The 61315-nt window shown below is 35.0% G+C and overlaps 1 protein-coding gene and 1 pseudogene across 1 annotated transcript; both read left to right on the top strand.

Annotated features, from left to right (window-relative positions):
* Window positions 1-7856: 7856 nt before the first annotated feature.
* On the top strand, window positions 7857-9590 carry LOC146999672 (uncharacterized). Its single transcript, XM_085834460.1, is given in 2 exon segments — window positions 7857-8751; window positions 8754-9590. Coding segments are annotated over 2 exon segments (1692 nt in total). The 5' UTR covers window positions 7857-7896.
* Window positions 9591-24185: 14595 nt separating this feature from the next.
* Window positions 24186-24812, top strand: LOC146999671 (NADH dehydrogenase [ubiquinone] flavoprotein 2, mitochondrial pseudogene; annotated as a pseudogene).
* Window positions 24813-61315: the final 36503 nt, after the last annotated feature.

Below are 61315 nucleotides of genomic sequence, written 5' to 3'. Positions count from 1 at the left end.
GGTAGTCTGAAAAAAAACAAAATCAAACAAACAAACAAAAAACCACACATATAAAACCCTACAAACAATTTAAAAAAAAAAAGACTAGATTTCTAAAAAAACAAACAAACAAACAAAAAAAAAAACCGCAAAGAAAGCCAAACATGTCCCTTAAACTCTTTACATTCTTTATTTTATTCCTTCCTTCTTCCTTTCTTTCTCCCTTTCTCCCTTTCTCTCTCTCTCTCTCTCTCTTCTCTCTCTCTCTCTCTCTCTCTCTCTCTCTCTCTCTCTCTCTCTGTCTCTCTCTCTGTCTCTCTCTCTGTCTCTCTCTCTTTTCTTTTGAGTTTTGGGAGACTGGGTATCTCTGTGTATCTCTGGTTCTCCTGGAAGGCACTCTGTAGAATAGGCTGTACTCCAACTCAAATATTTCCTACCTCTTCCTCCCAAGTGCTACATTAAACTCATGGGCCACAATTACCTGGCATCTGTAAAATTATGAAATCTAAAATTAAAACACCAAAATTTTAAATAAATTTCAAGAACACACACACCACAAAAAAAAGAAAACAAAAAAAAACAAAAAAAAATAAGAAAAACATTAAAATAATAAAAAATAAAATCCCGAAGACTAAATGAAACACCAAAACTCTTAAATACACTAACATCTTTTCAAAACGAGTAAGAAAGATAAACAAAAAACAAAAAAAACAAAAAATACTAGAAGCTTGAAAGGAAATAACAAACAAATTTTAAAAACACGCTACTAAAAACACTACAATCCCTGAAAAAGAAAAAGAAAAAAAAAAAGAAAAAGAAAAGAAAAAACCTAAAATTAAAAAAAATACACAATATCAAAAATGTCATTAAAATTATTTTCTTTTTTTTTTTTCTGTTTGTTTGGGTTTGTTGTTGTTGTTGTTGTTTCGTTTTTTGTTTTTTTAGGTTGTTGTTGTTTGTTTTTTTGTTTTGGGATTAAAGGCTAGCACTACCTAGCCTGGCCTTTTTTTTTTTTTTTTTTTTTTTTTTTTTTTTTTTTTTTTTTTTTTTTTTGAGTATTTGAGTTTTTTAGACTGTAATTCTCTTTTTGTCTCTGGATGTCCTGGAACTCACTCTGTAGACCTGGCTGGCCTTAAACTCAGAAATCACCTACCTGTTCATCCTAAGTGGTGGGTTTAAAGACATGGGCCATCGTTGCCTGGGAATCCTAAAATTATGAAACACCAAAATTAAAACCATAATTTTTTAAAATGATTATTTAAGAACACACACACACACAAATAAATTTAAAAATTAAAAACCTCAGAACAATATTAAAATAATAATTAAAAAAATAAAGACTTGGACCTAATTAAAACCCTAAAACTCTAAAAAGCACACTATGATTCTTTAAAAAACTAGAAAAAGCACGAAAAAGACACTGGTAGTCTGAAAAAATAAATAGAACACATATAAAAATCCTTACAAACCATTAAAAAAAAATAAACGCTAAAATTAAGAGAAAAAAAATTGCCAAGGAAGCCAAACTTGTCCCTAAAACTCTTTACATTCTTTATTTTATTCATTCTTCCTTCCTTCCTTCCTTCCTTCCTTCCTTCCTTCCTTCCTTCCTTCCTTCCTCCCTCCCTCCCTCCCTCCCTCTCCCTCCCTCCCTCCCTCCCTCCCTCCCTCCCTCCCTCCCTCCCTCCCTCCCTCTCTCCCTCTCTCTCTCTCTCTCTTTCTCTCTCTCTCTCTCTCTCTCTCTCTCTCTCTCTCTCTTTCTCTTTCTCTCTTTGTTTCTTTTTCTTTTTTTCTTTTTTCAATTTTGGGAGACTGGGTATGATCATCCCAAGTGCTAGGTTTGAAGACATGGAACACCATTGCCTGGCAACCCTAAAACTATAAAATACCAAAATTAAAACCCTAATTTTTTAAATAAATATTCAAGAACCCATACACACACACACACACAAATAAATTAAAAAAATTAAAACGATAAAAAAACATTAAAATAATAATAATTTTTAAAAAATCTGAACCTAAATAAAACCCCACAACTCTAAAGCACACTATAATTCTTAAAAAAAAAGAAAAAACAAGAAAAGGACACTGGAAGTCTGAAAAAAGGAAAAAAATAAACAAACAAACAAAACAAAACAAACAAAACAAAACAAAAAACAACAACAAAAACAAAAAACCAGAACATATATAAAACCCTACAAACCATTACAGAAAACACTAAAATTCTAAAAATAAAATAAAATAAAATAAAATAAAATAAAATAAAATAAAATAAAATAAAATAAAATAAAATAATGCAAAGGAAGTAAAAAAATGTCCTTAAAACACTTTGCATTTTTTATTTTATTCCTTCCTTCTTCCTTCCTTTATTTCTTTTTTCCTTCCTTCCTTCCTTCCTTCCTTCCTTCCTTCCTTCCTTCCTTCCTTCTTTGTTTTGTTTAGTTTTGTTTTGTTTTGGAGAGTGTGGTTCTCTGTGCATCTCTGGCTGTCCTGGATCTCTCTCTGTAGACAATGTTGGCCTTGAACTCAAAAATCCCCTACCACTTTTTCACAAGTGCTATGTTAAAGGCATGGGCCACCATTGCCTGGCAACCCTAAAACTTTGAAACACCAAAATTAAAACCTTCATATAAAAATAAAATTCCAGAAGTATAGCAACAAAAAGAAAAAACTAAGAAGAACATTAAAATAAAAAAACAAAACAAAAAAAGCCCCTGAAACCAAAAATAAAACCTCAAAAACGGGAAACGAAATAAAATCCTTAAAAAAAAAAAAAAAAAAAAAAAATTGGAAGCCGAAAAACAAAACAAAACAAAACAACAAAAAAAAAGAAAACTCTAAAAGTCTCTTATAAAAATTCTACACACCATGAAAACAACAAAAACCCTAAAATTCTAAAAAAAAACAAAAAAACAAAAATGGCCCTAAAGTTCATTTCTTATTTTCTTTCCTTTTTTCTTTCTCTCTTTCTTTCTTTCTTCTTTCTTTCTTTTCTTTCTTTCTTTCTTTCTTTCTTTCTTTCTTTCTTTCTTTCTTTCTTTCTTTCTTTCTTTCCTTCTTTCAGGGATTAAAGGCATGCACCACCATGCCTGGCTTCCTTTTTTGAGTTTTTAAAGACTGTACTTCTCTTTGTATCTGTGGCTGTCCTGGGATTCACCCTGTAGACCAGGCTTGCCTTGAACTCAAAAACCACATACCTGTTCATCCCAATTGCTGGATTTAAGGGCAGAGGTCACCATGGCCTAGCAAACCTAAAACTATAAAACAACAAAATTAAACCCTAAAATTTTAAATGAATTGTCAAGAACACACACACACATACACACAAAAAACAAAAACAAAAATGAAAACAAAAACAAAAACATTAAAATACTAAAAAAGAAACCAAAAAACTAAAACAAAACAAATAAAAAAAAACACAAACACAAAAAAATCAAAAACCAAAAAAAACCCAAACCCTGGAGCCTATATAAAATGCCAAAAGCCTAAAACACACTAAAATACTAAACAAACGAACAAAAAAAACAAAAAAACGAGAAAAAAAAAAATCACTAAAAACACACTGTAAGACTGAAAACAAAAAAACCCTCTTATAAAAACCCTACAAACCCTAAAAAACAAAAATAAAAAAACTCAAATTATATATATATATATATATATATATATATATATATATATATATATACACACAAGAAGCCAAAACGGTCCCTAAAATTCTTTCCATTCTCTCTTTATTTTTTCTTTCCTTCTTTTCTTCCTCCCTCCCTCCCTCCCTCCCTCCCTCCTTTCTTTCTTTCTTTCTTTTTTTTTTTTTTTTTGAGGTTTTGGAGACTCTGGTTCTCTTTCCATCTCTGACTGTCCTGGAGCTCACTCTGAAGCCAAGGCTGGCCTTGAAATAAATATTTCACCTACCTCTTTCTCTCAATTGGTGGGTTAAAGGCATGGGCCACCATTGCTTGGTAAGTCTAAAACTATGAAATGCCAAAATTAAAATCATCAAATATAAATAAATATTCAAGAATAACAATAACAACAATAACTAAGAAGAACGTTGAAATATTAAAAGAAATAAATTTCCAGAATCCTAAATGAAAATCCAATACCCTGAAATACATTAAAAATCCTTTAATAAAAACAGAAAGAAAAAAAAACCCTAAAAATACTTTAGAAAGGGAAAAAAAAACCTGTAAAACACTCTTCTAAAACCCTACAAACCATAAAACAAAACAAAACAAAACCCTAAAATTCAAAAAAAAAAAAAAAACAAAGATGGCAAAAATGGCCCTAAAGTTCGATTCTTTCTTTTACGCTATCTTTCTCTCTTTCTCTCTTTCTTCCTTCCTTTCTTTCATTCTTCCTTCCTATCTTTCTTTCTTTCTTTCTTTCTTTCTTTCTTTCTTTCTTTCTTTCTTTCTTTCTTTCTATCATTTCTCTCTTTCTCTCTTTCTTTCTTTTTTTTCAAAACCAGTAAAATGAAGAAATAAATAAATAAAATTTACAATAGAATGCTGAAAAAAAAACCCTAAAATTCTAAAAAAAAAAAAAAAAAAAACAAGAAAAGAAAAGAAAAGAAAAGAAAGGAAAAGAAAAGAAAAGAAAAGAAAAGAAAAGAAAAGAAAAGAAAAGAAAAGAAAAAATACACAAGAATTCAAAAATGTCCCTAAAATTGATCAGTTCCCGGAAGCATGGTAGAATGCTGGCAGATGTTAGAGTAGTAGTTAAGAACTACTTTCTCATCCATAGGCAAAGAAAGTGACAATAAGCTTGGTGTGGGCTTTTGACTCTTCAAAGGCTACACTCAATAAGACACTTCTTCAAACAAAGCCATGTCTCCTAATCTTCTCAAATATAATAACAATCCATGGTCACTAAAAATACAAAAATATATACATATGGGGTTCACACCATTTTTTTTTTATTAGACCAGCTGCTACTAGATAGTGGGAAAGATGGTAAGAATGAAATGGGTATTAGATGTAAGGTAACATGATGTATAGAAAATTATTGTAGGTTCTCAAGAAAAAAAATCTAAGGGACTACTACAATGTTAAGAAAGCTGAAAAATTTAGAGTAAGACAGGGTCCCAAATATAATAAAAGTATGATATAGCAAACTTTTGCTAAAGGATTAAGTTTTCCTTGTGAAATAACTTATTTTCCTTACACTTCAATTTTATTGACAATATTATTCATTCTTAAAGAAACTGTTTTCATTATTGTTTTCTTGGTGCCATGTATGGAAATAGTCTATTGATTCAAAGAGATGATAATTCTTACAGAATAAAACACCCACATTTCATGAGAAATTTAACTGATATAACTACAGACATCACAGGGCCTAGATAAATATACTAAAAACCTATTGTGATGGCTACTCTTGGTTGTCAACTTGACTACCTCTGGAGTGAACTACAATCGAGAAATTTAGAACAAACCTGTGGGATTTCTTGGGAGGGAGGGACTTGGTTTGAACCATTGAGTCAAGAAGAAACATGCTATTAATCTGGATCTTGAGGCAGGAATACACTCCTCTGCTGGAGCTTACAAAAGGACATGGAAAAAGAAAGCTTCTTGTTCTTGCCTTCTTGCTCTTGCCTTGCTAGCAAGTGCATTCCTTCCCTGTCATTTCATCAACCCACTCCAGTATATGTGTGTGTGTGTGTGTGTTTGAACGTGTGTTTGTACGTGTGCTTGTGTGTCTGTGTGTGTATTAGGTTGTGTGTGAAGCCGTGTGTATGTGTTTGCCTATGAGTGTATGTGTGTGCATGTAACGGTATGTAAACAGAAAGAGAAGATCTTTTTCCCTAGAGAACCTTTACTAACCCACCTATAGAAATATTTTGTTAATTACAAAGGCCTCTTCTTACAGGAATGGTGGCTTTGACAGCTAAGAGAGTTCTCAAGTGGAATTTTCATATGTGAAATTTGTCCATGTTAAGAAAAGTGATAGAAAACTGTTTTACCTGGCTTCCAGTGAAATCTTCTATGGATGGTCATAACACTTTGATTCAAAGGGAAAAATGATGGTGGAATAGTGAATATTTAAAAAAAAATTGTTGTTTCTTGGCAAGTTATATCCATAGAAAATTGATCATATTCATCAGCATATTATGAAGCTATATTTTTTATGTTTACTTATTTTTATTGGATATTTTATTTATTTACACTTCAAATGTTATATCCTTTCCTGGTTTCCCGCCTCTCAGAAATTCTGTATCCCATCCTCTCTCCCCCTGCTCAAAAGAGGGTGTTCCTCTACTCACCCACCCACACCCACTTCCCTGCTCTCAACTTTTCTCCACTGGGGCATCTATCATGCCATGAAGCTGTATTTTATATCTTCACATTCAACATTTTCCAACTTTAAACTGGTCCCATCCATTGAATCAAGGAGGCAAGCATAAAGACCATTATGTGGTAAGTTGCAACTGTCGAGTCCTGAAGGTATTTATAGAATGTAGCTTAATTTCTGGTATTTAAATTATTCTTAATATTTAAGCCTTCAATTTGGAGAGGGATAGTTGGCCATGATTCTTAACATAGTAATGATGCCATAAACATTAATATTCCTCTAGAATAGTTCTATACATGAACTTTGGGAAAAATTATGGAGACACATAAAATCTCCCTTTTCATAGGAATAATATTAGAAGGAGGAAATAATAGACAAACAAGTACATTATATCTAATGGGTAGTGACAAGCACAGAAATTGCCCAAAAAAAAAAGAAAAAAAAATTCTAAAATTTGATCTGTGTGTTTTAAATATTGGGAAAAAATCTCAATATTAAATGCTTTCTCAATAGAAGAGAAAAATGGGGAGTATATATTTAACTGTCCACAAAAAAAGAAAGAAAGAAAGAAAAAAAGAAAGAAAGAAAGAAAGAAACAAACAAACAAACAAACAAACAAAAATGGTTGCCAGAAAAAAGTCCACTGTGTGTGTGTGTGTGTGTGTGTGTGTGTGTGTGTGTGTGTGTGTGTGTGTGTGTGTGAATGTTTTCATATATGGAATAAAGGAAAAAAACAAAATGGTAAGTGATATTGTAAATTATGAAAACAAAATTTACTACATTCACACAATGGATAAAGAAGAAAATATTATTGTATATTACAGCATCTGGAAAACAGTATTATGAGAAATAAAAGAGAAAACCAACATATTATACCATTAAGTGGGTCATCCAGAAATGAGGAGTGACTGCTTAAATGGTTTACAGACTTAGAAGATGATGGCACATTTCCTAAATATTATCACTACGATGTAAATGCATTTTACATTTAAAGGGTAAATGTTATAAATGAATCTCAGTGAAGCTTTTATTTTAAAATGTTCCTTTAGAGTCCTTTGGTAAAATATACAAACCCATAGACATTCTGTTTTTCCTGTAGGATGTCTCAACTTTGTATTACTTTCCCATTTCAGTCTTATTTCAAATAGTGAAGATTAATATGAAGCACATCTAAAGTATGAAGTGAAGAGTTTTTTGAACATTCAAAGAAATGTTCAGGAAAAATAAATTGTTTTTAACAAAATTCAAAGAGATGTAACATGAAAAGACAGAATCAACATCGAAAAGGCTTCCTTTTCTACCATACTATTCCTTTTGGGGGTGTTATAAACACAAAAAGAAAGTCTATAGGTAGGGCTGCTTTTTACATTGCAAGCATCAACACCTTTTAGGGACAAATCAGACACTATCACTGCCCCCCCCCCCCGGCATCCTTCCCCACCCCCACCCCCCCAGTTTAGAATGAGAGGCAGCTCCTGCCTTGTCTCTAGTTATAATGCTTGTTTCTATTTTGTCACGGTTGTGCAATAATTTCCTCGACTCCCTGAGGACAGCTATGCCCCCGCCATTTGTGCCTAGGCCAGTGTTTATCCAACAGTCAAATCACCTCCATCCAGCCTATATACCATGAATACTGCCAGTCTCGCTGTGAGAAAGGATAATGAAAGAGACCAATTTCGGGAAGGGTTCAAAATCGGTGCCACCAAGAACGAACAGGATGCTAGTAAGATGTTCATCGGGGGACTTTCCCAAGAAATGAGCAAGCAGGTACTTCTGGAATACTTGTCTAAGTTTGGTGAAGTAATAGACTTTATTATAAAAACAGACCCAAATACCGGTCTGTCTAGGGGATTTGGATTCGTGCTTTTCAAAGACAGTGCCACAGTAGAGAAGGTGCTTCGAGTGAAAGACCACAAAGTTGATGGCAAGAAAATAAAATTTAAAAGGGCTAAAGCCCTGGTATCTCAATTCTCCAATAAAAAGATTTTTGTGGGTGGGCTGAACGCGCGGATGTCTAAAGAAAAAATAAGAGCTTACTTTGGCACATTTGGGCAGATAGAGGCTATAGAGCTTCCACTGTGTTCAGATACGCAGGAAAGAAGAGCTTTCGGCTTTATCAAATACAGGGATGAAAACCCCGTTAGAAAGGTTTTAGAAACCAGGTACCATTTCATTGGCTCCAGTCGTTGTGAAGTTAAAATGGCATACCCTAAAGAATATACAGCTAGACAGTTGAGTAAAAGAAAGACTATAGCTAAGGATAGGACAAGAAAATCAGTTCCAGCTGTGGAGTTAGAAAACAATTGGAGAGGAGGAAGCAGCCCAAGCTTCCACACTATGGCTAACCCCGATGCTCAAGAAGCCAACCAAGATGCCCACAGAGCTGACTCATATACTTCTAGAGCAAACTCGGATGTACCTTTGGCAACTGTCTGTGGTTTCAGGGATACCCCCAATGCTTTCCAGTCGAACTCTAATGGTTTTTTTTTTTGACAAATTCAACTGATTTCATGGCAAGCAGTAATACTTTGAGGTCAAGCTCAAATACTGTATGGGTAATCAATTGTGCTCTGGAGGCAAACCCAAATACCATCTTGGCAAGCCAGTATACTCTTCCAAACACCTTAAGTATAAGCCAATACACTTTGGGAACATACGGAAATTCCTTAGGAGTGAGCCAGTATGCTTTGGCAGCATTTTCAAATACTTTCGGGATAAACCAATATGCTTTGGGGGCAAATCAAAATGCTTTCTGGACAAACCAGTATCCTTTTGGAACATACTCAGATGCTTATGGGATAGGCCAATATGCTTCTGGAACAAGTCCAAATGCTTTTGGGGCAGGCCAGTATAGTTTGGGTACCAACTCAGATACCTGCAGGACAAACTGCTATGCTCATGTGGCAAATCCATACAATATCTGGACAAACCAAAATGTTTTGGCGACAAACCCACATGTTTTCAGGATAAGCCAGTATGTTCTTGGGGCAAACCCAAGTGCCTTTGGGTCAAGTCAGTATTCGGTGGGAGCAACCCAAAACAGTTTTGGACCAAATCTACATAACATCGGAGCAAATGGAAACTTTTGTGGGGCAGCTGGAAGTGGTGGAAGTACTGGAGGAGTTAATTTTTCTCAAGTATATGGCAATTTCCTGAATGTCTGGAATACACTGCCAGCTTTTCACGGCCCTGATGGCGATCATTTCTCCCTCTACAGTTATGGGGCTTATGATGCAAGATCTGCACCTAATTACAATGTGCAAGTAAGCTTGTCAACACTCCCTGGGAATGGTTACCAGAGAATTTTTTCAGCGTTTTGAAGCCTAACTACAAATCCTCTATCCGAGGACCATTCTGTCCAACAATAAAACATTCAGTAACTTATATGAAATGGCCCAACTACTGATTGATTGGACATTGCCACTATTTGCAGCAACTTTTGAAGTATCAATACATTTTCTATCACCTTTAACCATTGGACCTACAATAAAAAGACAAAGGCTTGAAACTTACTTGCTGAAGGTTTTTCTGGAAAATAAACATTGAAAACATTTATTTTTGAGTGACTGCTGTTTTGAATTGGGTTATTCTTTTGACCTTTACATGTGTTTTGCTGCAGAGAGGGAAGAGACATTTATTACTGCCCCCTTATCTTGAATTCTGTGTTGCTGTGTTTGGGTTAGAGGTACTCATACAGTCCATTCAACTAGTTAATTTCAGTGAATAGAAACAAATTCCTTCTGAATAATTTCTGAAAAATATATTTTTATGTTTGTTGCATATCCCAAATGTACACATTCTCATGATGTCAAACACAATCACTATTGCAAACGACTTTTACTTTTGTGAATTCTATTGTTAGTTAATCCAGGAATTTCCCCTTTACCTTATGACAACACAGTATGACAAGCTTATAGTTTCCTAATTAGAAATCACCAGTTTTATTCCTTGGTCTTTATTCTGGCTCTGTTTTTACCCTTATTTTGAGACAGAGACTTATTAAGTTACATAGGCTACCCTTTAACAAGGTGACTTTGAACTTGAAAACCTTCTGCCTCAGCATTACTTGGTTTTATTTCTAAATATTCAGTGATTTTTCTCCCTCAGTCTACCTTCTATTTACAGGGATCTATTCTATGTCAGAAATTAAATACAGGGAAACAATCCCAAGAGGATAGAATTATACCTAATCATGAAGAGATATTTTACAAAAGATGGCTTGCCCAGCCATCTAAAATATATCTTGGCCAGGGGCTTACAGGAGGGATAAGTGAAGTGAGTTGGCCTTTGCCAATAATAATCGAGGAGGCATGCAAAGTTGAGAATAAAGACAACACTCATCTTAGTAACACAGCATTTTCTTGTTTGGTTGGTTGGATATTTAGTTTGATATTGTGTTTGCTTGTTTGATTAAGAGTAGAAACAGGGTGTGTGCATGATTACTAAGGAAAGGGTAGTAAAAAGGGCTAAAACATTCTCAGCAGCAACATAACAAACCATCAATGTGAATTCTTTATATTTCAATTTTTCGAGTAAATAGTCATTGTTTTTAAAGGAAAAGATTTAATGCTAAATATAATATCTAAATATTATCAAAAATCTGTTTCAGCATGTAATCTAAACATTTTCTGGGACAACAAGTCCTTGCCATATCAGCAATTTAGAACTAATATCTTCTAAAATGCACATGGACAATGGAAGTTTTGGCATATTAGTGGAATTGTGAACGAGATATTGTTAGCAAGGTTAATAAACTCATGAGATCAAATAATGTAGACCATCCATCCCCCTAGAATCCAAACATGAGAGAAATTAGAATGTGCAGTTACTCACTAAAGGAGGGAAAACATATAGCCTTAAGGAGCTATGAGAGTCCAAGTTACTCCATAAAGGTGCATACCCCACAAAAATATCCTAGTGTTCAAGATTCTGTCTTCGGAAACAGGCCAGGTACCAAAAGCCTCTGGAACGACTTTGTGGGTCAGGAGCTGACCTGGCTTTCACTCACCACTGTGAAGATACTGAACACGACTTCAAGGAATTCTAGTGTCTCCAAGTGGAATAGTTGTGCAAACTCTGACCAGTTCTCTGTGACATCACCTATCTCGCTTACATCATAGAACCCCTATCAGGCTGGTTCCTTCTGGAGTTACACTCAGAAACGTTGAGCATCTAGAATTTATATTTTCATATGGCCTCCTAGAAATCCAAAATAAATAAATAAATAAATAAATAAATAAATAAATAAATAAATAAATGAATAAATGAATGAATGAATGAATGAATAAACGAATAAACGAATAAACGAATAAATAACGAATAAATAAATGAATAAATCAATAAGCGAATACGCAAATAAGTGAATAAATTAAACGAATAAATGAAGAAATGAATAAATAATAATAAATGAATAAATGAATAAATGAAATGAATAAATGAATAAATGAATAGATGAATATATGAATAGATGAATAGATGAATAGATGAATAGATGAATAAATGAATAAATGAATAAATGAATAAATGAATAAATGAATAAATGAATAAATGAATAAATGAATAAATGAATAATTGAATAAATGAATCCCTATAAAAATGGCCTGATTTCCTGATTCACATGCTGCTCAAGTAGATTCACTCTTGCACCATTTTTATTGTGTATTTGCTTTTCTTGTTTGTTTGTTTGTTTTGTTTTTTTTGTTTGTTTACTTTTTTTTTTTATTTTCCTTCTGTGAAAGTCTTCGGTGTCTGGCATGCCAACATACTTGGTGGTTATTTTTCCTGTACCAATCTTTCCCTTGGTTATCTTTAAGCTGTTCTTGGAATCAGAAATGTTGCCAGACTCTTGAGGCAACACACAGGATAGCACAATATTCACTTTATGAAAACCCACAGTTAGAGGAGGACAATTTTTATTCAAACAAAGCTGGAATTTAATAGGATTGAATACATTGCATTGAAGCCAATTGCAATCATGAATTATGTATTCTTTGTAAAGTGCAAGGAAATCATAGACCTTGGGTCTGCTTTCAAATTTGAGTTAAACTTAAAAGAAACCCGATATCTACCAGTCACATTTTAAATGTCTTTAAAATTTACCAGCATTTCTGGTTACAAGGAAATTCGTAGATTAAATGCAGTAAAACAGGAAGAAATAGATAATGTAATTTTACTTTTGAAATATGGGTAGACAGAATTCTGGACATAGGTAAGAATGGAATTTACTTACAAATTAGAGGGCACTTTAATTGTTCATGCCACATTGATCTTAAGTGCTTAAAAAATGTTTTTTCAGTCCCCTCCACACATTACATCCTCTTTATAGGGGATGACCCTAACTACATAGTGGGTTAGATTCTTCCAGGTCAGCCACCAACAAAAGATCATTCCTTACAGAGGTGACCACAGGCCAGTGTGATGGAGACAGTGTTCATCTGAGGTACTATCTTCCCAGGTTGATTTACGTTCTAAAAAAATCTAAGAAGCACCTCTACACATCCATATCATCAATGTTGATTGTTATACTGTGTGAAATAGACAAGCTATGGAGGAAATATAGATGCCAGCCCCACTGGATGAATTTCTTAAAAATGAGAGAGAGAGAGAGAGAGAGAGAGAGAGAGAGAGAGAGAGAGAGAGAGAGAGAGAGAGAGAGAGAGAGAAAAGGAGAGAGGTATTTCTCATCAAATTGTGTTAGGTGAGACAAGCTAAAATCAAAATGACAATTGTCAATTTATAATTTTAAAAAGGCACATTAAATAAAAGGAGATATTTTGGAAGAGTAAGGGCACCAGCAGGGGGGTCTGAGAAGATAGAAATGGAGGATAGTGGGGAGGATGAAAATGGTTAAAGGTCCCTATTGACCTGTGCAAAGAGTCACAACAAAGCCCAGTGACTTGTACATTTAAAGCACATTGGTATTAAGTAGCTGATTCTAAATGATGGTTTGATTAAATTGGGAATTTTAGCTTCAAGACACTATTAAATTTATTTATGTTTCTACTCTCATGTGGATGTTGCATTTTGAGCTGGATATGGGTGACAGGATATGGCAAAGTGATTAAGTTTTGTATATCATTATGCATCAAAAAAAAGTCACTCAGTGGGCTGCCATGCTTTCACAGGGAAGAAAGTAGCTAGAGATTTTAAGTGTACATGAGGTATAAAGAATATTGCCCCCACACTACTATAGATTTTCAAATATTCACCTTCATATAATGCTTCAATGTGTTTCCGCAAATGTAATTTTCTGTAGACTAATCCTCAGGTTTTAATATATTTGGAAAAATTGGACTGGGTCAGGAGGGATAGGACCTACAAATAAAAATCAATGAAAAATGCTGTCATAGAAAAGGTTTAATTATGACAGGGAGTTTGTTTCCTTGTTACTAGCCCATTGGATCCCTTCTGTGAGGGCAACATCCAACGAGAATTTCTTCATCTACTGATGGTGTCTTCATCTTGAATTTCCTGGCTCCTGAAAAGAAGTCATGCAAAATATGCTTCATTATATACTAGAAATCAGTGTCATTCTTTTTGTCAATACAAGATGTATGATTATGTCTCAAAATCATGAGCAACTGGGCCATAGAGGAAAAAAAATAGGCTATTTGTGCTGACTAAAGACGGGATGAGTTCAGTATTATCATGTGCACTCTTCGTGAAAGAAAGCAGCATAGCAGGTGAGAATAGATCAGAGAAATACAGCCCAGGAGGGACTCTGCCATCTGCTGTTGGCCTTGGAGATATAAAGGAACACTACATAAGGGATCCCTAGAAAGAGTGCCAGCCACTGCTTTTAGCTAGTGGAACCAGTTTTAGAATCATCATTTTCTAGATTTTAAAAGAAAACAAGATTACTCTAATTTACTAAGTATGGCCATTTGATACTTCAGTGATCATCAACAAGGTGTACAGGTTTGGACAGAAGTATGGGGACTCAGAAAAAGCCTGTTCTTGGAACTCCCTCTGCCTTCAAGTGAGGGAGACATCTTCCCAGCAACACTAGTAAACACTCTATATTGGTAATGGTACCCCCATCGTGTCCAGATTAGTGGTTTTCAAACCATTGGTTGAGACTCCTCTCAGGGCTCAAACAACCTTTTTAAAAGTATCCCATATCAAATATCTTGTTTATAAGATATATACATTACAATCGATGACTATAACAAAATTATAATTTGAAGTTGAAATGAAATAACATTATGGTTTGGGAGCTGTGTTTTAAAGGATTACAATATTGGGAAAATTGAGTATTTCTATTTCTGACTACTCTAAATCATGCCTGTCAGTATCATCTGGAGGAATAACCCCCTCTATTCAATCTGGAACTCCCGGAAAAATTAATACATAACCCAAAATTATGAAAGTTAAACAGCGGCTGTACCATAGTCTATAAGCAGGGCATGCTGACATATTAAGCAAATGAGGAAAAAAAGTAAATCACTCTGACTCCATGATATTTTGCCAAAGAGAAGCAGAGGAGTAAAAGCATTACCCAAGTGGTGACATCAAGAGGAAAGCATTGTCAGAATAACTAGCAAAATTTTTAAATACATGCCCTAAAGTCTGGATTTAAATTAGGTGAGAATCTTCCAAAGCAAAAGGAAGTGCAGAATCTTGAAGAAGGAGTTGAGGAAACAAGAGAAAAGCAAAGGGGAATTAACCAAATAAAAACAGTCAGAAGAAGTAGGTATGAAAGACATATCTGGGTAAGATGAACAGAGAAGTGGAGGTTAGAGGAGGCAGAAGGGACTGAGAAGATGGCTCACAGCTTAGGAACACTGGTTGCTTTTGAAGAGGAACAGGGTTCAATTTCTAGCACTCACATAGTGGTTCACAACAATCTGCAATTGTAGTTCCAGAGAATCTGATCACACACACACACAAACACACACACACAGACAAAGACACAGAGATACACAGACACACAGACACACACAGACGCACATACACACACATATCCCATAGAGAAAAACTTTTAAAATCTTTTACATAACAAATAAAAAAACCAAAAGAGCCTAATATAGAGTATTCCCTTTTAAGACTAGCATTCAGAAGCAGGCTGATCTGTGTTAGTTTAATACCTTCCTGGATCATATGCTTTTTTAGAATTTTACGCTTTTTTTTTTTTTTTTGTTTGTTTGTTTATTTGGTTTTTTAGGTTTGAAACACTGACCAAAACAATAAGGCAGACAATCTGAATGTACCCACATTCTTCTCCCTCTGCCTCTCCCTTTCCCTTTCCCTTTCCCTCACCCTCTTTCTTTCTTTCTTTCTTTCTTTCTTTCTTTCTTTCTTTCTTTCTTTCTTTCTTTCTTTCTTTCTTTCTCTCTCTCTCTCTCTCTCTCTCTCTCTCTCTCTCTCTCTTTCTTTCTTTCTTTCTTTCTTTCTTTCTCTTTCCTGCTTCCTTCCTAATTTTATCTCTTTGTCTCTCTCTTTATTTTTTGTCTTTATTTGCTTTTTTCTTTTTTTCTATCATTTTCTCACTCTCCCCTCATTCCTTCCTTCTTTCTTTCCTTCCTTCATCCTTGATTCAATCATTCCTTCCTTCTTTCTTTCCTCCCTTCCTTTCACTCTCTCTCACTCTCTTCCTCTTTCATTCTTTTCTTTATTTCTCTGTTTCTTTCTGTATTACTTTCTCTCAATCTCTAAAAAGATATAAATATTTCAAAATGATCCCATGCATCCTATTTGATCACACAGGACAAGGCTGAAGTCAATTAAAGCTTAAATTAAAAACCAAACACTTAAATAAAATAAAATCATTTAAAAAATAAAGAAAACACTAAAAATACAATAGAAACCTGAAAAAGAAGAAACTCTAAATCACTTTTCTAAAAATTCTACAAATCCTTTTAAAATACCATAGGAATCTAAAATGAATACACATGAAGCCGAAATATCCCTATAACGTTTGCTTATTTATTTATTTATTTATTTATTCATTCATTCATTCATTCATTCATTCATTCATACATTCATTCACTCATTAATTTATTTTAAATTTATTTTGTATATTTTGTAAATTCTCTCTTTCTCCCTATGTTTCTGTCTCTGAATCTTTCTCTCTTTATCCCTTCCTCTATCTCTGTCTCTGTCTCTGTCTCTGTCTGTCTCTCTTTCTCTCTTTCTCTCTTTCTCTCTTTCTTTCTTTCTTTCTTTCTTTCTTTCTTTCTTTCTTTCTTTCTTTCTCTCTCTCATCCTTCCTTCCTTCCTTCCTTCCTTCTTTCCTTCTTTCTTTCTTTCCTTCCTTCCTTCCTTCCTTCCTTCCTTCCTTCCTTCCTTCCTTCCTTCCTTCCTTCCTTCCTTCCATCCTTCTTCCTTTCATCCTCTCTCTCTCCAGTTTTTCTTTTTTCTTTTTCTTTCATTTTTTGTTTGTTTTTTTCTAACTTTCTCTCTCTCTCTCTCTCTCTCTCTCCCTCTCTCTCTCTCTCTCTCTCTCTGTCTCTGTCTCTCTCTCTCTATCTCTCTCTCTCTCTGTCTCTCTCTCCCTCTCTCCCTCTGTTAATTATTTTTTGAGTCTTTTTGATTTGGTTTTTCTGTGTATCTCTTACTGTCCTCTGCTTCCTGTAGAGACCATGCTGAACTCTGATTAAAAAAATCACTTACATCTGCCTCTCAATAGTTGGAATTAAAGGCATGTTCAACACTGCCTGGCAAAACCAAAATAATGAAACACCAAAGATAAAACCCTAATTTTTTTTTTTTTTTTTTTTTTTGGAAAAAAGAGAACAACAAAAATTACAACAACAACAAAAAAACTACAAGAAATACAGTACAATACTTCAAAAAATGAAATCAGTTAAAGCATAAATTAAAACTGAAACCCTAAAGTATACTAACATAATTAAAAAAACAAACAAAACAAAACAAATCAGAACAACAAAAAAAAATACATTAGAATCTCGAAACCAGAAACGCTAAATTACTATACTCAAGTCCTTAAAAAATTTTGAAATACTCTAGAAATCTGAAAAGAATACACAAGAAACCGAAATATGCCTAAGATATTTATTTATTTATTTATTTATTTATATTCATAATTACTTATTTATTTAATAAATTTTGACTTTCTCTCTTTCTATCTTTCTTTCTCTTTCACCCCTCTTCCTAACTTTATCTCTTTGTCTCTTTATTTCTTGTCTTTATTTTTTTCCTTTTTTCTATCTTTTCCTCACTCTCCCTTCCTTCTTCCTTCCTTCCTTCCTTCCTTCCTTCCTTCCTTCCTTCCTTCCTTCCTTCCTTCCTTCCTTCCTTCCTATCATTATCTCTCACTCTCTCTGTCTTTCTTTCTTTTTCTTTAGTTCTTTGGTTTTTTTTTTTTATATTACTTTCTCCCTCTGTCACAAAGATATAAATATTTTGAATTGATCCCATGCATCTTATCTTATCACCTAGGAAAAGTCTAAAGTCAATTAAACCTTAATTAAAAACCCAAACACTTAAACAAACTAAAATCATTAAAAAAAAGAAAGAAAACACTAAAAATACATTAGAAGCCTGAAATACAAGAAACTCTAAATCACTATTCTAAAAACTCTACAAATCCTTTTAAAATACCATACAAATCCAAAAAGAATACACATGAACCTGTAATATCCTTAAAACGTTTGTTTGTTTATTTATTTTAAATTAATTTTGTAAATTTTATAAATTTTGTCTTTTTCCCTATGTTTTTTTCTGTCTCTTTCTCTCTTTCTCCCTTCCTCTCTTTGTTTCTTTCTTCCTACCTTGCTTCCTTTCTTCCTTCCTTCCTATATCTCTCCCTCTTTTTCTTATTTTTTTCTTTTTCTTTCCTTGTTTGTTTTTTTTTCTTTCTAAATTTCTTCTCTTTCTCTCTCTCTCTCTCTCTCTCTCTCTCTCTCTCTCTCTCTCTCTCTCTCTCTCTCTCTCTCTCTCTCTCTTTCTCTCTGACCCTCTCTCTCTCTCTCTGTGTCTCTATCTCTCTCTCTCTGACCTTATCACTCTCTCTCTCTCTCTGTCTCTCTTTCTCTGTGTCTCTTTCTCCCTCTGTTTTTTTTGTTTTTTTTGTTTTTTTGAGGTTTTTAGATTGGGTTTTTCTGTGTATCTCTTATTGTCCTCTAGCCTCCTATAGAGACCATGCTGAACTCAAAGTAAAAAAAAAAAAAAAAAAAAAAAAAAGATCACTTACATCTGCCTCTCAATAGTTTGAATTAAAGGCATGGTCAACACTGCCTGGCAAAACCAAAACAATGAAACGCCAAATATAAAACCCTAAATTTTTTTTTGGAAAAAAGAGAACAACAAAAATTACAACAACAAAAACAAAACTATAAGAAATACAGTAAAATGCATTAAAAATGAAATCACTTAAAGCATAAATTAAAATCAAAACCCTAAAATACAGTAACATCATTAAAAAAACAAAACAAAACAAAACAAAACAGAACAAAAAAAAAAAAATTAGAAGCCTGAAAAACAAGAAAATCTAAATCACTATACTAAAGACTCTACAAAACTTTTGAAATACTCTAGAAATCTGAAAAGAATACACAATAAGCCAAAATATGCCTAAGATATCTATTTATTTATTTATTTATTTATTTATTTATTTATTTATTTATGATTACTAATTTATTTAATAAATTCTGTATTTCTCTTTCTCTCTTTCTCTCTTTCTCTCTTTCTCTCTTTCTCTCTTTCTCTCTTTCTCTCTTTCTCTCTTTCTGTCTTTCTCTCTTTCTTTCTCTCTCCCTTTCTTTCTTTCTTTCTTTCTTTCTTTCTTTCTTTCTTTCTTTCTTTCTTTCTTTCTTTCTTTCTGTTTCCTACTTCCTTCCTAACTTTATCTCTTCGTCTCTCTTTTTCTTTATTTTTTGTCTTTATTTATTTTTTCTATCATTTTTCTCTCTCTACCCTCTTTCCTTCATTCTTTCTTTCCTTCCTTCATCTTTCCTTCAATCCTTCCTTCCTTCCTTATTTCCTCCCTTCCTCTCACTCTCTCTCTTTCATTCTTTTTCTTTATTTCTTTGTTTCTAACTGTATAACTTTCTCTCTATCTATTAACAGATATAAATAAATCGAAATAATCCCATGTATCCTATCTGATCACCCTGGACAAGGCTGATGTCAATTAAAGCTTTAATTAAAAACCAAAACTTAAATACACTAAAATCATTTAAAGAAAACACTAAAAATACAATAGAATCCTGAAAATCAAGAAACTCTAAATCACTTTTCTAAAAACTCTACAAAACCTTTTAAAATACCATAGAAATCTAAAAAGAATACACGTGGAGCCGAAATTTGCCTAAAATATTTATTTGTTTATTTGTTTATCTATTTATCTATTCATTTATTTATTTGTATGTTTGTTTTTTTTAATTATTTTTTTATATTTTATAAATTCTGTCTTTCTCCCTATGTTTCCATCTCTGAATCTTCTCCTTTTCTCTTTCTTTCTTTCTTTCTTTCTTTCTTTCTTTCTTTCTTTCTTTCTTTCTTTCTTTCTTTCTCTCTCTCTCTCTCTTTCTTTCTATCTTTCTTTCTTTCTATTTCTTCCATTGTTCCTTTCCTTCTTTCTCTCTCCCTTCCTTCCTTCCTTCCTTCCTTCCTTCCTTCCTTCCTTCCTTCCTTCCTTCCTTCCTTTCTTCCTTTCTTCCTACCTTTCTTCCTCTATCTCTCTCTCTTTGTTTTTTCTTTTTCTTTCCTTGTTTGTTTTTTCTTTCTAAGTTTCTATCTCTCTCTCTCACTCTCAGTCTCTCTCAGTCTCTCTCACTCTCTATTTCTCGCTCTGACTCTCTCGCCCTCTGTTTATTAATTTTTTTTGAGTTTTTTATATTGGGTTTTTCTTTGTATCTCTTACTGTTTTCCAGCTTTGCGAAATCATTAAAGTTCATTTAAAAAAAAAAAAAAAAAAGAAAACACTAAAAATAAAATAGAAGCCTAAAAAACAAGAAACTCTAATACACTTTTCTAAAACTCTACAAATCCTTTTATAATACCATAGAAATCTAAAATGAATACACATAAAGCTGAAAAATCCCTAAAACGTTTATTCATTCATTTATTTATTTATTTTTAATTAATTTTGTATATTTCATAAATTCTGTCTTTCTCCATATGTTTCCATCTCTGAATCGTTCCCTCTTTCTCCCTTTCCCTCTCTTATTTTCTTTCTTTCTTTCTTTCTTTCTTTCTTTCTTTCTTTCTTTCTTTCTTTCTTTCTTTCTTTCTGTTTCTTCCTGTCTTCCGAACTTTATCTCTCTGTCTCTCTTTTTCTTTATGTTTTGACTTTATTTGTTTTATTTCTTTTTTTATCTATCAATTTCTCACTCTCCCCTCCTTCCTTCCTTCTTTCCTTCCTTCCTCTCACACTCTCTCACTCTCACTCTTTCAATCTTTTTCTTTATTTCTTTGTTTCTTTCAATATTACTTTCTCTCTATCTCTTAACAGATATAAATATATCGAAATAATCCCATGAATCTGATCTGAACCACAGGACTACATATTAGTGTCACATCCTTTATATAGGAGTATAGACTGAACATAATAATTTGTTTCTATTGAGCAAAATAAAACAAAATGATTGGGTTGCAAAACACTGGGAATTCCACTCCCTTTGGCTGTTACTGAGGCCTTCTTACTTGCTCAGCTCTATGAAATGAACTTTCATGTTGTGCTGGTTTGTACATGCTCATCTCAGGGAGTGGCACTATTAGAAGTAGGTGTGGTCTTTTTGGATTAGCTGTGTCACTGTGGATGTTCTGATCTGAACACCCAATTCTGACGTCAATTAAAGCTTAAATTAAAAACCCAAACTTAAATACACTAAAATCTTTAAAAGAAAAAAAATAAAGAAAACACTAAAAATACAATAGAAGCATGTAAATCAGAATGTGTCCCCTCGTAAGTTGGGTCGACCCAATGAATGGCCACACATCCATATGCACTTAAGCGGCAATAATTGAACTTATTGGGCTTTCAAACAAACAAAAGTATGAAGTAGATGGGGTTGAATTGATGAGTACATATGGGTATTGGTAAATACTGGGAAATGAAAAGTAGATGTGATCATCCTTCATTGTATTCCTATATGAAATTATCAAAAATAAAGAAAAAACATTAAAAATGAGTTGTTTGTTTCTAAACACACTAAGTACATAAAGATCATTTTTAATACTTATAAATATGAATTTCTGCCCTTTCCAATTTATAACCCCTATGACAATCCTGAGTGCACTATTTACTTATTCTCATGCATTAAATTATTGTTAATTTTAGTGAAATAAGCTCATAATTGCTGTCATGTCCCAAAGCAAGTAGACCAAATCTCTGAGTTCAAGTTTCTGAGTATTCTACTTTTGGCCTTCACAGAGCCTGTTGTTAATCTAATATTTTAATTATAAAGATCCTTCTTTTTGATAGCCCTTTCATGGTAGCCTCTGACTTTTTACAAATTGTTAGGCTGTCTCACTAATTACACACTGACTTGTTGCTTCTGCCTGTTTTCTGTGTGTCACACTTGCCACAGAACATGGTAAAACGTGGGTCTTTCTTAGACTTTCACTTCTATGAACAGATAATATGACCAAGGTCCTTAATTTAGTTGGAGCTGCTTACAGTTTCAGAGACTTAGTACATTACATCAAGAAGTGAGCATGGCAGCGTTTGGGCAGTCATGGTTTAGGAGGAGCTGAGAGTTCTACAACTTCATCTGAAGGCTGCTTGCAGAATATTGAATTACAGGCCTCTAGTATAAGGGTCTTAAAGCCTACACCCACAGTGACACAGCTAATCCAAAAAGACCACACCTACTTCTAATAGTGCCACTCCCTGAGATGAGCATGTACAAACCATCACAACATGAAAGTTCATTTCATAGAGCTGAGCAAGTAAGAAGGCCTCAGTAACAGCCAAAGGGAGTGGAATTCCCAGTGTTTTGCAACCCAATTATTTTGTTTTATTTTGCTCATTAGAAACAAATTATTATGTTCAGTCTATACTCCTATATAAAGGATGTGTCACTAATATGTAGTCCTGTGGTCACTGGGACTTATACATGAACCTGTGTATTATATTTAGTAATCATCTTTAATTAAAAAGTATATGCTTATGTTAATTATATTTAATAGATATTTTTGATCACTTAACTCATAGAAGGATAGAAAAAATGTAGAGATACTGAACTATTTGTTAACAATCTAAGGGTTATTGAAGTATTTATTTATGGACAGCACTGTTAAAAACATCATTTGAACTTAGTCACATAACCACTAAACTAATTAAAAATATATGATATTAATACAATTTGCTTAAACATTACCTGATTCAGATGCTTAGATAAAAAGCTTGGAGCACAGATCCCAAACACATAGTCTAATCCTCTACATATCATCCAATTCTTGGCAACAACAAGTAAACCACAAATGTCCCACCCAAGTTTTGCTTCCCATATGCTTGGGACACTGGCAATTAGTGGTTCCTAGATCCTTAGCACACATCCCAAACTTCCTTTGTCATCCTTTAGCTCTGAGTACTGACAGATAAGGAGTCACCAGACCCTGACACTGGGCCTGAATTCCCCAAGATCCAGGTGTGGACCAAGCCACAATGCACAAATGATTGGTTCCCTGTTTCAAATTGCACTCTAAAACTAACTCCAGATGTGGAAGTCAAAGCACAGAAAGAAAGAAAAGAAGAGCAGAAAGATACTATACCTCTCATAAAAGTTACAAACCACATCATAATGCCCCCAGTGAAAATAACCTTGAAAACCTACCAGAAACATTTTAAATAAATAGTAAATCATGTTCAGATGACAAGAATATATTCCAGGATAATAAAAGGAGTTGATTACTTAGTATTTACCTTTGAAATGTGTTCAACCCAAGTTATAAAGCCTTTAGAGGGGGACCATGGAAGACAAAGTGTTGTAACACTTTTAGGTAGTAAGCTGATTATTTTCAAGTACAACATTGACAGTTTATGGAAAATGTTTTTAAAGCTTATGATCCATGCAGGATTGGAGATATTTAAACTCTCCAGTATTTTATAGGTATAATAATTTCAATAAAAATAGGAAGAGATGAGGTAACACTTCATTTTCTACATATGAAAGTCAAAGAATATTCTAGGACTTTCTAAAGAAACATGACCCTGGAAATTATAGATGTGACTATCTAGTTCACTTTCATTAAAATAAGGATTACAGAAAATAAATGATCAATCTATTTTTAAATTACCACTATTAGTCTCATATACTTTATGTTAAAATTGCATAGTACATTAAATGGCTATTCAATGAATGTTAGTTTTTATGCTAATTCTTGATAAAACTTACAATAAACATATTATATAACATACTGGGATTCTTGATAATATTAATAATATTTATATGTTCTAAAACCTAAATTTATTTAACATTGTATTTGCTTAAAAGTACCACGTTAATTAACATCATAAATTGAAATAAAGTTATGTTAAGATTAATTTGCATCTATACAATTTAACTATGCTCAAAATTCATCTAATTGAATAATAGCATTTTTCGAAAATTATACTCTTATTTTAAATAAGATACTTTTAACTTAGAATACAAAATCAATAATATATTTTGAAAAACAACAGAAATACTTGTTTTGTAATATAACTAGAGAAATACTTTTTAAAAAACTCGTTCAAATAGACTAATATTATACAAGCAATACAATCTTCAAAACTTGTTAGAAGAAAAATTATATAGGTGTTTAAGTATTTCAGCATGTATTTTGAAAATGGTTTATTGCTTCTCTTGTAAAGTTTATAAAAACTGTAATTGAAATTGTGTAATAAATTTACTTGTCTATTGATCTAGCCAGACACTACTTCACTATAAAAAAATCTTCTTTACATTCAGAACCAGCCTTGAGCAGCCAGGATAGGAGAATATTGTGGCCAGTCATGTTCTGAATACATGCGAGGAGCCTTATTTGTGCATTGTAATCCTCCTGAGAATTACCCAGATACTCCATTTGATTCTACACCAGGAAAGTATAAGATAATGGAAGCAGTAATAAAAAATTACCCAGATGGGCATAAAGCAGTTCTGCTGCCTGTCCTGGATCTACCACAAAGGCAGAATAGAAGGTTTTTCCTCTCTGCTGTGAACAAGGTGGCAGAAGTTTTAGAACTACCTCTAATGAGAGTATGCAAAGTAAAAACTTTTTATACAATGTACAATCAAAAGCCAGTTTCATGTATGTACTAGTATCTTTGCATGCTTGAGATTCTGAGAGACTGGAGACCCTTCAGAGAATGCTTAGAACAAAAGGTAGATGCACTATACCTGAAAAACTATTCACTGTTATGGAAGGTGAATACTTCAGGATGTGTAAATGCACCAATGATTCAAATAAATGACAACTTCTATGAGGATCTAACAACCAAGGTTATTGAAGATAATACTAATGAACTCAGAACTGGGAAAGTTCCAAAGCGTGGGCCAAGAAGTGTCTGGTTCTATTTTGAGCCAGCTGGAGGCCTTCCTTCTTTGACTGAACCACCCAAACAACCTAGCATTGCTGTAGAAGAAAGACTTTAACTTATATTCACTGTAGAGATGTCACTGGATAAATAAAATATGAAATTATTTACATTTTTTTAAATCCTTTTTATTTTCCCAGTACTTCCAGATATGCATTTTGCTTGGTGAATTCTTTTCCTTTAATAATTGGTTTTCATGATCTGCTATGATAGAGTATTATCACCAATTGGTGCTTTAAAAGGAAGAGTAGTGAAAGCCATTACACAGGGTCAGAGCATTAGTGATTCACTGATAGACTATAACAGAAAGACCCTGATGGCAGATAAAAATATACAGCTTTTATTTCATGTTATTATTAAGAGCCACTGAATTTAAAATGTGAAAAAAGCCAGCCACATATTACTCATTATAGCTCAAATGAATTAAAGTGTTAATTTTATATTTCTCTAATCACATATTCATTCAATATTGTTCTCATTTGCTGCCTTCCAAGACTGGCATTTATAATTTGACTATTCATCAGAAATATGTAAGACTTTTACAAGAAAAAAATCCTTTTTCATTGTAAATGAATCTATAAGATAATAATACCTAGTTTCCTGAAACACTTAGAGTATAAAGAAAAATTTTTAGATGGTAAAACTTATAAAATTATGTATTAAATTGAAATGAGAATATGGAACCTTGCACAAGGGCATCTTCCTGCAGTAGCAAAGAATTTGAGCCAAGTGATAAGATCCAGGAGTGATATGATAATTCAGACAAATTAAAGAAGTAGGTTAAAGTCCAGTCCATTTGCTAACAATTGTGAGTAAGGCTGGAAAAGAAATGCAGAAGTTTTCAGGTAGAATACCAGAGGAAGTGTTCTCTTCAGTGTTCTATCTCTGTGAAGAAAAACATTCAAGAGTGATTTGCTTACAGTCCACTGTCGTTATGGAGGGTAGCCTGGTGGCATGCAGACACAGGTGCTGGTGAAGTAACTGAGGATTCTATTACTGGATTCACAGGGACCAGCAAGAATAAGACACTGGCACTGATCTGACAGTCTTTCACCGACAAGGTCATATTTCCTCCTACAAGGCCTCACCTACTAGTACAAGGCCACATCTTCTAATTTCTCTGAAGTAGTGCCATTCCCTTATGACCAAGCACTGGAATACATGAGCCCACAGGTGTCATTCTTTTTTTTTTTTTTTTTTTTCGTTTTTTCGAGACAGGTGTCATTCTTATTCAAACCACTGCAGAAAGCAAAATTAGAAATCCACTGAAGTATAATTGTTGCTTTGTTCGTAATTAAAATTATTTTCAGGACACCATGTAAATAGTGAGAGCTATGCTTTATCCAAGTTGAACTGCTCTTGTCTGTAGTTACCATTAATATGACTTTGAATAGTTTATTTTTTGGTATATATTCTTTAGTAATTTAAATATTAAATAGGGTTGGAAGGAAGGCACAGTGAATAAAAGTGCTTGCTGCTAATCCTGGAGTACTGCACTTGATCCTTGGACACTACAATATATACGCTAGAATGGAATCACAAATTTTCCTCTGACTTCTGCATAAACACAACCCACATGCACTGAATAAAAACGTAAAACTAAATTAATAATTAGTTAAATGTAAAGTTAAATTAATTAACTTACTTTTTAAAGCAGGGCTACGGAGAAGACCCATTAGTGACTCATGCATTATGCTAATTTAGGGTACCAAGTTCTGTTCAGAGCACCCATATCAGACAGCTCACAACATTGGATAAGTACATCTCTAGCTGTTGGGAGTCTTAATTTTGACTTCTAGATCCATTGTCAATATCACCTGCATATATCAACATTCTAACATATATATTTTGTTGAAGCTATGTTTTAATTCTTTACAGACAGAAATAAAGTTTATATTAATGACCCAAAATTATATTGTAGCATAAATTAAGGATACAAATTCTAAGTTAACAGAATGTTGAATTTAGTAATTTCATTAACATATGAGAGAAGTGTTTTCCTAGGACAATGTTCTCTGTTGTATTTAAGTTCTGTTTTAAAGTTGTATAAAAAGTATATATTTTATGTGCCCTTTGTGGACAGGCATTTTGAAACCCATGTACCTATAGTTCACTCATGATATATTTATCTGTAATTTTGTATAAGTGCATGTGTGTGTGTATGTGTGTGTATGTATATATGTATATATATATATATATATATATATATATATATATATATATATATATATATATAATGCATGCATATGTATATATATGTATATATAATGTATATCTATATATACGGCATAGAAATATATCATAATTCATTCTCTCTGATTAATAAATTTTATTTTTCATGCTTTATTATATGTGTTTGGGTGGGTTTGCCCACACATGTATCTGGGCATTGTGTGTGTATGTGCTGTTTCTGGATACAACAAGAGGAATCAGATCTCTTCAAACTGGAGTTACAGGAAGTTCTTACTTGCCATATGGGTGTTGGGATTAGAAGAGAGCTCTTGCAGGAGAAGCAATTGCTCTTAACTGCAGAGGCATATCTCCATTCGCAGGAGAGATAACATAGAGTCGTTTCTAGTTAAATGTCTTATAAATAGAGTTGTTAGAAATTCACTCATGGATATTTTTAATTAAAAGGTGGATTTATTATGCATATAATGAAGTCGATTATCATTTTATAAAAATTATAAAACCACATTTTGAAGTGTCTATTGTATATCAGAAATGCAGGAAGGTTTCAGTTTCTTTATAAAATGTTATTGTTCGAAAGTACAATGTTTTCCTTATCTCAATCTTACAAGTTGATATTTTAAATTACAATAATTTTAAATATAATAATTTGTATACTACATACTGATTACCTTTTTAAACATTAAATATGTTTTTAGAGTACAAAATAACTGAGTTTGTTTCACTCATAAAGACAGATTTATTGATTTACAAACACCATTTAGAAGATGTCTACATAATACAGGATAAACTTTTTATTTCAAAATTTGTACCTTCATCTTGTCTGTAAAGATATTTTTTATAAATTAGGTGATTTTTTAAACTTTAATATATAGAACATGATATTTCTTGTAAAATCATTTTAAGTTCACATCAAGTCTTATGCTTTGTCAGGGTTACGTATTTTCTATTTATTTTGTGCTAACAGCCATACCTGACATATACATTCATGTTCTTTAATACATAACTATCCTCTTGAATGTCAGTAATTCTAATGCTTGTACAATTGTTATATTCATATGATTATTTTGAATTATTTTAAAGTGTAACTTAAATATTTAATAAAGCAATTGTTTTTTAATGGTTCTATACTCTACAAAATTATCTTCAGCATGTAATAGAATGTATATTTTTACAACACAAAACATCCTTTTTTTCATTATTTCTCCAATAATTCAATTCAAAGTGTTGTTTTTCACATTATTTGTTTCCTTTTAAGGGACTGTGATTAGGCACTGAAGTACTTCAGAAAACTTTTGATTCTACCCATGATTTCACAATCTGTTATATGAAATGTATACTGATTGATTCACAGTCTCAGTAGCTTCTGGCTTTCACCGTTTTTGTGCATGTTTAATTACATATTTTAAGAGGATATGTTAACCAGTTGCCAAATTCAGAACCCTTACATAATATAGAAGGACGTTTTTCTTTTTCTTTTCTTTTTTCTTTTTTCTTTTTCCTTTTTCTTTTTTTGAAATAATAGTTTACTTAGTCATTTTAAACTGGTTATACTTAAGCTGCAGTTACACAGTATAGTTTAAAAGCCTGTCATTTGCTACATTATAATGATGTCTTCGATCTTAATTATTCATATACTCATACATTTTATAGTTGAATGAACTTTAAATATTATGTGGTATCAATAGCTTATATAAATCTAACTAATTGAAAAGAGGATCAAGAGAAGAATCTGCTGTGCTCAAAAATCTTTTTTTCAGATTCTAAGTTTATCACTGATGAAGCTATTTTGCTGGTGTTTGTTATTATGGTGTTATAACAAACATCTACTAATTTAATGAATATGATTGTCTCTGAAATTTTCTCGTGGACAGTAGATTCATTGTTGCTAATTGCCATTTAAGCTTGATTCTGTCCAATCTAGGGTCCCTGCATTATTCTCCCTCTTTATTACCGAAGCTAACAATATCCTTCCAAGAAATCTCAGTGCAACATGGATCACTGAATTTATGCAGAACATTTTATTTCTGCTTGATGTCACTGACATTCTGCAAGATTCCAATGACCTGTATTAATTCTCCAGAGTAGCCTGTGTGAATGAAGAAATGGTTGTTCATTCAATGCCTCAATTAAACAAACAAACAAACAAACAAAACAAAACACAAAACCTTGTCTCCTTAAGTACCTATACACAAAATTTTGGTAGTAGTGAAGATTTCTTATCAATGCACTTCCATTACAGCCCTGGAAACTGTCAAGTTAACCCATCTTCCTGCCGTATTCGAGAATGTTCTAAATTCTGGACTGCACTCCTTGGTACATCAAAAAATTGCTGCTCCTCATAATTAAACAAAGAAGTACAGTTAAATTTTCAATATGTGTTTATATTCCAGTACTCTCCACCTTATTATACAGCTCCCATTTTTATTGCAGTTAGCTATTGCTCTCAGAATTGCTTTTCTGTTTTTTTCTTGTTGTTGTTGTTTCTTCTGAAATACATACTACTTCTCTATATCTCTACATTTTTCTTGTCTTTTTGTATGTTTCCTCAATAAAAGTACCCAAATTCTTAAGAAAAACTGCCATATTTTATTTGTTCCTTCATTCTTAGTATGTTCTGAATTACACCAATTACATACAATAATGATATCTAAAGGGTTGTAGCAAAGTACATTTTAGATGGTAACTACTGTTTACCCTCATCAGTCACTCAAGTCATCCATGATGTAACTCAGTATCTTTTACAATCATCATCACCATGTGCTACACACATGATTACCCAGTTCAGAGGGATTGAACAGGTATCTCTGATTTTGAGGAACATTTGGAAGTGTATATTGCAACTTGTGGCAGAGGATGATCCTGGTAATATTTAATTAACTGATACTCTATTAAGGTCTCCACAGTACAATCTGCCAATAGCATCGGAAATGACTTCATTTTTACTTCATTTTGTTTCTGTTGAAGAGCTGAGACAAAAGGATGGACCATCTAGAGACTGCCATATCCGGGGATCCATCCCATAATCAGCCTCCAAACGCTGACACCATTGCATACACTAGCAAGATTTTGATGAAAGGACACAGATATAGCTGTCTCTTGAGAGACTATGCCGGGGCCTAGCAAACACAGAAGTGGATGCTCACAGTCAGCTATTGGATGGATCACAGGGCCCCCAATGAAGGAGCTAGAGAAAGTACCCAAGGAGCTAAAGGGATCTGCACCTCTATAGGCGGAACAATAATATGAACTACCCAGTACCCCCCGGAGCTCGTGTCTCTACCTGCATGTGTAGCAGAAGATGGCCTAGTGGGCCATCAGTGGAAAGAGAGGCCCATTGGTCGTGCAAACTTTATCTATCTCAGTACAGGGGAATGCCAGGGCCAAGAAGTAGGAGTGAGTGGGTGAGAAAGAGGTGAGGGTGTGGGTGGAGGACTTTTGGGATAGCATTGGAAATGTAAATGAAATAAATACCTAATTAAAAAAAAAAAAGAAATCTTCCAATACTTGAAAAGAACAACTTAGTCTTTCTTTTCTCTCTTCTTTCCAAAAAAAGTTATCGTTATACTTTAGAAACTAATAAGCATGTGAAATATATCAGTGTGGATAATAAAAATAAAGACCTCAGAACTGACAAAACATTTCTTAAAGAGATGTACAGTGCTAGAGAATCATGCCAGAGGATGAGGGTGTCATGGAAACTTTTTGTGTAACTCTTGACCCCTCCCTTACCATCCAAACTCATTACCCAGGAGAGAACCTGATTATAATACATCAACTCTTGAGTTCACACTATAGCACTCTCCATACACACAGAAAACTGAACACAAAATTCAAAGTCAAACACAAATTCGATTTAGAGAAGTTGAAACTTGATTAAAAATTAGAAAATTCAGTAAATATATGTTGCACCTTGGATAAACCACTCCACAATACCCATGCATTTTAGACTTGACTTCCAGTTACAGGTTAGTTGGTAGAGGATGACCTAATAGAAGGCAAAACTACTGAAAGAAATTTATGTCATAGGGAATGCACACATGAAATGATAATGAAACTAAGCTTTTTTCTTTTCTTTTCTTCCAATTTCTGGTTATTTAGAGATGTATAGGGCTCCTCCATCATAGGTTTTTGTCATGGTGCCCTGGGTTACTCTATCTCTGAAACATTAAAACTAGCCAAGGAAACTTTTGAAACCAGTAACAAAAATCAGTCGTTCTTCCATTTAGGTTATCTCTTTGTCTTAGCCACAGAAAGTATATCAGAGGTAGATCAAAGGTGGCTTTACTTCATTTAGTTGACTAGTGATTAAAATTTTATTTTTATTTATTTATTTTTTAATTTATTTTTTATTAGGTATTTCCCTCGTTTAAATTTTCAATGCTATCCCAAAAGTGCTATCCCACTTCTGTGTTTGCTAGGCCCTGGCATAGTCTCAAAATAGACAGCTATATCTGGGTCTTTTCAGCAAAATCTTGCTAGTGTATGCAATGGTGTCAGCATTTGGAAGCTGATTATGAGATGGATCCCTGCATATGGCAATCACTAGATGGTCCATCCTTTCGTCACAGCTCCAAATTTTGTCTCTGTAACTCCTTCCAAGGGTGTTTTGTCCCCATTTCTAAGAAGGGGCAAATTGTCCACACTTTGGTCTTCGTTCTTCTTGAGTTTCATGCATTTAGCAAATTGTATCTTATATCTTGGATATCCTAAGTTTCTGGGCTAATATCCACTTATCAGTGAGTACATATTGTGCGAGTTCCTTTGTGATTGTGTTACCTCACTCAGGATGATGCCCTCCAGGTCCATCCATTTGCCTAGGAATTTCATAAATTCATTTTTTTAATAGCTGAGTAGTACTCCATTGTGTAAATATACAACATTTTCTGTACCCATTCCTCTGTTGAGGGGCATCTGGTTTCTTTCCACCTTATGGCTATTGTAAATAAGGCTGCTATGAACATAGTGGAGCATGTGTCCTTCTTACTGGTTGGGACATCTTCTGGATATATGCCCAGGAGAGGTATTGGGGGATCCTTTGGTAGTACTATGTCCACTTTTCTGAGGAACCACCAGACTGATTTCCAGAGTGGTTGTACAAGCTTGCAACCCCACCAACAATGGAGGAGTGTTCCTCTTTCTCCACATCCTCGCCAGCATCTGCTGTCACCTGAATTTTTGATCTTAGCCATTCTGACTGGTGTGAAGTGGAATCTCAGGGCTGTTTTGATTTGCTTTTCCCTGATGATTAAGGATGTTGAACATTTTTTCAGGTGATTCTCAGCCATTCGGCATTCCTCAGGTGAGAATTCTTTGTTCAGGTCTGAGCCCCATTTTTTAATGGGGTTATTTGATTTTCTGGAGTCCACCTTCTTGAATTCTTTATATATATTGGATATTAATCCCCTATCCGATTTGGGATAGGTAAAGATCCTTTCCCAATCTGTTGGTGGTCTTTTTGTCTTATTGACGGTGTCTTTTGCTTTGCAGAAGCTTTGCAATTTTATGAGGTCCCATTTATCGATTCTCGATCTTACAGCACAAGCCATTGCTGTTCTATTCAGGAATTTTTCCCCTGTACCCGTATCTTCGAGGCTTTTCCCTACTTTCTCCTCTATAAGTTTCAGTGTCTCTGGTTTTATTTGGAGTTCCTTAATCCACTTAGATTTGACCTTAGTACAAGGAGATAGAAATGGATCAATTCGCATTTTTCTACATGATAACCGCCAGTTGTGCCAGCACCATTTGTTGAAAATGTTGTCTTTTTTCCACTGGATGGTTTTAGCTCCCTTGTGCAAGATCAAGTGACCATAGGAGTGTGGGTTCATCTCTGGGTTTTCAATTCTGTTCCATTGGTCTACTTTTCTGTCACAATACCAATACCATGCAGTTTTTATCACAATTGACTGTAGTACAGCTTTAGGTCCGGCATGGTGATTCCACCAGAGGTACTTTTATCCGTGAGAAGAGTTTTTGCTATCCTAGGTTTTTTGTTATTCCAGATGAATCTGCTGATTGCCCTTTCTAATTCGTTGAAGAATTGAGTTGGAATTTTGATGGGTATTGCATTGAATCTGTAGATTGCTTTTGGCAAGATAGCCAATAAAATTTTATTTTATTCCAAGAAATTCATTTTGAATTTGTGTATTTAAGATTGTAAAAATGGGCCAGAGCTATTATATAAAAGGTTCATGATTTTTAGTATTAAACGTTTAATTCAATTTGATTTAATTATGTATTCCCACCCACTTCCAAAAAAATCATATAGAGAGAACTCTGTAAAGTTTCCTGTCTAAATTTTCCCATTGGTTATTGTTTGGCAGCACTAAGGTTATAGTAGTGTAAGGAAGTTATTTACCCTTCTGCAATTCATCAATGTTAGATAGATTTCTCCTGTTTCATTTGAGGTCATTCATGCATTTAATATGTGTGTACATAAATTATGGTATATACACACACATACATATATACACACTCATACACACAAACACACACCCACATACACACACTCATACACACACACATACACACACACACACACACACACACACACACATACACACATACACACATATTCACATATTTAGATTCATATGGCCACTACAACAGTAAGGACTAAAAACAACTCTTAATTATAAGAATTGCTTGCATATCCTTGCCAACTGTATTAATTTTTAGACAACTTTCTCATTTTTAATTCAGAGCAAAACCGATAGTGTTTCTTTCTTCTTAGACTTGGAATTTAAAGAATGTTATAGAAATGGACTGTTCTAGTATGTGATGCTTAGTTACTGCTTTTTCATCCAGTGTAATTCCTTAGAGACTCATCTCAGCGGCAGAGAACTTCTCTTTCATAGTACTGGTATGAGCATGAGAGACTCCTTAACTAAACTTAAGTAAATCAAATGATAATCTCATTTTTACCAGATATGCTTAATAGAAAATGAGCAAAGCAAACTACAGCAAGCATACTCTGGACATAAATTTTTATTCTTTCCTGAGTATTTATATATACATCCTTTTAAATGCCCAGAAAATATTTTATATCAACTTTTTATTTATATTTTTGTTGCATTAAAATTGGTATTTGCAAAATTAGAATGTTTAAACTTTGAGGAGGTTTAAATTAATCAATTAGTTGATTAATTACCAGTCCCATATTAGTAATTCATTTAGTATCATTTAAACACTTTGCTGACCTTAGATGCTTAAATGTTTTCTATTTGTAAAAGTTTTATAAGATCTAAATTATAAGCATTTGAGGTAATTCCTATAGTGAATGGTTGTGTAATTTAACTTTCTATTTATGCTTGTTAATGCTGAAGCAACATTTATTGCCTTTTCTTGGCTGCATTTCTCAAACTTGCAAAGCAGTCAAATGATCATAAATGTGTTTATACTACTGAATTACTCTCTTCTCAATCTCTGTTGTCCTTATCTTGACTTTAGTTTTACAGAAGCCTTAGGATTAGCAAGAGTGATACTTGTCACTGTACTCTTATTTTCCATGACGATTTCAGTTATTTTATGGCCTATGACTTTACACATGGATTATAGAATAAGCTTATCTAAGCTTATCGGTATTTACACAAAACATTTGAGTTAATTGGCAGGAACCCCATTAGGAGTCTAACTCAGTGAGTGACAGTTACTATGGGGAGACTTCAATAAAAGGCTAAGATGCATTTTTCAATTTATAAAGAACATACCATATTTTTATTACTTTCATGAGCATTTTATTGGTTTTTGCTTTCAATAATGTTCTATACATATTTTAAAGTCATTAAACATTTTTGTTTATTTTGAGATACTAGTAAATATATCTGATCTAAGATTATTAACTTGTTCTTAATTTGAAAATATAATTATTGTTAATGTATTTTGGATTTTATAACCTTTCCAAACCAAATTATTAGTTCTAGAAGTGTTTGTTGGGGAACTGAATTACAGTATTGACTATCATGTCTTTTTTCAAAACAGACATGGGTATTGTTTCTTTGCTAATCTAAGAGCTCTTATGTGTGTATATTTATTTGCTTCTTTATTACTGTTTGCCTGTAGTAGTCTGTATTTTTTTAATCTTTTTTTTACAGTCCAGACTTTATTACCCTCCAGTTCCACCCTCTGACTTTTCCACATCCTTTACCTAATTCCCACCCCCCCATCCCACTAAAACCCCTCTCTCTGCTCCAAGAGGATGTCCCCAACCCATCTTTCCATGAGCCCTCTACTCTGTGGGGCCCCAAGTCTCTCCAGGCTTAGGTGCATCTTCTCTGACTAAGTACAAACTGGCAATATTCTGATGTATGTGTTCAGGGCCTCATATCAGCTGGTGTATGCTGCCTGGTTGGTAACTCAGTATCTGAGAGGTCTTAGGCGAGCAGATTAATTGAGACTCTGGTCTTCTATGGGGTCACCCTCTTACTCAGCTTCTTCCAGCTTTCCACCAATTCAACCACAGTTGTCACCAGCTTCTGTCCATTTGTTTAGGTGTAAATATCTGCATCTGAGTCTTTCAGCTGATTATTGAGCCTTTTGAAGGTCAGTTATGATAGGCTCCTGTTTATAAGCACACCATAGCATCAGTAATACTGTCAGGCCTTGGGACCTCCCCCTGAGCTGGATCACAATTTCTGCCTGTGTCTGGTCCTCCTTTTCCTCAGGTTCTTCTCCATTTGTGTTCCTACAGTTCTTTTAGACAGGAACAATTCTAGGTCAGAGTTTTTTGACTGTGGAATGACAAACCCATCCCTCCATATAATACATGGTCTTTTACTGTAGGTGGAGTCTAAAAGTTTTCTCTCCTCACTGTAGAGCATTTCATCTAAGGTCCCTCCCTCTGAGTCCTGAGCATCTCTCACCTCCCAGGTTTCTGATACATTCTAAAGGGTCCCCCACTTCCTAACTCCCAAAGTTGCCTGTTTTGATATTTTCTGCTGGCCCTCATGGCTTTAGTCCCCCTTCCCTCTCTTAATACCTGCTTATGTTCCCTCTTCCCCTCTCTGTTGGCTTTCCCACTCAGGTCCCTCCCCCTATCCTCACCTTCTATGATTGCTTTTTTTTTTTTTAGATGACACATAAACGATTTATTGATAGATTTAGACCCATAGATAGATGCAATAGAGATAAGAAAATAATCACATAACTAATTGCTTTTTGTATCAATTCCCTTTATTAGCCCACCATCTGCATTTTTCTTCAGATGCCCTCTTGTATCTTAGTCTGCATTCTATCAGAAGAAACACATCTATAAAGCAATCTCAAAACATTTTTGGTGGAAATGAAACCTTACAACCCTAACTGACATTGCAAATCTCCACATATTTCATTGTGGACTCTTTCCCAGCATTTTTTTTTTAATTTGGTAAATTAATTTGGTAAATTAATTACAAAATTTAATTTTGTAAATTCCTCATTTACATTTCCAGTGCTATCCAAAAGGTGGGATTGAGGAATTGTTACTTGCACCTTCGTCCTTTTTACGTTCTTGAGTTCTGTGGATTGTATCCTGGGCATTCTGTATGTTTTGGGCTAATATCCAATTATTAGTGAGTTCATACCATGCATATCCTTTTGGGTCTGAGTTACCTCATTCAGGATGATACTATCTAGATCCATGCATTTGTCTGCAAAATTCATGATATTCTCATTCTTAATAGTTGAGTAGTATTTCATTTTATAAATGGATTACATTTTCTGCATCCATTCTTTCTTCTAAGACATGGTACACTGAATCTAGTAGAAGAGAAAGTGCTAAAGTGCCTCATACTCATTGGCAAAGGGGGATATTTCCTAAACAGAACTCCAATGGCTCAGGCTCTAAGATCATGAGTTGATAAGTGGGACCTCATGAAACTGCAAAGCTTCTGTAAGGCAAAGGATATAGGGAACAGGGCAAATCAGTAACCTACAGATTGGGAAAAAGTCTTCACTAACCCCATATCAGATAGAGGGTTAGTATTCAAAATATATAATTAACTCAAGGAGCTAACTAACAACAAACCAAACAACTCAACCCAATTAAAAAAAAAAATACAGGATATAGAACTAAACAGAGAATTTACAACAGAACAATCTTGAATGACTGAGAAGCATTTAAAGAAATGTTCAAAATCTTTAGTCATCAGGGAAATGGAAATCTAAACGACCCTGACTTTCCACCTTACACAAACCAATATCTCAGGTATCTATATCTCAATATCTATAACACATGTTGGTTATGATGTGGAGAAAGAGGAACACACACTTCCATTGCTGGTGGGATTACAAACTGGTAACATCACTCTGGAAATCAATATGGAGGTTCCTCAGATAATTAGAAATAAATCTACCTGAAGTCTCAGCTTTTCCACTCTTGTGCATATGCCAAAAGGGTGTACCACCATGCTACAGGAGCATATGTTCCACTATCTTCATAGAAGCCTTATTTGTTATAGCCAGAAGCTGGAAAAAACCCAGATGTTCTAATCTATAGCTTCAAATTCAGGTTTACAGTTTTGAGTGACTAGATGAATTATGTAATGAGAATTGGCATTTTACTTTATTACTAATATTTGGGAAAGGACTTTTCCTTTATTTTAGAAATGACGTTAGATAAAAGTTTTCTTCTTTCATCAAATACATTTTATTAAGTGGAAATAGCTCTGCTCCATCTTCAAGTAGCCAAGTACTTTTACTTTGAAGAAGAGCTGGTTTTTCAGATGTCCTGCTATGGAAACTGTTAACATCACATGGTTTGGTTCCTTAGATTATTCACCTGGGAAGTTACATTTGCGTGTCATTTTTAGGGAAGAATTGTATTACTTGAAAGTGAGTATCTTTTTTATATATATACTGATAGAGCCTGTTTGCTAATATTGCGGGGGAAATTTTTTCGATTATGAGAGACATTGGTCTCTAATTACTTTGCTACTTTTTCTGGCCTCTGTATTTTATTGATATTGGATTGTACACTGAATTTATAGAACTTTCCTCCCTCCCTCCCTCCCTCCCTCCCTCCCTCCCTCCCTCCCTCCCTCCCTCCCTCTCTCCCTCCCTCCCTCCCTTCCTCCCTCTCTTCCTCCCTCCCTCATTCTCTCTCTCTCTCTCTCTCTCTCTCTCTCTCTCTCTCTCTCTCTCTCTCTCTCTCTCTCTCTCTCTGTCTCTCTGTCTCTCTCTCTGTGTAAGAATCTATACAGTTATTAGTGGTGACCAAGCCTTTTCTGGGAAAGTTGCACGAGGGTAATGCAGATGGTTCTCCTTATGGCAAAGCATGAGGACTTGGTTTCCCACAAGACCTGTGTGGATTTTTGTACAAAATATCCTGACCTTTCCAGAGGGAATACTTGGTCTGCTTTTGTCTTGCGTTTCCATTCCCATTGTTTTGGCTTTGCTATTAGCATTTTTCTTTCACTTTGTCTGTGATAGATGTTTCCCCAGATTCGGAAAAAAAAAGCTCCGACTGTGATTCATTCTTATTTGTCTCTGAGGGTTGTATGAATGGAGCATATCACTAATCTTATGTTTGTTAATCATGATAATGTGGTTGAGTCAACACTGGGGCATGGTCTGGGTACATTAGCTAACTTCCCAATGTTCTCTCCGGATTTGAACTTGGTTCTGACAGCAATTCGCTCACATAACAGCTAGATGATTATCAAAAAAGTAAGAAAGACTTGCTGGCTCTTTGATTCCAAGACTTATCAGGGACATTCAGAGTTCAGCCAAGCAAGAGACGCAATTAACTCAGGTTACTAATTTGCTGAAATGCCTTGGCCTTAGAGGAATTGGGTCTTATAATTAGAATATGGGAAGACACTATTTATCAATAATTAAATTAGAATTTATTTGGCATATAGTCAATCACCTCTCTATACTGTACCCAAAATTGTTATCAACCCAGGTCACTTGGTTATGTACCAATGTGCTGGGTTTGATATTAACTGCTTGATGAGGATGTATTTCCTCTCTCCTGATACAGATCATGGGTTGACAGAAAACCATAAGGTATTGAGAAGAAAGAAGGGAAAACATACAGTATGCACATTGTTGTTAAAACTAGAAAGTTCTTAAAAGAGATTGTATGTGAGAAAATGAGGAAATAAAGGTAAAACTTTTCCAACTGTGAAAAAATAAATGTATAAATAAAGATAACCTGAGCTGACTCAATGCCAGAGTGTGTGAACTGCACTTCTCCAAGTCTTCTTTCAAAGATTCCACATGACCTTTTTTGATTTCAAACATAGCTGAAGTTAGATTTAGCCAACTTATTACATATTCTTAAAGAAGGAGATTGTTTTAGGATTTCTTAAGTTACAAGTTGAATTTCATTAATGCTTACCTGGCTATTCACCTTGATTTTTTCATATTTACTTAGGTCTAGTAGGTTGTTATATTTTGTCAGTCTAGGTAGAGGTTTAGAAATTTAAATGTCTTCTTATGGACATAGTTTTAATTCTAATTTCCATTCTTATTTTCATATATAATGATCTTATGGTCATTGTCCTTCATCATTATTTCATTATTTTCCTTTGATTTCATTTGGACTTCATTTCATAAAGTGTTTTTTAAGGAGTCTTTGTAGTATTTATTTAAAACTGTGCCATATTTGCTTGGTTGGAGATTGTCTTAGTTAAGGTTTTACTGCAGGGAACAGACACCATCAGCAAGACAACTCTTAAAAAGGGCAACAATTAATTGGGGCTAGCTTACAGGTTCAGAGGTTCAGTCTATTATCATCAAGGCATGGCAGTATCAGGCAGGCATGGGGCTGGAGGAGCTGAGAGTTCCACCGCCTGTTCTGAAAGCACCTAGGAGAAGACTGGCTTCTAGGCATCTAGGACAAGGGTCTTAAAGCCCATGCCCACAGTGACATACCTACTCCAACAAGGCCACACCTACTCTAACAAGGCCACAACTCCTAATACTGCCACTCCCTAGGCCAAGCATATTCAAACGACCACAGAGTTGTAGATCAGTTTATCAGTGTTGCCCACAACTGATGTGATACTGCCTATAACCCCAGCATTCAGATTACAGAGGGGCTATGATGAGCTTAAGTATGTTTTGTTCTACAAGAAAATTGAGGTGAGCCTAAACTTCATTAGATCATGTATTTAAAACAAAAATATCCATCTCCTAGTTCTTTGAGCTGGGAATCTTTGTTTTTCTCTATTCCTATTAACTTTAGATTTGGTCTTTTCATTGTGTCCTGAATTTTCTTGATGTTTTGGATTAGGAGTTTTTTATGTTTTGAATTTTCTTTGACAGTTATGCCAATCTCTTCTACTGTATCTTCTACACCTGAGATTCTCTAGTCTATCTCTTGTCTTCTGTGTGTAATACTTACATCTGTAATTCCTGACCTCTTTTCTAGGTTTTCCATTTCTAGGTTTGCTTCCATTTGAGTTTTCTTGATTGTTTCTATTTCTACCCTTAGGTCTTAGATTGCTTTATTCAATTTCTTCACCTGTTTGCCTGTGTTTTCCTGTATTTCTTTCAGTGAGTTATTGGGATTCTCCTTAAAGGACTCTATTACCTTCATTGGACAGGATTTTAGGGCAGATCCTTGATTTTCAGGTGTGTTGGTGTATTCAGGGCTTGTATGGTGGGAGAACTGGATTCTGATGATTCTCATGTGTTTTGGCTTCTGTTGCTTATGGTCTTGAGCTCACCATCTGGTTATCCCTGGTGTTTGTTGGTCTGGATGAGGGTATGGAGTCTGCCTCTTTTGTACCTGGTTGCTTCAGGTGCCCTGGTAGGCCTGTGGCCCTGGCTGTAACTGACCACCTGTGGGGCCTTCCGACTGGACGCTCTTCACAGAGGCAGAAAAACTGCTGATCTGTTGCCCTGGCTGCAATAACAAACTACAACTTTGTTAATCTTGTACTTATTTTTTCCCTGATATTTATCTAGAGGTGCTACTAATTGCTTGAAGAAAAAAAATGCTCAAATTCTTGGCTACCCTTGTCATGTTTTGATGTTCAGTTGTATCAGAAAGCATTTTATTTATGTAAACTCTTGATTGTTTAGAACATATTGAAGATTATACTTCTAATGGGTAATATAGTTTCTTTTTTATGGCCAATAGTGATTTATTTGTCTCTGATTATTTTGTTTCCTCTAGTATTTATGTTACATGATACTGGTACCTAAACTCATTTTTTAAAAATTCTTTTCTTTGTATTTGTTCATGGAAGAAGGCATTGATACTAGAACCACTTGCATGCTAGTAAATTGATCTACCATTGATCTATATTGCCAGCCCCCTTGCTCTATTTACATCTATGTCAATATAGAATATTTTTCCCTAATCCTCTAAATTTCAACCAGTCAAAATGACAAAATTTGATTGAGTTCATTTATAACAGAATATATCTAATTTACACTGTTTTTCTGCTCAGAATCTCAGAAATTTTACTGTTGTCTTTAGATGACATACATACAAGGGACCTATCACTAATAATATCTAATATTTTATTATATTCATGTTTCCTATTGTATGTGTTATCACTTTTATTTCTGTTCTTGTTTTGTTTATTTGTTGAGTTTTTGTTCTTTCTTTGCAGTTACACCCTTTTAAAAACACTTATTAGATTTTAAAGATTTTGCATGTATCATTTTTCAGATTGTTTCACATATTAAAATGTACATTTGCTTATAATAACTTATTCTCCACTATGAATAATTGTAGAATTCTCCTTTCCATCTCTCCTCATTTTCCCCAAATTTTAAGATTTTTAAACTAGATAGTACTATGAATTTTATGATAATAATATATGAAACACTTGTAATGAATAATAGTCTCTTTTATGAGTAACATTATCTTTCTATTGTTTTTATTTCAATTTCTCCTAGAATAATATAGTTTAGTCTTTTATTCTTTGCCTGAGAAAGACTTAACAAACATCACAGTTTTGTTGTATATGGATGTTGTTGATTGTTTGTGTTTATCTTTCAAAACAGGGAAAGTTTCTCCCATTCTTTCCTTCTGATTTTGATCATTTCCAAAGAGAAATTCATTACATTCTTCTAAAAGTAAATAATAATTTATACTAGAATCCTTTAATGATTTTTTCTCCCTTTCTTGGTATAATTAACTATGTTATGACTAGCCGTATACTTTCATAAATTTCTGGCATGGTACATTCTCATTATTTTTAAACCTTCAGCTTTCTGTCTTTTGCCATATTTGTGTAGTGTTCAGTCTTCATTTATGCAATAATGAATAAATAGTCTCCATACTCTCTTAGTCCCCTCTCTATGAGACTGTGATGTTAGGAACATGTGAGTTTTTGATTCATTGTTTAACCTTTAATTCTTGTCTACAGTTTCATGAAGCTTTTCATTGTCTATTTTCATTGATTATTTCATTTTATAATTCTTTTCTTCACAGTGTATTGATCTCTCTGACTTCATCTTTCTGATTATGTACAATATGCCTGTCACTACTCTGTTAAGCCAGTCTACTGGCCATTTGGTAGTTCTGTCACTTTTTCAGTTCTATATACTTATTTTGTTTGACTGCCTTTTTGACTTATTTATTAGTTTGATCATTTCCTGTTCTGCCTTATTTTTAGCAGCTGGAATGCTCTCACAAAACCTTTTTGTTAGGACCTTGAAGAAATGGACTCCTATGGCTTGATTCCCATTCTGAGGACTGCTCTTTTGAAATCTAGGACCTATATATTCTTTTTCTACACCGCAAGACAATGCATAACTACCACTGCCTTGGTCTTCTTCGTTCAAAGTTAACCTTAGTTTATATTGCTCATGCAGCATTTTAGAATTTTATTAGAATGTCATTCACTTACACTGTCCACAGTATTTAGATCGATCATTTAAAGGAATTGTGGGGAATAGGCCTAATTTTCTTATTTGTATAAAAACTCATTTATAATAAAATACAACATATAAAAAAAAGGCAGGGATTTCTTATAGTGGCTACAGAGTTGAGTAAGAAAAAAAAAAGTTTCATTTTCTCCATGAAGGACTTTATGAACTAGACTCATAAGGAAAATATCTTTGGGTCATATCAAGTCACATGGACTACTGTAGGCAATAGTACAAGCATATCACAGTATTATCCCAGAGAAACAAGAAGGTAGAATCAGCTCTGATTATTACATAAAACTTTTAATGCTTAACAAATCTTCCTTTTACAGGTAAAATTATTAATTATATTTGATATCTGAGACATGAAAGAATAGTGTTTTAGACGTTTTTATAAGTCTTGATTTTCTTGTGTTTTGCAAATTGTATCTTGTATCTTGGATATTCTAAGTTTTTATAGTTGTTGTTTGTTTTGGGACTTCTAGTGTATTTTTAGAAGCTGTTGGTAGGAGTTCCTCTATGAAGGTAGTGAATCTGTGGGATTTCCTTGATTCAACAGGCCACGTGTGGAGCATTCTTTGTTGAGAATTTCTCTATTCTATTGGTCTTTGGGTAAGTCTATGAGACATTTCCTTGGTTAATGATTAATATGTGAGGGCCCATCACTGTGGGTAATCTCATCAGTAGTCGGGTAAAAAAGTCATCTACACATATAAAAGGGAGGCTTTTAGGCTGTATTTTAAAAAAGTAGCTGAGCAAGCCATGGGACAGATGGTGGTGTAAATAAAAATGTTCCCTATAGACTCATATATATGAATATTAGGTCACCGGAAAGTGGCAGTGAGTTTAAATACTAGAATGAATATGAGAATGTGTGGTTTCAAAGGAGGAAGTGGATGTGTCAACAAGGAGGGGCTTTGAGTTTTCAAGAACCCATATAATGTTTGAAATGTTAGTCATGGGTCTTTGATGAAGACTTTGGTCAGCAGTACAATGCTCATAGATAGTACAATATACACTCAGAAAAGTGAATGGTCCCTGTGGGCTTTAATCAAAGAGTCTATCGATTGACGGTTGTTTATGCAAGGGGTGAGAATCTTGGTAAGGTCTTTTGGAACTACTCTTGGAAGTTTTTATTGTCTTATTCCCTTCCTGTGTTTATTAAGGAATTTATAGGTTTTTTAAATTGATTTTCAGTTCTTATTAGGCTTTAGTTTATTTTTTAGCGTTTTACTGTTTTGCTAGTTATATCCATTTTCTATGAATTTCATTATATTTTATATTATATTTTACTTTCCAATTATCTTAATAATTCCTCCCCTACGAGAACGAGACTGATTCCAACAAAACTTTTCCTCCAAACTTCCCTTCTCTTCTCCCCTTTGTTACAACTCATTCAAATCAATTCTGTTCCCCATAAACTCTTGGACATGGGGCTACCACTATAGCATGGCCAACCTATCACCTTCAAAGTCCAAACCTTTAATGAAAACTGACTCTCCATCCCTCATCGACTATCCCTGCCTTCTCAAATAAAGATGAGATATAGTGAGAAACTCCCGCTTCATGATGGAAGGCAGACTGGCTTGATTTTGTACAAACAGACACAGTTTCTCAATGACCTCTGTAACTTGCAAGATTGTCCCACTTTCTTCCTTGAGAGTTCATAAGAATCACCTCCTGCACTTCTTACCTCTTTCTGTGAGAATGTGTGTATGAATGTGTGTGCCTATATTATAGATGTGTCCTTTTACATACCAGCCAACACATAGTGGGGTTTTGCAATCAACTGCTGGTCCTATCCCACAAAAGAAAATATACCTTAATGCAGACTTGCTGTGACTAAGTACCAGATAGAAATTGGAGATGTCTAAAATTCTTCAGAGTTGATTGTAGTGTAGGTGACATTTGGATTTCTGACCTAAACTTCTGGCTCCATCCTATGAGTTTAAGATGCAGGGATGAGGGATCAAGACGCTGAACTTGCATTGCATTTTTCTTCTTCTTTAACTCATATTTATAAAAGCTCCTGGGGGTGTTGATGCTGTTGGCCAGAACATTGTCCTTTTGGAAGCTTATAGACAAACATATCCTTGAAGAGATAGATTGATCCTATCACTTTGTGTCACATAGAGAATGCTGTGTTGAAATGGGTTTGAAATGTTAGTCATGGGTCTTTGATGATGACTTTGGTCAACAGTACAATGCTCATAGATAGTACAATATACACTCTGAGAAGTGAATGGTCCCTGTGAGCTTTAATCAATGAGTCAATCGATTGATGGTTGTGTATGCAAGGGGTGAGAAACTCGTTAAGGTGTTTTGAAACTAGTCTTGGAAGATTTTATTGTCTTATTCCCTTCTGTGTTGATCCTTTCTGGCTGCCAATAAGTTGACCTATTGTGCTCCTTCATGCCCCTTTCATATTCATGTGAGCATGGACCTGTCTTCCATTTATGATGTTATGTATCTTGTAACAGTGATTGACATGAATGTCACTCATTAGTGACACTGACCTCTCAGGTCCAGAGGAACCACACCTTAATTCTTTAAGCTTTTTTCTAGAAGTTGCATGCTAAGAATAGACCAAATGTTACCAAGTATTTTTACCTGGAAAATTCAGCCACTGTATCTGTTGTCTTAGAGAATCAAGAACATTTCTGCTTCCTGCACTGGTTCTTTCACAGAATGCATTACTATGTTTATAGTTTTCAATATCATATGAAGTAGCAGAAAAAGAGGGAAAAATGGAAATAAGGAAGGGGGGAATGTGTTTAGAATCATTAAATTAAATACTTAAATAAATCAATGGATTTTTTAGTACATAAATTATGCATCAATAAAGCTGATGAAAAGTCTTGGCCAACTGTGATGCTTTGCATTTAATTTGGTATTTTTCATAACTCCTGTGATGTGGCTCTTAATAGTAGTGGGTTTTATTATAAATGAATCAGACACCAATATAACCATGAAGGGATAACACTCTGTTCACTCTGGAGAAATAAATCAAATAAAATTCACTGGATTTCTTGATGAGGAGTCTTCTTGTCATAGGTGAGTTGGAAGGAAGTTGTGATTGGGGTGGACAGATTGGGGTGTCCCCCAGTATTTTTAGCACACACTAGAAAGTGAGGGTTGTGAGGCTATAGGAAATATTTGCTTCTTGTCACCTATTATTTAGTATGCTTGCTGGTGAAGGTAGTTACCCCTTCCTTCTGTCATGCAGGGAAGTGGGTCTAAGCAGAGACAGAAGAGGAAGATGGTGTTGTTATGTTTGTGTGGGTTATGGAGTAAGATAAACATTACTGGTCTGGGACTTTATTTATCTCCAACTTGACAATCTACAGTCACCTGAGAAGAGAGAGCAATTGAATAATTGTCTCTTTTCTATTGGTCTTTGGGTAAGTCTATGGGACATTTTCTTGGTTAATGATTGATATGGGAGGGCACATCAATGTGGGTAATCTCATCAGTAGTCAGGTAAAAAAGTCGTCTACATGTATGAAAGGGAGGATTTTAGGCTGTATTTTTAAAAAGTAACTGAGCAAGCCATGGCCAAGTTGGTGGTGTGAATATGAATGTCCCCTATAGACTCATATATATATGAATATAAAGTCACCGGGCAGTGGCAGTGAGTTCAAATACTAGAATGAATGAGAGAATATGTGGTTTCAGAGGAGGAAGTGGGTGTGTCAACAAGTTGGGGCTTTGAGTTTTCAAGAACCCATATAATGGCAGAATCTCTCTGTCCCTGTCTCTGTCTCTCTCTCTCTGTCTGTCTAAGTCTCTGTCTCTGTCTCTCTGTCTGTCTCTGTCTGTCTCTGTCTGTCTCTGTCTGTCTCTCACTGTCTCTCTCTGTCTCTCTGTCTCTCATTGTCTCTGTCTCTGTCTCTCTCTCTCTCTCTCTCTCTATGTCTCTGTCTCTCTGTCTCTGTCTGTCTCTCTCTGTCTGTCTCTCTCTGTCTGTCTCTGTCTCTCTCTCTCTGTCTCTGTCTCTGTCTCTGTCTTTGTCTCTCTCTGTCTCTGTCTGTCTCTGTCTCTGTCTCTGTCTCTGTCTCTGTCTCTCTGTCTCTGTCTCTGTCTCTGTCTCTGTCTCTGTCTCTCTCTCTCTCTGTCTCTCTCTCTCTCTCTCTCTCTCTCTCTCTCTCAGGCTGCCTAAAAATCAATAGTTCTCTATTGCTTCAGTTCTGTGCTCCCTGCCATGATGTTTGACCAAAGTTCTGACACTGTATCCCATCGTCCAAATAAATGCTTTATTTTCTAATAATAGCCTTAATCATGGTGTCACTTCACAGCAATAGAACAGTGACTAAGACAGGGTCAAGCCAATAAACAGTGTTTCCTCTTATCACTTCTAGTTCTTATTTTTGGCTTCCTAGGAGATAGTCTGTAACCTGTAAGCAACTAACCCTTTTATTCCCAAGTTATTTTTGATTGTAGTATTCTTTATGGTGATTAAGAAGCAAACTAGAACAATTACTTGTCAGATAGGTACATGAGTACATCTTACCTTTAAATTAAAATAAATCGCCTATACATTATTGTGTGTGGTTATAGGATAAGTGAGAGTGATACTATTTGACATTTAGCTTCTGAAAGAATCTGTCCTACTTACTGTTTCTATTGTTGTAAGGATACACCAGGTTTATAAAGGAAACTACATAGAAAAGGTTTTATTCAGTTTATATTTCCACATTGCTGTTTATCAACAAAGAATTTGGGACAGAACCTGAAACAACACAGGATCATGGAGCCAGGAGCTCATGCATAGGCTATGCAGTGGTGATGCTTATTGACTTGCTCCTCAAATCTTGCTTTCGTAAAGAGCCCAGGACTACCAGTACAAGGATTTCACCATGCACAATGGACTGGGCAGTCTCCCACCAATTAAGTAAATTCTTGGGAGTTAGATCATATGGAGGCATTTTCTCAACTGAGGCTCCTCCTCTTTAAAGACTCTAGATCTTGTCAAGTTGCTATGAAACCAGTGTGGCAGATTGAATGTAGTTGGCCTATGAGGAGGTGTGGACTTGATGGAGTAGGTGTGTCCTTGATGGAGGAAGCATATCATTCTGGGTCTTTAAAGCTCTGTCCAGTATGGAAGAGACCCTCCTCCTCGATGCATACAAAACAGACCTTTTCTCCTGGCTGCAATTGGATCAAGATGCATAACTCTCAGATCACACTCCACCACCATGCCTGACAAGACACAGCCCTGTTTCCTGCCTTGATGATGGTGGATTGAACCTCTGAACATGTAATGAAATGTTAAAAAGCCCTCATGAAATATTGTCCCTTATGAGCGGCCTTGATCATGGAGGCTCTTCAAATGAATGAAACCCTAACTAAGACAATCAGCTAGTACAGAAACTCTCCCAGATATCAAAATTAATCAATAATAGAGAGTATTTTCAAGTCATGCAGCATAAAAACATATTCAAGAGAGAAAAAAAGCAATGAATGAGTACATGATAGGACTCCCTCAAAGAGATACTCTTTGAGTGCAGATGTGGCCATGGCAGACCCCAATGAAGCTCAGGGGCTCCTCAGGAGAAGTGACCTACAAAGTGGGCAACCTCATAGCATTTGAAACCCATGACAAACAACATAGGAAAGATGTCAGCACAAATGCATTCAATACACCTTCTATGTTTTCTGAGAAGGAGGACACAGACAAGTAAAAGACTGGAATTATAAGGGGATAGACAGGCTGAAGTAGCACATAGATATGTAGATAGTAATATGTTTGGAGAAGAGCCAGGTGGAACAGACCAATGTGGGAGCTTTTTGATGGTCATCTGGGGCATTCATCACAGACATCCAAAAGATCACAGGATACATCAGAGGCAAAGAGTGCTCAGGGAAGGAACACAGGATCTATTCAACACCTAAAATTATCTCACAGCATACTCATTTTATTTTATAAATTACTTATTTGAACTGATCATAAAAAATCATGGTGTTTATGATGCTTTAGTGAGACTCATATATATACTCTTAGATTTGGATTCACTAGTTATTCTGGTAAAATGTATTCTAAGAAACACACACACACACACACCCCACATCCTTCTGTAATGACTAGCTGGCTATATGTTAAGAAACCAAAGATGCCAATGTAGATATGAACAATGTAGATAGGAACAAGTTTGACTATGTCCATAAACTTTCTATTCTTCCTGAGTCTCCTGCTTCATTTTGTGAGAATTCCTTCTTTGAATTTATTTATCCCTCAGTGTCCTCTACTCCTTTGTATGTCCATTGTTCTTTTTAAAGGTCACTATCAATTTGATCTTTCTTACCTTCATCATGGTTTCTTTTCTGCATGTGAATAATGTATTTCTTAAAATAGATATCTTTATGGGATTAGAGAGATGACTCAGTGGTATCAAGCACTTTTTTCCTGCAAGAAGACTGGATTTGGTTTCTTGAATTCATATCCAATGGCTCACAATCACCATTAATGGCAGCTCCAGGGGACCCAACAACTCATATCTCTCTGGTCACCTGTACTCACTAGCACATGTCCTACCCTCACACATATAAGAAAAGATAAAAATCTTAAAAAGAGAGACAAGTTTCACTAGACTTCATTATTCAAATGAAACCTGAAATTCTCTGATTGCTGAGTCTCTTTGGATCATTTTTATGGGTTACACTTTATGTTCCAAGGCCAAATTCCTTTTATGTGTCACTCTTTCACCAACTTTGTTTCTTCCTCAGACATCATACCAGAGATTATACTGATGTTATATCCTTCACCCCTACTTAATAAACATCCTTCTTTTGCTTCGATCCCTGCTCCACCACATCCCATCTCCAATTCCAGTCTTCCGTACAGAGCAGAGATGCTAAGTCCTTTTAATTTTACCATGTGTGATATCAGATGTATGTACTGTTCTTCCACCATATCCCATCTCTTCCAACAATGTCTTCACTCACAGCATGTCATGTCACACATTTTAAATTTTAGAGCAAAACAAATTTTATTGGCAATCATACTGGGTTTGTCAAAGAGAGATAGCCAACACAGGAAAACAAACATTTTTTTTTTCCAATTCTACAAGCTTATGGGCCTGTACTTTTGTGATTTTTTTTTTCACCTTAAGGAGTCTTCGACACCAGATTATAGACATTGATGTGGAGATCACCATGAAACTTGATAAAGTACACAGAAGGATTGGCAAGAATTTGGTAAACAAACTTTCCAAGATTTTTGGAACCATCCTCTCTGGTGTACTGCACCCAGTTACCTATTAAGAAGTCACTGTTATCATGTGATGTCACCTCAGCATGAGGAGTCTCTGGAATGATGTCAAGGTTACCTTCATTGTAGTCATCCAGGAGCTGATAAATGTACAGGACCGGATCCTTCTTGTAGCTAATGTAAAACCAGTCCTTTATGACTGGCACCTGGGCTAGCACCAACCCATTCCAGTTTTCCTCAGAGCCATGCTTTCTCTCAAATTTGTGTTGCACCCCTCTGCCAACCAGGCTTCTGGCGAAGTGGGCATCCCTTATCTGAGGAAATACTACATTGTGAGGCAAGACCTTAAGATTTAAAATCCTCTCATCACTGTGGAGCTCCTGTCCATAGACGCTGTCAATACCATCATACTTCACCAAATAAAGAGAAGGGTTTGTTGGCAGTTGACCTAGAACTATGGCCTTCCAATGGGTGACAGGTTCATTACCTTCCTTCCAACTGTGAGAAATTCTGCAGCCGACAATATTTCTCAGGGCCTAGGATAAAGGCATCCTCCTCTCTTCTTTTTGAAGGATGTCATGCTCAGCCTCTTCAGAGGTATTGTCTTCTAAATGGCTGTAGAACTGGTGTACTAGGCCACAGCAACACTGGTGCACTGTCTTGTGAATATCATTCTTTGTTCATTCATCATACTTGGCCATTGTCTGGGTTTGAAGATCTTGCCTGTTTAAACCAGAAACAATGCTGTTGCCTCTGTCATAAATATGAGATCTTAAAGGGCAATGGGTGTGGGGTGGGAGAGAATGCTGGACCAAGGCTCTTCTTTAAGAGAACTTCTGGGTAGGTGAAGAAGGCTATGCTAATCAGGTGTGTGCTCCTAATGTCAATTTTATCAAAATAAGAAGTTCATAAGCCAGCCATTATGGTGCATGCACTTATTCCCAGCACTCAGGAGGCAGGGTCTGGCATTTTTCTGAATTAGAGGCCAACCAGGTCTACAAAGTTAGATCCAGGGCAGCCAGTGATATACAGAGAATCCATGTCAAAAAACAACAACAACAACAACAACAACAAAACAAACAAACAAAAACAAAAAACAAAATAACAAAAAATGAACAAAGAAAACAAACGAATAAAAAGATAAGTTAATAAGAGATGGGCGTGACCTGAGACTTTAATCCCAGATTTCAAGGGGCAGTGGGAGGCTGACCTTCGTGAGATCAAGGCTAGTCTGGTCTGACAGCCATAGCTACACAAAGAGAAACTCAAAATAAAATTAAACAAACAAATAAACCATCAAACAAGGGATTCACGGAAATGAACATAGGGAAATTAACAAGTAATTCTCTAGAGCTCAGACTAACATACTCAGATAAAAATTTCTTCAGCCCTGAGCTAATTTTCCTCTGCTGAGGAAACTTTCCTTAAATGGGTAGGTCAGTGTGGAAGTTGGTATGTCTGTTGCCCTCAAGGATCAAGTAGAATAGAATTAAAAAATGAGCCAGAGTTGTCACCATACCTCTCTTGTATCTTCGTGTTCTGAGCTAGATGGCTACATTCACAAATATCTACCTAGGGACAGAGCACACAACTGGCCTTCTGTTTGTGTCTTCAGACCCAGCCTCAGACATATTATTGAAGCCATTGCATCTCCAACTTCAACAAGATCTCATCAAGTCTATGCCATATCAGCCATTTAGAAGTAATATCTTCTAAAATGCACATGGACAAAGGGGAGTTTTGGCATATTAGTGGAATTGTGAAGGAGATATTGTTAGCAAGGTTAATAAACTCAGGAGATCAAATAACCTAAACAATCCACCCTCCTAGATCCCAAACATGGGAGAAATTAGAATGTACAGCTACTCACTGTAGGAAGGAAAACTTATAGCCTTAAGGAGCCATGAGAGTCCAAGATACTCCATAAAGGTACATACCCCAAAAAAAATGTCCTAGTTTTCAAGATTCTGTCTTCTGAAACAGGCCAGGCACCAAAAGCCTCTGGAACAACTTTATGGGTCAGGAACTGACCTGGCTTTCACACACCACTGTGAAGATATTGAACCCAGCTTCAAGGAATTCTAGTGTCTCCAAGTGGAATAGATCTGCAAACTCTGACCAGTGCTCTGTGACATCACACTATCTCAGCTTACATCATAGAACCCCTACCAGGCTGGTTCCTTCTGGAGTTACACTCAGAAACATTGAGCATCTCGAATTTACATTTTCATATGGCCTCCTAGAAATCCAAAATAAATCCCTACAAAAATGGCCTGATAACCTGATTCACATTCTGCCCAAGTAGATTCACTCTTGTACCGTTTTTATCGTGTATTTGGTTGTTTATGTTTGTTTGTTTGTTTGTTTATTCGGTTTTTTTGTTTGTTTGTTTTTTTGTTTTTGTTTTTATTTTCCTTCTGTGAAAGTCTTCAGTGTCTGACATACCAACATTCTTTGTGGTTATTTCCCCTGTACCAATCTTCCCCTAGGTTATCTTTAAGCTGTTCTTGGAATCAGAAATGTTGCCAGACTCTTGAGGCAACATACTGGATAGCACAGTATTCACTTTATCAAAACCCACAGTTAGAGGAGTACAAATTTTTATTCAAACAAAGCTGGATTTGACAGGATTGAATACCTTGTATTGAAACCAATAGCAATCATGAATTATGGATTCTTTGCATAGTGCAAGGAAATCATAGTCCTTGGGCCTGTTTACAAATTTGAGATAATTTTAAAACAAACCCTATATCTAACAGTCACATTTTAAAGGTCTTTAAAATTTACCAGCATTTCTGGTTACAAGGAATTTTGTAGATTGAATGCAGTAAAACAGGATGAAATAGATAATGTAATTTTACTTTTGAAATATGAGTAGACAGAATACTGGACACAGATAAGTATGAAATTTACTTACAAATTAGAGGGCACTTTAATGGTTCATGCCACATAGATCTTCAGTTCTTTAAAAAAAATCTTTTTCAGTCTTCTCCACTGTCCCCACCACACTGTACATCCTCTTCATATGGGATGACACTAACTACATAGTTAGACTCTTCCAGCTCAGCAATCAAAAAAAGATCATTCCTTACAGATGTGGCCACAGGTCTGTGTGATGGAGACAGTCTTCATCTGAGATACTATCTTCCCCAGTTGATTTTCGTTCCAATAATAATTTAAGAAGGACCACTAAACATCCATATTATCAATATTGATTGTTATACTGTGTGAAATAGACAAGCTATGGAGGAAATATAGACGTCAACCACACGATGAATTTCTTAAAATGAGAGAGAGAGAGAGAGAGAGAGAGAGAGAGACAGAGACAGAGACAGAGACAGAGAAACAGAGAGACAGAGAGACAGAGAGACAGAGAGACAGAGAGAAGACAGAGGTATTTCTCATCTAAGTTAACTAGTGAAGGGTTTTGTTTTCAGAAAGAATAGATGGGAAATATGTTAGGTGAGACAAGCCAATCTCAAAATGACAATTGTCAAATTATAATTTTAATAAGGCACATTAAATCAAAGGAGATATTTGGAAGAGTAAGGGCAGCAGCAGGGGTGCTGAGCAGATAGAAATGGAGAATAGTGGGGAGGATGAAGATGGTTAAAGGACAGTATAAACCTGTGAAAAGAGTCACAACAAAGGCCAGTGACTTGTACATTTAATACACATTGGTATGAAGTAGCAGATTCTAAATGATGGTTTGATTAAATTGTGAATTTTAGCTTTAAGACACTAGAAAATTTATTTTTTTTGTTTCTATTCTCATGTGGATGTTGCGTTTTGGGCTAGATATGGTTGACAGGATATGGCAAGGTGTTTACATTTGTATATCATTATTCACCCAAAAAACATGTCACTCAGTGGGCTGCCATTCTTTCATAGGGAAGGAAGTAGCTAGAGATTTTAAGTGTACATGAGGTAGAAAGAAAAATGCCCCACATGACTATAGATTTTCAAATATTCACCTTCATATGTTGTTTGAATGTGTTTCCTGAAATTTAATTTTCTGTAGACTAATCCTCAGGTTTTAATATATTAGGAAAAATTGGACTTGGTCAGGAGGGATAGGACCTACACGTAAAAATCAATGAATTATGCTGTCATAGAAAAGGTTTAATTATGACAGGGAGTTTGGTTCCCTCTTTTGTCTTTCTATCCCATTGAATCCCTTCTGTGATGGCAACATCTCACAAGAATTTCTTCATCTACTGATGGTGTCTTCGTCTTGAATTTCCTGGCTCCTGAAAAGAAGTCATGCTAAATATGCTTTATTATATACTAGAAATCACTGTCATTCTTTTTGTCAATACAACATGTATGATTATGTCTCAGAATCATGATCAACTGAGCCATAGGGGAAAATAATTAGATATATGTGCTGACTAAAGACGAGATGAGTTCAGTGATATCATGTGATCTCTTCATGAAAGAAAGCAGCATAGCGGGTGAGAATAGATGAGAGAGGTACAGCCCAGGAGGGACTCAGCCATCTGCTGTTGGCCTTGGAGATATAAAGGGACACTACATAAGGGATCCCTAGGAAGAGTGCCAGCCACTGCTTTTAGCTAGTGGAACCATTTTTAGAATCACCATTTTCTAGATTTTAAGAGATAACTGGATTACTTTAATTTTCTAAGTAAGGCCATTTGATACATCAGTGATCATCAACAAGCTGTACAGGTGTGGAAAGAAGTTTGGGGACTCAGAAGAAGCCTTTTCTTGAAAAGCTCTCTGCGTTCAAGAGTGGGAGACATCTGCCCAGCAACACTAGATAAACAATATACATTGGTAATGGTACCAACATCGTGTCTAGACTAATGGTTTTCAAACCATGGGTTGAGACTCCTCTCAGTGCTCAAACAACCCTGATAAAAGTGTCCCATATCATATATCTTGTTTATAAGATATATACATTACAATCAATGACTATAACAAAATTATTGTTTGAATTTGCAATGAGATAACTTTACGATTTGGGAGCTATGTTTTAAAGGGCCACAATATTGGGAAAATTGAGTACCACTAGTCCTGACTCTTCAAAAGCATGTGATTCAGGATCATCTTGAGGAATAATCCCCTTTACTCAATCTGATACTCCCGGAATACATCACCCAAAATTGTGAAAGTTAAACAGCTGCCTTACCATAGTCTATAAGCAGGGCATGCTGTCATCTTGGGTTTCTTGTAATTTTTTTTTTTTTTTTTTTTTTTTTTAGAACTTTAGCATTCTCTTGGGGTTTCAGGTTTTTATTTAGGGCTTTAAAGTTTTGTTGGTATGTTTTACATCGTTTAAGGGTTTTTTTTGGATTTCAGTGTTTTGATGGGTTTTTAGCTTTTTCTTTTTAAAGGATTTTAGTTTTTTTATGGTTTTAGTGTTTTTTGATTCTTTTTAGTGTTCTTCAGTTTTTCAGAATTATAGGAATTTTCTTAGTGATTTAGGATTTATTTGAAGTTTTTTTTTAAAAAAGAAATTTCATGCTGTTTTCTTGTTTGTATATGTTTTTTAAAGAATTTTATGGTGTTTTTAAATTTTTGGGATTTTTTTTTTGGAGCCTTAGGGTTTTTTCTTATAGTTTTACATTTTTTTTTTTTAGGATTCTTGAGGTTTTGTAGAATTTTAGGTCTTTTTTAGGTTTTTAGAATGTTTTAGGATTTTTTTAAGAGTTCTTGTTTTGTTTTGTTTTGTTTTTATGTTTTATGTGGTTTTTTTTGCTGTTGTTGTATTTTTGTTTGTTTGTTCTTTTTTCTTTTTTTTTACGGCTTTAAGTTATTTGAGGGATTTTTGGTTTTTGTTTTAGGGTCTTTGTAGGGTTCTTGGGTTTATTTTGGTGTTATACTTTTTTTTTTTTTAATTTAGGATTCTTTTTAGGATTTCAGTTTTTATATTTAGGTTATTAGGATTTTATACGTTTTTTAAAGTGTGTTTCAGGGATTTGGGGAGATTCAGGGTTTTGATGTATTTTAAGTGCTTTTAATATATTTTAGGGTTTTTTTTTTGATTTTAGGGTTTTTTGGGGGGTCTTTTTATCATTCTTGAGTTTTAAAAAAGAATTTTGGATTTTTGCTGATTTTTTTTTTAAAGCTTCATTTTTTTTTGTTTTTGTCTTTGTTTTTGTTTTTAATTTTATGGTTTTTAGGAATTTTTCAGGTGTTTTAAAAAAGATTTAAATGTTTTTTTTGGTTTAATTCTTTAATTTTTTTTTAGGATGTCAGGTTTTTTTTTTTTTTTTTTGATTTTTAAATAATTTTAGGGTTTAGGGAGGTTATGGTCTGATTTTTTTTAATAGTTATTTTTAGGGCTTCTTTTTAGGATTTTATATTTTTTTTCACGGTTGAATTTTTTAGTTTTTTTCTGATTTTAGGGATTTTTATGTGTATTTTAAAAATGAGTTTAATTTTTAATTTTTTAGCTTTATAAGGATTTAGGTAGGTTTATTTAGAATATTCATAAAAATCTTTAGGGTTATTTTGGGGTTTTGGGGGTCATATGTATTTTTGAAGTTTGTTTTTCGATTTCTAGAGGTTTTTTTTGTTTTGTTTTTTTTTAGAAGTTTAAAGTTGCTTTGTTTGTTTGTTTGTTTGTTTTATTGTGTTTCACGGTTTATTTTACAGCCTTAGGGTGTTAGGTTTTATATTGTTATTTAAACTTTTTGGGTGTCTGTCTGTGTGTGTGTATTAGGGTTTTTTTTTTTTTTTTTTGAATTTTAGGGATTTTTGGGGGGTTAGGTTTTTCTGAATTAAACAATTTTTTTAAGAATCAGTGTTTTTTAGCATTATAGGTATTTAGGTTTCTTTTTTTAAGATTTCAAGATTTGGGGGGGAAATTATGGGTTTTTTGAAAAATTTTTTAAGGAATTTTTTTAGGGTTCTAGAATTATTTTTTAGAAATTTAGGGTTTTTCAGTGTTGTAATGTGTGTTTTTATTTTGTGTTTCTCTTGTTTTTGTCGTTTGTTTCATTTTAGAGATTAGGGTTTCCTGGTTTATTTTAGGGTTTAATGTACATTGTAATGTTTTATATATATATATATATATATATGTTTATTTAAAGGTTATAGATTATTGTTTTTGAGTATTGGTTTTGCGTTTCTGGTTCCGAAGTTTTTATTTTATTTTATTTATTTATTTATTTATTTATTTATTTTATTATTATTTTTTTTAGAAATGTAGGTTTTTTTTTTTTAGGGATTAGGGTTTACTTGTTTATTTTAGGGTTTTAATTTCATTGTAATGTTTATATATATATATATATATGTTTATTTGAAGATTATAGTGTTTTGTTTTTGAGTATTGTTGTGGGTTTTTGGGTCCTAAGTTTTTATTTTATTTTATTTTTAGAAATTTAGGGTATTTTTTTTTTTTTTTTTTTTAGTGTTTTAAAATCTCCTGCAAGTTTTTTGTTTTTGTTTTCGTTTTGTTTTTTTGTTTGTTTGTTTGTTTTTTTAGGACTTTTTTTTTAGGACTTTAAAAAAAAATTAGGGTTTTTTAATATTTTTGAATTTTTAAAAAAGACTTTAAGGTTATTTTTAGGGTTTTACGGATTTTTTAGAGTTTCAGGTTTTTTTCTTTTAGAGTTTTAGGGTGTTTTTAGATTTTTGAAAGTTTTAAAAAAATTTAGGGTTTTTTGGCTTCTTATAGGGTATTTCTTTGTTCTTTGTTAAATTCCCCCTCGACCCCTTCCTATTCCCCGGGATGTATGCTTTAAAAACAGACACATCAGCCTAATAAATGGAGACTTAATAGGACCCTCTGCTTGGTTTCTAGCTTTTCTTCACCTTCCAATCCCATTTCCTCCTAGGTTTGCAGTACCACTCGCACCCATGTATAACTGAACCCTATGGGACTGAACCCATTGGGCACCCAATGTGAGGGCGAATTTTGGATCTTATTTCCTTCCAGTGCAGGTTCCAGAGAAGTTTGTCCTGACCCCAAGAATTTAGAAGTAGTGAAGGACCCCTTCCACTGCTCATAGAAGAGAGAAAAGTCCTTGGTGATTTGATTCATCTCCACTCCAGGAACTGAGAAACAAACTATCAAAGGAAGCAGCCTTTATAATTTGCTTAAAGACAGCTCTCATGGAAAGAGGAGTTAGAGTTAAAAAGTAAGATTTGATAATTTTTTTTTCCATAGGCCAGGCATGTCCAGGTTTATTATAGTTGGAGCAGAGATACATTGTAAGAAATGGAGAAGAGTAGGTAGAGGACTAAATGAAATTTTGGCAAAGCAGGGCCCTGATGCGATGCTGTCCCTGAGAATTTATTTACTTATTGGAGTTTATTCCGTGATTTGGTATAAAATGCAGCTGATGATCCAGAGAAACAGCACCTTTTGTCAGCTGCAGAATATTGCCTCTATCCCTTGTCTCAGGAAGCTTTAGAGGGCTCCCTCCCTACTACAAAGCCTCCAAAAGCTGCAGACAGGTCTGAAGTCCCACAGGCTGCTCTTTATCCACATGTCCAGGTAACCACTTTGTCTGAGCAGCCCGCCCTGGGCAATCCGCCACTGATCAATCCAGTCTTTAAGAAATATTTGGCTTAAAGCCCTTTAATTTCAGAGGACTCAGACACTATAGAGAAAGAGGTAGTTCGCCTGGTAAACCTGAGCTGCTGTCTTGCTTCAGCCCCTCCATGCAGGGCCCCTCCCTATCTGCTGCCTATTAGTGCTTCTGCACATTGGTGTCAGGTTTACAGGTTTCTATTCTCATTGCTGCTAAGGATAAGCTGGTGTCTCAGGTAGCAGGATTACAAGAAGTACTAAAGCTACAGCAGCAGTATGCTTGCCTTTCTATAGAGCTAGCTTCACTCTAAAATTGCTTAAAACAGATTATCCTTGTTCCTGCTCCAGGCGCAGTCTCAGGAGGCATAAAAAAGAAAGCACAGTGAGCCATAAAAACCAAAACATTGGCTTTCCTTGTAATCACTCGCTCCAAGAGAACTGCTAGCTGTGACCTGCCCACTTCTATGAGGGACGAACAGCCCCCAGCCACCCATGCCAAATCTCATTCTGCAGAAATAGGGCCTTTAGAAGTGCCCCATGCCGATTTCTCTGTGGAAACTAACAGGAGGGTGGAGAAGATTATGAGAGTGATAATGAAGTAGAAATCAAGAAGAAGAATTAACTGTACCTATTCAACAGACAGAGTTTTGTAGGCTAAGTTTTAAAGACTTAAAAGAGTGTAACTCTGCGGTTAGAACTTATGGTCCATCTGCCCCTTATATGCTTTCGCTCCTAGAAGCCCTCCCAGTAGTGATTGGATCAAAGAGATTTAAACTGTGTTAACTGGAGGATAGTTTTTCTCTTGGAGGGTTGATTTCCTAAATAGGTGCCAGACCATTGCAGTAGCTAATCAGAAAAACCCTCCAGTGCCTGGACTGGCTGGACCTTGGAAAAGCCTTCTGGTCAAGAAAAATATTTGGCTAAGGCCAGGCAGAAATTGCCCAGTGGGTCTCTTGGCTCAAACTCCTAACACAGCATTGGGAACTTGGCATGATATTCCTATGAAAGGTTCCATTGTTTCCCCTTTAACTAAAATCATTCAAGGAGCCCAAGAAGACTTTAGTGAATGTGTTAGTCATTTGCTTGAGGCTGCAAAAAGGATCTTAGGTCATGAGGATGTGAAAGAACCTAGTGGGGAAACCCCCACTCCACTCCCAATTCAGCTTGCACCCAAGAAACAGGAATAGAACACAAAGCCTTGATGTAACAACAGAAGGTATTTTAATGGCGGAGCTCCGGGTTGAAACGCATCTCACACAGGAGACAGTGGATTCGACCACTAGGCTTGGAAGCTAGGGTTTTTTATAGAAAAGGAGTGGGGCTGGGGGAGGAATTGGTGCGGTTTCACATGATTAGTCCATTTAAACATCAGCAACCTGAGGTCAGAGGGGTGGGAGATAGGGAGGCGATGGGCCTGCCTGGGCCTGTCCTGGTCTGTTCTGCTATGTTCTCAGCCCCAGGTTTCAAAGCTCACAAACAACTCTTTGGGTTCTTTGACAGATATTACATGAATCACTCGTCTCAAGTTTAATTTCCTTTCATTCCCCTCTTCTTCTGTTTAGACTAATTCTAATCATAGAATTTTAGAGATTGGTGTCCCCTAACTCCTCATTTACCTGAGCTATAGGTTGATATTGTCTCTGAAGAACCATGAGTTTTACTGTATCAATTCAACTCTGGATGAAAGCCATTCCTCTATTTATTATACAGGGGCCGAAAACTAAAGCTAAGCATATCATAAGGATTGGTCCAGCTACAGCGGAAATCAAAGAAGTTATCCAAGATGGTCGTAATTCAAACCACGTCTCAAACCACCCCCTTTGAGCATCCCATTCCCGTTTCCTTCACTCTAATCTTTCTCTCAGTTTCTACATAGAGTCTCTAACTATTCCTGTATGATCTGCATAGAAGCAGCACTCTTCTTTAAGGGCGGCACACAGTCCTCCTTCTTTTAGGAACAACAAATCAAGGCCTCTCCTGTTCTACAAAACTACCTCAGACAGGGAGGTCAAAGATTTTTCTAAAGCATCAATGGACTTCTCTATTGCCATTAGATCTTCATTGACAGCATCCCCCAAAGACTGAATTCCCTGTCTTCCTTCTATCAAAGCTGACACTTCTGTCCCCACTCCTACTGCCATACCTATTCCCATGAATGCAGCCAGGGTTAAAGTAATTTGTTCTCTTTTTGACCACCGGCCACCATAGTTTTCTTCTAAACTGGATGCAGGGTGATAATATATGCGGGGTAACAGCTAGATCATGACACAAAAATCATGAGTTGAATTAAAAACCTTAGTTGATACACAGGGAGTAAGTCCTGTATTGCAAGCCCACCATCCAACCGGGGAAGATACAAGATAGTAATTAGCTTCTGTTCTGGACACGGACTGAATTTGTCTGCATAGGTGTTTGTGAGTGGAAGGTGGGGTGCCTATACAGAGACCTGGACTCCTCACAGATACATCAGTCAGGGTCAGTTTTTGTCCTTTTCCCCAAGAGCAGGAAGTATGGCTGCTGGTTCTTGTTGAAATCTCCATTGAAGGCAATTTCTTCATAATAAGGCGGACCCGAGGACAGGCATAGCCAGCAGTCCTCAGTAGCCCTTGGATCAGTTCTATTAAGGGCATAAACGGCTCCTCTCACTAGGTTAAACATCCTCTGTCTTGTTGAAGGAATCTCAGGTGTAATAGTTAGAGGTACCTGAGGAGTGGGAGGTTGGGTGATAGCAGCCATACTAAGGGGGTCTGCAATCAACGGAGTAAGCTGAGTAATAGTATGGGTGAAGGGTGTGGACTTGGTTGGGGGGGCCTAAAGGATTGTAGGGGGTTTCTATTTTTAATCTGATAGT

This window comes from Mus caroli, unplaced genomic scaffold (assembly GCF_978045245.1).
Source record: "Mus caroli unplaced genomic scaffold, Mus_caroli_1 scaffold_57, whole genome shotgun sequence".
In the NCBI taxonomy this organism is placed as follows: Eukaryota; Metazoa; Chordata; class Mammalia; order Rodentia; family Muridae; genus Mus; species Mus caroli.
This window is presented reverse-complemented; position numbering and strand designations above follow the sequence as displayed.